Source organism: Mauremys mutica, chromosome 21 (genome assembly GCF_020497125.1).
Source record: "Mauremys mutica isolate MM-2020 ecotype Southern chromosome 21, ASM2049712v1, whole genome shotgun sequence".
Taxonomy (NCBI): Eukaryota; Metazoa; Chordata; order Testudines; family Geoemydidae; genus Mauremys; species Mauremys mutica.
This window is the reverse complement of record NC_059092.1, coordinates 24,052,289-24,123,949: the sequence shown is the minus strand read 5'-3', so window position 1 is coordinate 24,123,949 and position 71,661 is coordinate 24,052,289. Positions and strand designations below refer to the sequence as shown.

At 51.3% G+C, this 71,661-nt stretch overlaps 1 non-coding gene across 1 annotated transcript; it reads right to left on the bottom strand.

The window, feature by feature from the left end:
• Positions 1-35,605: 35,605 nt before the first annotated feature.
• TRNAF-AAA lies at positions 35,606-35,687 on the bottom strand. The gene has a single exon. It is a non-coding gene; the product is annotated as a tRNA-Phe (tRNA).
• Positions 35,688-71,661: the final 35,974 nt, after the last annotated feature.

The window sequence follows — 71,661 nt, the reverse complement described above, 5'->3', positions numbered from 1 at the left end:
TTTGGGAGATGGTTGGTTGGGGGGGGTTGTGCGTGTTTGTGGGGGGGGGACACAGATTGGTAATATTCGAGGTCACATGTATATCAATAACTGGATGAGTTACACAGACTTCTCCCCACCCAGCCTACGCTCCATGTATCTTGACTGAGCCTGCCGCCCACCATCCCAGAGCAGAAGCCTGAAGCCTGAGCCCCACCGCACGTGGGAAGGTGGGGAGCTCCTGCTGGTTGCCGGCTCCTGCAGTGTTTATGATTCCGGAAGGGGGTAGGGACCAGCCCCTGCAGGCAGCCCGGGGGAAGAGCCGCTGCTTTGCTGCCCCCGACTCCCCCTCAATTACAGCCCAGGAGGCTGTGGCCACAATAAAAGCCCCTGGTGGCCACATTTGAGAAATGCTGGAGCCTCACAGTAAACAAATCCCAGCAGGTTTGTCACACCCTGTCCCCCACCCTGGGGATTTCCTGCCCTCTCCCACCCCGACCAACCTTCCTGGAAGTCCCCACCCCCTATGTATTTACTGCCCTTTCTCCCCGCAAAGGGAACCCGCCAGCAACTCCCTGATAATCCCTCCCTCAACTGGCTCCACTGCAGCCATTTCCCTTCCCCGGCCCCTGGGAGGACGGAATGAGCTGGAGCAAAACATGGATGTTGCGCTGCAGCCTGTTAGGGCAAAAAGGGCAACTGGGGACATGTCAGAACAGGAAATAATTTCACAGCACAATTCCCCCCAGGCTCTTTCCCTGCACACGGATATTCTAGCTTGTCCTGCATGTGACAGAAAAATTCAAATCTAGGGCTGTCAATTAATCGCAGTTAACTTACACAATTAACTTTAAAAAAATCATGATTAATCTGTTTTAATCACACCGTTAAACAATAGAAAACCAATTTAAAATTACGGAATTATATTTTGTTTTTCTACATTTTCAATTATATTGATTTCAATTACAACACAGAATACGAAGTGTACAGTGCTCACTATATATAGTTTTATTACAAATATTTACACTGTGAAATATAAAGTGCTGTAGTGCAATCTCTGTATCATTAAAGTGCAACTCGCATATGTAGCTACTGCTCCCCCCAATGTTGGTCTGTGCCCCCCTAGGGGGCTGTGAGGGGGGAGCGACATCAGGGCTCCCTGCATCCCGGTCACCTTCCCCACCTGGGCTGCATAAGGGGAGGACAGAGCGCAGCAGCCCAGCCCCCTCCCCCGCTCCGGGACCGCCCCTGGCCGCGAGCGGGATTCGAATCCCAACGGCCGCAGCGCGCGCCCGGGGGGGGGGGGGGGAGCGAAGCTTCGGGGCGAGGGAACCGGGGCCTCCCCCCACGCGCCGAGTCTCCGTCCCGCGATCTCTCCGCCAATCAGGGAGCGGGGAGGGGCGCGGCGAAGTGACCAGCTACGGCCCCTCCCCCAATAGAGGCCGCGTGTGTGAGAGAGAGAGACAGAGAACTACGCTTCCCAGAGTGCACCGGGAGGGGGCGCGTTGTCTGAGCAACCGGCTCGTCACTTCCGCTCTGAGACGAGCCAGGAACTACAACTCCCAGCCTGCCCCGGGGCACCTCCGTCCTCTCCAGCCCAGCTAAGGGCGGGTCCCTGGGTCAACCTGACACCTCCCCCCCCCACAACGCAACTCCTCATCCCCGGCCCCGCCCCGGCCCCAGAGAGCCCCGGCCCCGCCCGCTCCGGTGCAGGGTCTGAAGCTGCCCCGCGTAGGCACGTGCTGCGCCGCTTCGCCCCCCCCCCGCTCCCCCTGGCTGGTCGGGGCCGGTTCCGGCTCTGTGCGGGGACTGGATCCCCGTGTCTGCACCCCGGGGATGTTCCCGGCGCCCCTTGTTCGCTGGGGCTGTAACCCCCCTGCCCCCCCCCCGGCTGGGTGTGTCCGACGGGCCTCGGCACCGGCCGCGTGTCACCCCCAGGCTCCCGCTGCCCCCGGCCCCGCCCCCTCCCCCGGGGGAGCCCGGCTCCAAACACCCGCTGCAGGGACAGACCCGCCCCCGGCCGGAATGAGTCCTGCTCCTTCCCCCAGCCCCCCCCAGCCCCGCTGTGCCCGCCCCCAAAGCCCCGCCCCCTGCCCCGCCCCTTCCCCCAAAGCCCTGCCCCCCCGCTGTGCCCGCCCCCCAAAGCCCTGCCCCCTGCCCCGCCCCTTCCCCCAAAGCCCTGCCCCCCCGCTGTGCCCACCCCCCAAAGCCCTGCCCCCCTGCCCCGCCCCTTCCCCCAAAGCCCAGGCCCCCCGCTGTGCCCGCCCCCCAAAGCCCTGCCCCCTGCCCCGCCCCTTCCCCCAAAGCCCTGCCCCCCCGCTGTGCCCGGCCCCCAAAGCCCTGCCCCCCTGCCCCGCCCCTTCCCCCAAAGCCCTGCCCCCTTTCCCCGAGGTCCTGCCCTCACTCTGCCCCTAACCCCGAGGTCCCCCCTCACATCGCCTGTTCCCCCTAATCCCCGCCCCTTTCCCTGAAGTCCTGCCCCGCCCCTTCCCGCAAGGCACCACCCTCCCATTGCCCCTTGTCCCCAATACCCCACCCTCACTCTGCCCCTTCCCCCGACTCCCCACTCCCACATTGCCCCCCCAATACACCCCTCCCCTGCACCCTTTCCCCAAGGACCCACCCTCACATGGCCCCTTCCCCCGAGTTCCCACCCTTCAGCTTGTCACCCCGTGACTCCCCCAGCCTGCCCCTGGCCTGAAAGAGCCCTGCTCCTTCCCCGCCCCCCCCTGCCCCCCTGCTGTGCCCGCCCCCAAAGCCTGCCCCCGCCCCTTCCCCCAAAGCGCTGCCCCCTGCCCCCCCGCTGTCCCTGCCCCCAAAGCCCTGCCTCCGCCCCCCCCATACCCCTAAAGCCGTGTGGGGGCACCAGCACTGTGCCAGGTCTTGATGGGAAATTGTCCAAGCTGGCCCAGGAGAGACGTGTGTGTCCCTGCTGCCCCCTGCTGGTGGGGCTGAGCCCTACTTTGTGTGTGTGTGCGTCTGTGACACTGTTTGTGTCAGTGTGTTGCTGGGATAACCAGTAGGAAATGGCTTTGCAGGATTTTGTATCCTGCAGCAAGTCTCTCTCTCTCTCTCACACACACACACAGACTCACAAAGGGACTCACACAATCCCAAGAACACTCACACACAACACACCCAGAGGGACATGCTAGCCCAACCCCAAAGAGAGAAACAATCACACCCGCAGCCGCACTCACAATCACTGCCCCCCACACCACAATATTCACAATCATGCTCAGAGATACAACTGCACACAGTTCACTCCCACTGCTCCAAATACAAGGACCTCCTGCCCCACACAGCATGTGCCAAGGCCTGTGGAACTCACTGCCACTGGACAGCTACCAATGCGAATGATCCCCTCGTGCTGGATCATCTGCTTGGCCCCCCACTCCCTCTCGGGGCTCGCTGTGCGGCGTGGCTGGGGACTGTGCAATGGCCCAGCACCAGGCAACGCAGAACGGACACCACACGCCCTGCCCAGCCTCACCTGAGCTGCTCTCCAGGTGCATCGGAGCCCAGCACCCCGCACTCTGGCACTCCTGCCCCACACGGGGTGAGCTGCAGCCCCTGCCACACTCCACAGAGGGGAGAAGGGTCAGGGGAGAAGGGTCCCCTCAGCCGTTGTAAGATGGGGAAATCACCATCGGGGTCGACGGTATGGGGGCTGTGACAAATGGAGAAACGGTTGTCGTGCCGGCAGAAGGCAGCAGAGCATGCACATGCACACAATTGCAAACATACATGAACACATGCATGAATCCAGCCACATACACACAATTGCTAATATACACAAAAACCCGCACAAATCCAGCCAACACCAACACAAGCCTGGGAGCCAGGGGAGCAGAGCAGGCTGGGGCCGGGTCACTCCACTTCCCGCAGGAATTAGCCAGCCCCCCTGGTCCCATGATGGCCTGGGGCCAGCCCCCTTCTGCTTCCCCCCATGGAAGTCTGGGGCCCCAGCCTGCTCTGCTCCCCTGGCTCCCAAACTTGGGGGGGGAACCGCCCCACAGCACTTGCTGGCGGCGTGGCTGGGAGCCAGGGGAATGGACCAGGCTGGGGCTGGGTGACTCCACTTACCATGCAGTGAGTGCAGGGGCAGGGGCCATGAGGAAGAGCCGGGCAGCCCCCCTGCAGCAGCTCCCCACCCCAGCTCACCTCCGCTCCGCCTTCTCCCCTGAGCATGCCGGTGCCGCTCCACTTCTCCCGCCTCCCAGGCTTGCGGTGCCAATCAGCTGTTTAGTGCCGCAAGCCTGGGACGGGAGGAGAATTAGAGCGGGGGCGGCGTGCTCAGGGGAGAAGATGGAGCAGAGGTGAGCTGGGACAGGGAGCGGTTCACCTGCATGCCCCCTCCCCCCCGTTACTTGCTGTGGGCAGCCCTCCCCCCGCACCTCCCCCAGCCCCCTGCCCCAGCTCACCTCCACTCCACTGCCCCCCCTGAGTGTGCTTTTTGGTGCCCCCAACCACTTGGCACCCTGGGCGGCCGACTAGTTGGCCTAGTGGTTGCAGCGGCCCTGGCCACTGCCTGTCAGCAGGATTCCTCCTCCTCCTCAGTGAGAATAAATCTCCGCACCTAGACAGCCGGTCCGTCCGCTGCACCCCAATCCCCCATGCCTGAGCCTCCCTGCCAAAGCCCTGCACCTGGCTCCAGAGAATTAAGTCTCACATCTCACTGGGAACTCGACTTTTTGTGCCCAGAGAGTCTTGGCCCCCCTCAGTAGCTGACCCGAGAAACACAGTGTCTGCAAAAGCAGCAAAGAGTCGTGTGGCACCTTATAGACTAACAGACGTATTGGAGCATGAGCTTTCGTGGGTGAATCCTCACATTGTCGGATGCGTCAGTGTCTGCCTTTTCCAAAGAAGTGCCTGGAGGGCCTTTTTCTGTGTGACCACATGGCCTAATGGATAAGGCGCCTGACTTTAGATCAGGCGATTGAGGGTTCGAGTCCCGTTGTGCTTGTGCAGTTTTACCTTTGTGCTGAAAGTCCTGCTCCCTTCAGGGCTGGAACCTCTTCTTGGCCGCTCAGGCCAATGCTCTGGCTGCAGCTAGAGCCCCGGGAAGGAGTTGCGGGGTGGGCGTCACAAAGGCTGGGGCATGAGCCCCAGGTGCTTCCGGTCTCACCTTTGCCCTTCCTGACTTGCCAAAGAAAATGGGCGGCTGCCTGGGCTAGCGTGTGGAGCAGTTTCCCTCTTCAAAGTGTGCGCCTGTCCCTGTGCTGGAGGGAGGTTGCTACATAGCGCCTTGGGAGCCTGGGTGTTTCTCTGCTTCTCGCCAGCTGGGGAAAAGCCTCTTGGGGTAAAATCTCCTGCCCCACTGCCAAAGTGAGCACCTTGAGTGGGAACAGTAAGAGGCACCACCAAGGGGGCTGGCCCTGCTTTCCTACCGTCTTCGATAATGGCCACAGAGCATCAGCAGCCACCCTGCATGCTGGTCTGCGGGTGGCCTTCAGTGGGGGTTTGGCAGGGCCGGCTCCAGACCCCAGCACGCCAAGCACGTGCTTGGGGCTGCATGCCGCGGGGGGCACTCTGCCTGTCACTGGGAGGGTGGCAGGTGGCCCCGGTGGACCTCCCACAGGCGTCCCTGCGGAGGGTCCGCTTGTCCCGCGGCTCCAGTGGACCTCCTGCAGACGTGCCTGCGGATGCTCCTCCGGAGGCATGGGACCAACGGAACCTCCGCAGGCACGTCTGCAGGAGGTCCACCGGAGCCGCGGGACCGGCGACCACCAGAGCGCACCCCGCGGCGTGCTGCCGTGCTTGGGGCGGCAAAATTGCTAGAGCCGCCCCTGGTATTTGGCACGGCAGCGAGCAGCCTGGCTGGGTGTTTTTGTGCCTGTCTGAAGGCCACCCCTAGGCATGGACCTGCCCTCCTCTAGCCCTGCCCTCAGTTGCTCTGTGGCTTTTAAGCCTTCCCTTGGAGCTGTCAGCACCAGCCGCCTCTGCTCTAGGTGCCCAGAGGAGGAGAGGTGCTGGGCTCTGTGACGAAGTGGGGGATTTTCTTGGGGTTTTCTGTGTTTTCCAGTGGTTCGCATGCACAGGAAGCGGGACTCAGTGTCCCCAGGTGTTACTGGTTTAACGAGGGGAGGGGAGAGGGAGTTTGTTGTTACAGAGGACCGGAGAGGGACTTGGGACCCCAGCTGATGGCCTGGAGGATGGAGACCCCAGCGACTGGTGACCTGGTGATCCGGAGACCCAGCTCAGGAGTCACAGCCGGTTCTGGCCAGTGGGAATAAAATGGGCTGCAGAGAGAGGACCCCGGAGAGGAGAGGAGGCCCAGACAACCCTGTTTACCTGGAGAAAAGACAATGCACATAGGTGGAGCTTGGGGCCGGGCAGGGGCGGCTCTACCTATTTGGCCACCCCAAGCAGTCATGCGCGGGAGGTGCCCCGGAGTCGCGGGAGCAGCGGACCTCCTGCAGGCATGACTGTGGAGGGTCCGCTGGTCGCGCGGCTCGGCTGGACCTCCCGCAGCTGCGGACGGTTCGCAGGTCCGGCGGCTCCGCTTGAGTTTCCGCAGTCATGCCTGCGGGAGGTACAGCCGAGCCGCGGGACCAGCGAACCGTCCGCAGTCATGCCTGCGGGAGGTCCACTGGAGCCGCGGGACGAGCGCCCCCTCCGCAGTCATGCCTGCGGCAGGTCCGGTCGTCCCGGGGCTCCGGTGGACCTTCCGCAGGCATGACTGCGGCAGATCCGCCAGCCCAGCCTGCCGCCCCCCCGGGAAAGGGCCGTCCCACGCGCGTGCTTGCCGCGCTGGGGTCTGGAGCCGGCCCTGGGGCCGGGGATATCAGAGGCCCAGCTGGGAAGCAGGGGGGCTCGGGGCTGGCGAGGGGAAGCAGGCAGAGCCCACCTGGCTGCAGGGGGACTGGGATGTGCTGGGCTGAGGGAGGCCAGGCCTGAGGCCCTGAGAGTTTCCTGTGCTGTGTTCAACTCTCAATAAACCCTCCTGTTTTATGTTGGCTGAGAGTCACTCCGGTTTAGCGAACAGGGGGCATCATCCCCTTCGGGGGTGAGGGGGCCCACGGCGAGAGACAGACGTGCTAAGGCTCAGAGAGGTGCGGCTCCAGGAGGTGGAGGGGCCTGACCCCGAGAGGGAGTGGACCCCCGAGAAGGGCTGTCGCACTGAAAGGGGCACCCCCCATGGACCGCACGGGGCCAAGAGAGGGCACGATCTGTGAGTCCGTGACAGGCAGTGACATCACAAAGGCCTTTTGCAGGACCTCAGACTATTGGTCAAAGGTGGTGGGGAGGTGGTGACCTCACAGAGAGATGCTGACATCAGCCAGGCAAGACAGGGGGAAGGGGCCAGGGAAACCTCAGAGACCCCTGTGGCTTTGCTTCAGCAAGTCTCCTTCTCCAGGTCTCTCTTTGTACCGGTTCATGTACATGAGCACCAGGAGGAACCTCTTCTGAGTTTTCTCCTTCCCTTTTAGTGATTTTACTAGAAAACAGACGTCCCTGTTTAGAAGGTAAGAGCCTCCTCCAGGGAAGGGGTGTCATGGGAGCGTCACATTCAGATGCCGGTGCCCCCACAATGTAAGGAAGTTCCCGCCACCCTGCTCTGTGTTCGCAGGGCGGGAGAGAGCAGCATTCACGGCAGTGATTTGCTCCTGGCTGCCGGAGCAGAGCAGCAGGCTCAGCTGTCAGAACTTCCCAGAGTGATGAAAGGGGAGGGGCCCGTGGCTCTGTAGCAGGAATGCAGGGCAAGCGAGTTCACGGCGGGCATTGTGGGATACTGGAGGAGGCCAGTTATGGTGATATAATGAACAGCAGCATCTACACTGACACTCTGTCACTTTAAGTTTGCTGCAAAAAGCTCTCTACTCTTCTCATCGAAGTGGTTTTATTTTGTCACCAAAACAGGGCAGTTTTGTCGCCAGATGTGGCATTGCAGAGTGTGCACCAGCCACGAGTTGCCAACTGAGGGAGCGTTGTGTGTTTTTCACAGACCTGAGCAATATAATTCTGCTCAAATAACTTTGTAGTGCAGACCTGGCCAAAGATTCTCTCTCTCTCTCTCTCTCTCTCTCACACACACACACACACACACACACACACACACACACACACACACACACACACACACACACACACACACACACACACACACACACACACACACACACACACACACAGAGCTTACAAGGAAAACCTCACCTGCTCCTCTGCTTTGTGGGGCCCAGGTGGGGATGCAGGGAGTCAGGTGTGAGCAGACACTGTGCTTTGGTCACAGGCAGGCACCATGGGTTAGCTGGTTAAAGTATCAGAGGGGTAGCCGTGTTAGTCTGGATCTGTAAAAGCAACAAAGAATCCTGTGGCACCTTATAGACTAACAGACGTTTTGCAGCATGAGCTTTCGTGGGTGAATACCCACTTCTTCAGATGCAAGCACTTGCATCTGAAGAAGTGGGTATTCACCCACGAAAGCTCATGCTGCAAAACATCTGTTAGTCTATAAGGTGCCACAGGATTCCTGGTTAAAGTGTCTGTTTTGTAAACAGGAGATCCTGGGTTCAACTCCCAGTGGTGCCTTGTTGAGATCCTTTTAGAGCACCTGGTATTGGCTACTGTCAGAAGACAAGATTCAGAGCTAGATGGACCTTTAGTCTAGCCCAGTGTGGTTTTTCTTATGATTTAAATTACACTCACTGGCACTGATAATAGAGTTACTGAAAGTTTGGGAGTTAAGAGCTGATAGGTCAGTGGTCCAAGCCCCTCGCGGATGACCCCCTCCCTCTGGGACAGGGTAGGTCTGGGCTCTCGCACCAAATGCTCATTGTGGCTGCCAGAATCTGTGGGCAGCTCATTTAGTTTACACCCAGGGTTGAGTCCTTGATTCACACAACAAGGTTAACAACCCTTTGTTTCTCCTGATCCAATAACAAAGAGACTGGGAATCCAACACCAGCCACAAGTGATCATTTCGGCCAGCAACCCAAGCTATTTCCAACATACTGTAAAATCCACATGCAAACTCAGATGAAACCTTGCAAGAAAATCTTCCTGAGGGGGTCTGAAGCACCTGCTGCTGGAGGGAAGGAGGGAGCTGTGGGTTGGGATTGAGGGGCACTGGGAATAGAGGGGACATGGGTTCGGGCTGAAGAGCGTCCTCATTTGAGGATCCAGCAGGACAGGGGAAAGCAACAGGTAATTCTAATTCCTTAGGGATATTCTGTGTGTTTGCGTGTGCAGGGAAGGAACATGCTCTATGCCCAGAGGCCTTTATTCCTCCAGGCTGCAAGGTCAGAGGGGCTGTCAGGAAGTTGCCCCTTCAATCCCCCCCACACAAAGGCCCTTCTTAGGATTTGCAAAATCCTGAAGAGAAAGAGTAACACCTGAAGAAGATTCCAGAAAATCAGATTTTTACAAAAATAGTGAGAAGTTTATTACTTGACCAGGGACTTGAACCCTGGACCCTCAGATTAAAAGTCTGATGCTTTGTCAACTGAGCTAGCCAGGCTCACATAGAAAAAAATGCAAGTTGGTGCAGAGGTGAAGCTAGTCAAGAAAAAATGAGTGGGAAACAATAGGGGAAACCTGCTGCTCTCTCTCTCTCTGGCCAGCCCTGGCCTGGCCTGGTATTAGTGCTGGTTAAAAAGACGGGAAAATATTGGCATCTACCAGCCTTTCATAGCTGTACAAGACTCAGGCACAATACAGAGGTGCCCATCTGCAAGTGCCGAATGGTTGGATTGGCTAATGCAACCTGTAGACATTCAGGGCACTCTGGGATATAGAGCCAAGTGTCCATCACCATCATTATTTCAAAGGGATAATGATAATGGTAGCAAGGTTCACAACTGACTCAGCAGTTGCATACAAAGGTGCATGTTTGGCAGTTACATTGGCTCAGGTTGGCCACCCCGGTCTAGATGTAGAAGTTACAACATTTAAACTTGAAAGAGGGGCCAGTTTCCCCATCATTTCACACCTTTACATCCAAACACAATGACTTTCTGAATGAACCCTCCTCATTCAGCCAGAAGATCTTGGGGTGGAGGTAGGAGTCACTGGGTAAAATTCTCTGGACTCTGTTCTGAATCAGGTCAGAGCAGAGGTACCTAATGATCTAGTCTGGCTGTAAAATCTATATATCAACACCAAATATGGTGTGAAATTAATCCTCAGAAATGGCTGTTCCCCACCCAGACCCCAGCAAGGGGCTCTCCAAGGAAGGGGGCTGTTGAGGAAGGAAAGAAGAAAGACGTCCTTCTCTCCCTGGAGGAACTGGGCTCTGCGCTTTGGACAGAAAGGAGGGGAAGGAAATGGCCACATGATGGCAGCAGAACCTAAGAAATGAAACACAATAGGCTTCTGGGCACATTGATTCTGCACAGTGAACATATGTGACTCCTGTATCATGAAAAGCCAAAAAGCCGTTTCTTTCTATGCCCAGGAGAAAAGAGTTACAAACAGGGCCGGCTCCAGACCCCAGCGCGGCAAGCATGCGCGTGGGGCAGCCCTTTCCCGGTGGGGCGGCAGGCTGGGCCGGCGGACCTGCCGCAGTCATGACTGCGGGAGGTCCACCGGAGCCCCGGGACGACCGGACCTGCCGCAGGCATGACTGCGGAGGGGGCGCTCGTCCCGCAGCTCGGCTGGACCTCCCGCAGGCATGCCTGCGGCAGCTCAAGCGGAGCCGCCGGACCTGCGAACCGTCCGCAGCTGCGGGAGGTCCAGCCGAGCCACGCGACCAGCGGACCCTCCGCAGTCATGCCCGCGGGAGGTCCGCTGCTCCTGCGACTCCGGGGCGCCTCCCGCGCATGACTGCTTGGGGCGGCCAAAAAGGTAGAGCCGCCCCTGGTTACAAATCATTCCTGCCTGTTTACTTTTGAATTATTTTACATTGTAAAGAAAATTGTAACAAAATTTGTCTGAATTTGAGCTGCCTGTTATTAAAAGCTGGTTCCCCAAATCAGTTCTTCCAACTGCCCTGCTAGAAACAGCCCCTGGTCCCTGCTCACCCCAGGAAGAGGAAAAAGAGAAACCCCCACTGGGCACTGCCCTTGGTGCCAGGCTGCTGTCCTGGGGTGCGGGTGGGGACCGATTGTTTGTTGCTGAGGAGGGAGCCAGTAGAGGCCTCTGGTGCTCTGCTCCTAGCATCTGCCCGGCCCAGGCTGTCCTCTGCCTCAGCTGCTGCTCCCGGCCTGCTCTAGAGTCAAACACGCAGGGCCCCCAGGGGAACAGAGGCTGGGACAGGGCAGCAGCCTGGGCTGGGCTGGGAAGATGCTGGGAGTTCTCGTTCCCTGAGAACTGGCCTGGCTCCCTTCTCAACAGCAAACAAATCAATTCCACGTCCCCTCCCCAGAAAAACCAGCCTGGCGCCAAGGGCAGCAGGGGACGATTCCCTCCAGTTCCCACTGAGGCAGGAGAGAACCCAGGGTGTTTCTAGCAGAGCTTATGGAACTGACGTGGGGAAACCAGCCTTTAATAACAGGCAGTTCCAGTTTAAGCTCAGTGTTTTTAACAATTTCTACAACATTAAATAACCCTTCAATCGTAGTGTCACCATCCATAAAATTGCTTCAGCCTTATAGGTACCCAAGTGCAAAACTAAACTTCTCTTCAAACACAAGAGCGTGCAGATCAGTCAGTGTTCAGAGTCATCCCACATAAAAGAACCATGTTGTGGTACATACTGGCTCCATCATGTGTCCATTGCCTTTCCCTCCTCTCTGTCAAAAGTTTTAGTATTTTGCACAGAAACTTTCTTCCCTCAGGAGACACCTGGGAACCAGGGCTGCCAGCCACACAAACACCTTTAAGAGGAGGCGTAATCTGTCAAAAAATTATCTCCCTTCTTCAGTTCAGTGAAAACCTGAAATGCTACTTATCCCAGCAGAGCCGGAGGATTGAAAGCAGCTACATCAAACCCCTGTGTAGCTAGCAGGAATGAACACAAATACTCCCTCATATCTGAAGTGATGTTTAGTTTTATCCTTGGTAAACTAGAAGACTAAAGGGAAAGGCAATGGTGGTGTCAGATGTAAAGAGTGAATCATGAAACAATCATCATGGTTATTCCCATAGTGACTGCAAAATCTTTCTATATTCTTCTTAATATCATCAGTGTATTATTTTCTCTGGCATCTACACATTGACTAGACATTGACCAAGAAATTTGGATCTTGATAAAATAATCAACTACCCCTCATTAAGGTAGTGGACTTGACACCCACTCGGGTGTCTCCATGCAGGTTCAAGTACTAACAACAGTGGCTGCCTTACAGCCATAGCTCTTAATCAGGGCAATGCATTGATACAAATTCCTGTTAAATAATTTCTCAGCCAGAGTCCCTCACCCACATTCCTTAAGGCACTGGGCCACCATGTGGATGTTTCATTTCCTGCCTCAATTTCACACAGAGACACAATTTCCTTTGCACAGATCCATGAACAGCAAAACCTCCCTGTGTCTCTTGTTTGAGCCAGGGCATTCGATTCCAGTGAACCCTTCTCTCCTGCAATGGCAATGATCAGACAGAGGGGACGTGGTCACCTGCATCCCTGCCAGGGAGATATTGGCTTGGCTCTTTCTTTCTGCTGCTATTGTTAGTCCATGAAACAGCAGGGATGGAATGCAAGGCTGAGCTCACACACCAATCCCCTGAAACATTTCAGTGCCCAGAGAAATCCTGTCCCCGGCTATTGGCATGATATGGTGGAGATTCGAATAGGAAAGGGACTGTCTGAATTGTCAGTGTGGGGAATGAACAACAATCTACAGCAATGTCGTTAGCCACAAACACACTCTAATCATGCTCCAGCTGGAAGGGAAATGGGCAGGAACTCTTGCTGTTCACCATGGACACACTTACACTAATGCACAGCCGTGAGTGTGCTGGGGGAGCTGGTCTGAGCCATTTGAAGTGACAATTCTGTGAGAACAGAATCATGGTGTAGTGCAGCAGCTGTACATCAAGTAGTTGTAGCTGAGTGGTTAAGGCAATGGACTAGTAAACCACTGGGGTCTCCCTGTGCAGGTTTGAATCCTGCCAATTATGGAAGCATTAGTGTATTGTCATTGCTGTTGTCTTAGTGCCTGAGCATCCATGGAGCCAGATCTGGTCTCACTCTGAGGCTGTCTACACTTAAAATGCAGCTGTAGCACTGTGGCATAGACAGTTGCTATAAAGAGGGGAGGGATTTTCCATCCCTGTAATAGCTGCATTGGCAGAACAATCTTTCCTTTCATTTAGCACTATCTAACCATGGCTTATGTCAGCTTAATTATACTGGTTCTAGGGTTTTTCACACCCTGAAAGACATCCTTATTAGAGGGTTTATCCCATCACCCTCCCATTCCCTGGTCCTTCTCATGTGACCAGAGAGCAGCAATGCACGAAGTTCAAAAGTGCAAACAATTCAATGTTTATTGGGGTAAACTTCCAGCAAGCAATGATTCCAGTTTCATCCCAGCTCTGACACCACAGAGCCTTGCCTGTGTCCCTGTTCCCATTTCCCCCCCTTAGCAAAACATGATGCCAATTCCTCCCCTTACATCCTGACTGACTGCAGACTATATAGTAAAACTTGAGTTCTGCTTAGCTAGACCTAACCACTCATTTTACTGAAATGTAACTAACCAATCCTAACATGATTATCTAACCAGTTATGTCCCACCACCTTAATTGGTTTACACCCAACAAAATTAATTCTACAGCAGACAGAAACAATCACAGACCCAGACAGAGATTATACAGACAAACAATAGGGAAGTGGGGACTACAGTGATAGAACAACACAGAAATGAGGATTTCACACCCCTACTATTGACAGGTGAGTTCTTGCCAGACAGGAAGCTACCAAACTCAGTTTTCTTTAACCATCTTTACCTGGTGGTGCTGGGCATTGTCAGGACAGGACTGTATTCCCAACAGCCCAATAGCACCTTATTTCAGTGTGATTGGTGAGGACGTGACCATTCGCTTCCCAGCCTATGGTTTGTAGCCCTGAGGATTAATCTGTTGGTCTGTATAAAATGTCTTTTTGATAAATTTAAATATGTAAAAGGCTTATAGATTTATTTGCAATAGCTGAAATGCAAGATACCTCCAGACATCCAGGTCAGACATCCTGTGACGTTAAGGGTAACCTTTAGGACCCTTACTCAGAAAAGTAATAATAAGACAAATTACCTATGCAAATGTCTGGAGACCTTTTAGCTAAGCCAACAGCAGTAAAGGGTGGAAAGTGGGGATTTTTGCCCACAAATCTAACAAGTACACCACAAATGCGTACATATCTGTCACTCATACGCACACACGTTAGCCTATGAGGCAGGTGTACCCCAACATTTCCTTGGGGGAAAGACGAAATTTGGGCATAGGGAGGAAGGATTTCCGAATAATGCTCTATAAAAGGTGAAACAAATACCATTAGGCAGGCGATACACCCATCTATCCGTTCCTGTCTATTCCATCACCTCCACCCCATCTACGCATCGATGCTACCCATTTACAACAAGGCTGTTAACTATTGACAGGCCGTGGTATTATATCTTTTCAAAGCTGTAAGTATAAAGGAATCTAATTTCTGGTTTACCTTTAAAAAGCATCTAGTTTATATAGGGTTAAAGTCATACCCATTTTATCACTTCCTTTATCATAAGTGTGAACACCCATAGTGCTACTGCATAGAGGGAGTTTATAACAGTGTATTATCATAAATATATCTCTTAAAGAACTGTGATATTTTGTAACTTTGTAATCTCAATCTGTTTTTAACATTTTTACATTTACTTATTGTTTCATTGATTTTAATAAAAAGTGTTTATGACTATTTCTGTCTCAGTGTAAGTGCCTGTCATATATCCCGAAGCTCCTTGTATAAACTCTGTGAAGGCTGATTCAATACGAACTTTATCTTCTGATCACACATATTGGTGAGCCATACCCATATTATTAATATCTATTAATTATTATTAATATTACTAATTAAGTAGAACATTAATTATCAAATAAAATTAAATTAAGTGGATAAATTCCACCGACCCTACTAACCCACCCCAAATCAGGCTACAGGCTGCCCCTGCGGTGTAGCCAAAGAGCAGGGCCTCAGACTGTCCCAGTAAGAGAAGCCCTGACACCGGCAAACAGTGATTGTGATTCTGTTTTCCCTACCTCTGTGACTAGCTACATGAGATTCATCTACCTCCATTGTTAACGTCTAGGCCTTTCCAGACAGGCGTGAAAATCCACATCCTAACAGCTGGCCCTGGGCTCCCCTTTGCCAGCTGCCTGCCATCTCCCTGCTGTTCACGCTGGCAAAGCCCCGAGCCAGCCCTGTGTGCCCTGCCTTCCCCTGCCAGCGCTCGCCCTCCGCGCCATGGGGAGCTGGGGCCATTGCGGGGTTTGCTGCTTTGTGGTCATGGAAGCAGCCTGTCACATCCCCGGACATGGATCCGTTTGGTGTCCCAGCGGCTCATTGTCCCATGGGGAGCCCTGGGTGCAAGGACTGTGGGCAGCACGAGGCTTCTTCTGTATATCTCTGGAGTAGCCCCTAGCCACACCCCCCTCCTGCCTGCACGCAGCCCCTAGGTACTCCCTGCCTGCACCCTGACCTACATGCCTTCAAACAGCCCCTAGCTACCCTCCTCCTGGCACCCTGAGCTCCCCCCTGCCTGCACTCAGCCCCTAGGTACCCCCTGCCTGCATACAGCTCCTAGCTACCCTCTTCCTGAGCTATCCCCTCTTAATAAACAGCCTCTAGCTACCCCCTCCCTGCGCCCTGACCTAGCCCTCCCTGCACTGAGCCCCTAGCTACCCCTCCCTGCACCCTGACCTACCCCCTGCCCGCACACAGCCCCTAGTTACCTCCTCCTGGCACCCTGAGCTACCCCCTGACTGCACCCTGAGCTCCCCCTCCCACCCGCACACAGCCCCAAGCTACTCCCTGCAGCCGGTCCTTAGTTTCTGCTTGGTAAAGGCAAGTCAGTGGGGTCCATCCGTCAGAAAAAGAGTCCCAGGCCTTCTTGCTGGGTGCCAGGGTCCAAAAGCAGCGCATTCCCTCCTGGAAAGGGCTGTGTTTCGAATGTCCGTCCAGTGCGCGTTGAAGGGAAGGAGCTGCGTGCCTGGGAAGCTGCGTCCCTCCAGAGGCGCTTGAGAAGCCAAAGGGGCCGTGGGTGAGTTTGTGATGAGGTGAGTCTGAAGTGTGGAAGGGGGAGGGTGTCTGTCACGGAGTGTAGGGGAGTCAGGCCCTGCACCCCCGGGTTCCCTGGCAATTCACAAGGACTCTCAGCCAGCCAGTAAAGCAGAAGGTTTATTTAGCCGACAGGAACACAGTCCAACACAGGTCTTGCAGGCACAGATAACAGGATCCCCCCTGTTAGGTCCATCTTGGGGCCCCGGAGCCCCACAGCCCCCCTTGGGGATCAGAGCCCTCTCTCTCTGCCTCCCCTCTTTTCCCCAGCCAGCTCCAGTCTGCCCAACCCCCTCCGGCCCCTCCTCTCTGCTCAGCTTCTTTCCTGGGCCAGGAGGTCACCTGACCCCTTTGTCTCCAACACCTTTAGATGCACCTTTGCAGGGGAGGTGCTCGGGCCATCAGTTGCTAGGAGACAGAGTGTCAGGCATTTGGTTGCACCGGCCTTCTGCTTTGCTAGATACTTAGAGGCCTGCACCCAGCATTCCCAGCCCCCAGTACGAACAGTCCCACTTCGTCACACCTCGCCCCCCTTCGAGACCGAACTGAGCGGGGTCACTCCAGCCAGTGACCTGGGGAAGTTCGAACCCACCTACATTCCCACAGAGGCCCCAGGGTCCCCCCCATTCTCGGGGAAGAGTTACCCCAGGTCATTCCAGTTTCCTGCCCCCCTGTAGGTCGGGGGGACTCGAGGGCACTTGCAGGTTGCAGGGGGGAAGCCTTATGCTGCCCGTGCCCTTTCCCCACCCCAATACCCCTGGGGTGCACGCGGGGCTGGGGCCTTCTCCCCACGTTCCAGTCTGGGGGGCTGTGATTCAGGCTCTCTCGGTTCAGAGCCCCCCTTTTGACCCTGGCCCCCCTCTGGACAGGCTCCTCGGGATGGGGCAAGGGTCTTACAGCCATCTTCCCCCTGTCCCGGGCCTTCATAGAATCATAGAATCTCAGGGTTGGAAGGGACCTCAGGAGGTCATCTAGTCCAACCCCCTGCTCAAAGCAGGACCAAACCCAACTAAATCATCCCAGCCAGGGCTTTGTCAAGCCTGACCTTAAAAACCTCTAAGGAAGGAGATTCCACCACCTCCCTAGGTAACCCGTTCCAGTTCTTCACCACCCTACTAGTGAAAAAGTTTTTCCTAATATCCAACCTAAACCTCCCCCTCTGCAACTTGAGACCACTACTCCTTGTTCTGTCATCTTCTACCACTGAGGACAGTCTAGATCCATCCTGTTTGGAACCCCCTTTCAGGTAGTTGAAAGCAGCTATCAAATCCCCCCTCATTCTTCTCTTCTGCAGGCTAAACAATCCCAGTTCCCTCAGCCTCTCCTCATAAGTCATGTGTTCCAGCCCCCTAATCATTTTTGTTGCCCTCCGCTGGACTCTCTCCAATTTATCCACATCCTTCTTGTAGTGTGGGGCCCAAAACTGGACACAGTACTCCAAATGAGGCCTCACCAGTGCTGAGTAGAGGGGAATGATCACATCCCTCGATCTGCTGGAAATGCCCCTACTTATACAACACAAAATGCCATTAGCCTTCTTGGCAACAAGGGCACACTGTTGACTAATATTCAGCTTTTCATCCACCGTAACCCCTAGGTCCTTTTCTGCAGAACTGCTGCCCAGCCATTCGGTCCCTAGTCAGTAGTAGTGCATGGGATTCTTCCGTCCTAAGTGCAGGACTCTGCACTTGTCCTTGATGAACCTCATCATATTTCTTTTGGCCCAATCCTCTAATTTGTCTAGGTCCCTCTGTATCCTATCCCTACCCTCCAGCGTATCAACCACTCCTCCCAGTTTAGTGTCATCTGCAAACTTGGGTGCAGTCCACATCCTTCCTCCCCCTCTGGCAGAGGTCACAGGAGCGGCAGTGCTGCCGGACATGGGTAAAGACCCCAGGCCAGTAAAAGCTCCGTAACAGCTTCTGCTGGGTACGCCAGGCTCCCTGGTGCCCTGAGGGGGGAATGTCATGGGCCTGGCACAGCAGCTGGTGGCGATACTCCTGGGGTACCACCAGCTGCCTCCTGATCCCCCCGACTCCATTTTCCCTGGGGGAGCCCATTCTCGGTACAGGAACCCCTTCTCCCACAGGAACCTTTTCCGGCCACCTCGCCCCATGGTCTGTCCCCCCCCCTGAGGTTGGCCAGGTCCCCTATCCTCTTGAGTATAGTGGGGAGTATAGTATAGTAAAATGACCGAGACAAACGGGGAGGGACTTGGTCCAGGGGTGGAGGAAGACAGAAAAAGGGACAGGCATGGGATTGGCTTCCTCTATTTTTTCCTTTGCTCAGCATTTTACCTGTGACTGTAATGGGCAGACTTGAGAAATACCTGTGGCCACCGGCGACGTAGGTGGCCGCCCAGAGAGCGCAGAGCTGAGCATTTTTGCTGGGCTGCTGCCTGCACCCCAAGCGCCTGGCCGTGATCGTATAGTGGTTAGTACTCTGCGCCGTCGCCGCAGCAACCTCGGTTCAAATCCGGGTGTGACGGAGCGATTCTGGCGGGACCCAACTGAGAGTGCCAGATCAGGACCAATTGCTTAAACTGGGCAGTCACAGCCCTAGGCTGGGGTTTTTCCACCTCTAAGGCAAACCAAACCAGCCAGACAAAAAGGACTTTGGTCTCACCCCACTGGCTAACCACAAGTCACACAAGCAATTTCCTTAGACACTGCAGTCTCCCAGCATCACCACCAGTGCACTCGTCCTGGGGATGAATGGTTATGAAAACCAACACCCCAATAAAAGAAAAAGGTTCCCTCGATCCCAAAGGACCAAGCCCCAGACCCAGGTCAATATACATATCAGATCTTACCCACAAATCACGCTGTTGCCAATCCTTTAGAATCTAAAATCTAAAGGTTTATTGACAAAGGAAAAAAGGTAGAGATGAGAGGTAGAATTGGTTAAATGGAATCAATTACATACAGTAATGGCAAAGTTCTTAGTTCAGGCTTGCAGCAGTGATGGAGTAAACTGCAGGTTCAAATTAAGTCTCTGGAATACACCCCCCGCTGGGATGGGTCATTCAGTCCCTTGTGTAGAGCTTCAGTTTGTAGCAAAGTCCCTCCAGAGGTCAGAAGCAGGATTGAAGACAAGATGGAGATGATGCATCAGCCGTATATAGACTTTTCCAGGTGTAAGAATCTCTTTGTCCTCACTGTGGAAAATTATAGCAAAATGGAGTCTGCAGTCACATGGACAAGTCTCTGCATATTTTGCTGAGTCACAAGGCGTGTCTGCCTTCTCTCCATGGGTCAATTGTGTAGCTGATGGTCCTTAATGGGCCATCAAGCCAGCTAGGCAGGGCTAACACCAGCTTGTCTGGGATATTTTCCAGAAGCAGAGCATAATACAAAATACAGACAGTACAGAGCCAATACTTATAACTTCAACTACAAAATGATACACAGACATACAGACAGCATAATCATAACCAGCAACCCAGAACCTGGTCTTAGACACCTTATATGACCCCCTTTACTTAAGATTTGGTGCCACTACAGGACCTTGGTTGCAACCCATTTTCTATATGGTCCCAATTTATATCAATAACGTCACACCCCCAACGCAAAATTGATGCAGGAAGGGATGACAAAACATCGCTGACTGCATCCCAAGAGCCCCCTTTCCTTGGGTCTGTCTCACTACAGCTAGTGTTGGGCTAGAGGCCGTACCAGTGTATAACCAAAATGGTTTATCAAAGTCATGTTCAATAACATGAATGAATCTCTTTACAAACTCAAGGTATAACTTGGTTAGCTTTTGCAGCATGGTTCCTGTATGTTTCATGTGATCTTGCCAAGAGCTAAAGAAAACAACTACTTTATCCATACCAGCTTTGGCCAATGTTTTGAACCCAATTAACATTAAACCAATGTAGATATTGATGTTGTTCATAGTACAGGAATCTTGGCATTTAACCATGAAAGCAATATGGTAGTGTGCCTCAGTTTCCCCTTTAATACAGCACATCAGGTCTGGAATGTATTTTCCCCTGTGAAGAGTTCCAACACTGTTTACAGGCATTAACTGTGAAACATCAGTATAGCAAGGCCCTTTAATATAAAGTGTGTTTTCATGTATTCCTTTCAACATGTTCAAGGGATTTTCCAAAAGATTAGGCATATTGTACATTGTTACAGTTCTTGGCAATAGCAACACATTAGTTACAAAAATTAGCATTAGCAATAACAACAAATTCATTGCAAGTGTCCATTTACAATTATGTTTGTCATGCCACACCCTTGGCTCAATACCATTGGAGTTTGGGCATTTTAGGGTTAACCTGTGGCTTCCCTTTGCAAAATTCAGTCGTCTCTTTCCTTCTTGTCCTCAGGATTAAACCCTGATTTCTCTTGCTTAACAGAATTCACTGGCTGATGGGGTGGGCTCTCTTTGCTAACAGCTATTAGCAAAAAAAACAGGAGTACTTGTGGCACCTTAAAGACTAACAAATTTATTGTTAAAGTACCAATGCTTGAGATGATGGGGCGTCCAGGATTTCCAGGTTTATGGATCTTGGGTAGCAAATAGAATACACCTGGTCGGGGTTCCAGGCATGTGTCTGTATAGATCTGTTCCTGTGCTTTCTCAGGGAGTTTTTTGAGCAGATGGTGTAGTTTCTTTTGGTAATCATCAGTGGGATCAGAGGGTAATGGCTTGTAGAATGTGGAGTTAGAGAGTTGTCTGGCAGCCTCTTGGCCAGTCCTTGCTTATAGACAGCCTCCCAACCTGAAGCAAATACTCACCAGCAACCGCACACCATACAACATAAACACTAACCCAGGAACCTATCCTTGCAATAAAGCCCGATGCCAGCTCTGTCCACATATCCATTCAAGTGACACCATCACAGGACCTAATCACATCAGACACACCATCAGGGGCTCGTACACCTGCACATCTACCAACGTGATATATGCCATCATGTGCCAGCAATGCCCCTCTGCCGTGTACATTGGCCAAACCGGACAGTCTCTACGCAAAAGAATAAATGGACACAAATCTGACATCAGGAATCATAACATTCAAAAACCAGTGGGAGAACACTTCAACCTTCCTAACCACTCAGTGACAGACTTGAAGGTGGCAATTTTGCAACAAAAAAACTTCAAAAACAGACTCCAAAGAGAGACTGCTGAACTTGAATTAATATGCAAACTAGATACCATTAACTGTGGTCTAAATAAAGACTGGGAATGGTTGGGTCATTACACCAATTGAATCTATTTCCCTATGTTAAGTTCTCCTCACACCTTCTATGGGCCATCTTAATTATCACTTCAAAAAGTTTTTTTTCCTCCTGCTAACGATAGCTCATCTCAATTGATTAGACTCTGCCTGTTGGTATGCATACTTCCACCTTTTCATGTTCTCTGTATGTATAAATATCTCCTGTCTGTGTGTTCCATTCTATGCATCCGAAGAAGTGAGCTTTAGCTCACGAAAGCTCATGCTACAATAAATTTGTTAGTCTTTAAGGTGCCACAAGTACTCCTGTTTTTTTTTTGCGGATACAGACTAACACGGCTGCTACTCTGAAACCAGCTATTAGCAAGTCTTTCTTCTCCCTGCCAGCCAAGTAATTCGCATCAACACAGACACTAGCTTTTAACTTCTTAGCTGCTATGGATTCCAAGGCTGGACTTTGTCTTACAGAGATACCACACCAATTCAAAGGGTCTGAGGGTGAGAGCTGGCTTGCTCCCCCCTGCCTCCTCAAGCATTCAGCCATAAAACTGTTCTGCTTTGAAACACCAGTAACTGAATCTGTCCTCAGATCCTGAAGCACAGACTGCTCACTTACAGATTCAGCATGGAGACATGTCTGTCCCAACACCATTGTCTCCCCAACAAGCTGGCCACACGCAGCCAGGTGGTTATAGGGCTGCTCAACTTCCTTAACAGCTTCTACTCCACCTGAGACCTTTTCAAAGCTGCCCACACTGGATCTCTCAAAAGGAAAGTCAGTGGATCCATTCACAACCGAAAATTTCTGGCTGTTAGGAACTTAAACTTTCTTGATTAAATCACTTTTACACCCTTCAGTTGCAGTAAACTGCTTGCACAGGCTACCATGAGGATTCCTTTCCCTAGGAGCTTCTCTAAGCAGCAATTCACCCCTCTCAGAAATTCTGCCCTTCCCCTCTTCACCTAGGGCTTGCTCTACAGGAACACTTCCCTGAGCAACCACAGCCGCTTTCTGGGTCTCACTTACATTTAGACTCACTTCAGGCCCAACAGGCGGATTTCTACACAATCCCCTTTTAGGCACACCTACAGACTTTCTAGATAACAGGTAAGAAGCAGTCTCCTTCCCTTGGCCATGAACAAGTTCAGGAATCTTTTCCTTCTTGCTACAAGTTGTCAAACTGTCAGTAGGTAACACACTTAAATCACCTTCATGCTCTCCTTGTGCCCTGGCTAGGGTATCACCCTGACCAGACAGAGTTGCTACACCCTTTTCCAACCACACATTAGCAACTGGCAAACTACAAGCACCAGAATTGTCTGTTCTCTGGGATTTTGTTAAGACACTACCTGGATGCAACCTAGTCACAGGGCCATTCTCCCCAGCAGACACAAACTCAGGACCATTCCCTTCCTGGGCTTTAGCTGTATTTACAACCAACTCCGAGACAACTGAATCACCCTCAACCATCACAGGCTGAAAGGCACCTTCTGTCTGCTCCACAGACACAGAAGAGCCAGAGACACATTCTCCTTCACCAGAAACACAGCTTGGGATTTCACTTCCCTTGTCCCAGCACACAGGGCTGTTCACAGACAACTGCTTGGAGACCGAGGTAGCTCCCTTCATAGGCAAGTCAATACCCCTGACCCACATAGGCACATTCCCTCCACTGTCACATTTCTCCACACAGGACACAGGTAAGGGATAGGGACACTCCTCTTCCACTATCCCTGTCTTCCCAAACTGCTGACTAGACAAAGCCATCAGCTCACAAGGCTGCCTAGGCCCCTCCAAACTTTCCCTACCAGGCACATTGCCACTCCCAACAGATAAGCTGCTGCTTTTTTCACTACACTGAGCTACTTTTAGCAAATCACAGTTACCCATTTCAGGTTCACTTCTACAAGCTGCACTAGCCACCAATCCATCACCTATCACAAATTTACCCTTTCCTTCCTCAGTTAGGGCTTTAACCTGACCATTTACTTTAATCTGCTCCTGAGAAACATTTTCCTCACCAATGAGATCTTTCTACTCTTGATCTAACTCCAGACTTCCTTCTGAGACATCAGACAGACATTCAGAAACTCCACTCACAGACACGCTGCTTTTTTGCACAGACAAACCTTTGGAGCAACCCACCTCAGGCAAATCATTGCTCACAATAGACACAGGTTTAAGATTATTCCTCTCCTGTGACTGGCTACCTGGACTGAACAAAGCTTTAACATTTTCCCCAATTAAAAGATCTTTAGGCAATAACTTCCTGACACCAGCTATCACTGCATGCTGAGCCCCATTCCTCTCAAGGTGGATTCTGGCTAAAGGCACACGGACAGTAAACTCACAGAGGATCACAACATTCACACCCTGATTTGGTAAATAATCTTCCTCTTTGACCAGATCTGCTTTAATAAGAGTGATGTTAGAAGCCATAGTTTGCCCTGAACAGCTTTTACCATTGACTTTTACACTCTCTATGAATTTTCCATTCCCACTCCCATACATAGCACTGGCACAATGTATGGGGCCACCCTCTACTGAACACACAGTAACAGCATTGACATAAAGGGTGGCATTGTTGGGGTACATTTGGTTACCCCCAGAAAACTGCTCAGAGTTATACAACATACCAACATTGTTACAAACTGGACTTTCAAGAGGATACAGTCTCTGCTGTTCTTCCATTGCTTTTTTGACTTGGAGTTGGAGTCTACCCGTCTCCTGTTGCATCTGTCGAGTTTTCGCCTCAGCAGCCAGCAACTCCAGACGCCTCTTACGAGCTTTTTCTTCTCTCTTAGGCCTTGTCTACACTACAGGACTATTTCGAATCTACTTAAGTCGAATTTGTGGATTTGACCTTATGAAGTCGAATTTGTGTATCCACACTAAATACACTAATTCGAATTTCTGAGTCCACATTCACGGGGCCAGCATCGACTTTGGAAGCGGTGCACTGTGGGAAGCTATCCCACAGTTCCCGCAGTCCCCGCTGCCCATTGGAATGCTGGGTAGAGCCCCCAATGCCTGCTGGGTGAAAAAATGTGTCGAGGGTGGTTTTGGGTAACTGTCATCATTGAACCGTCAATCACGCCCTCCCTCCATGAAAGCGCCGGCGGGAAATCTGTTCGCGCCCTTGTCTTGTCGGTTACAGCGCGGACGCCACATCACTGCGAGCATGGAGCCCGCTGCGATCATCGCTGCACTTATGGCCGTTGTCAACTCCTCGCACCTTATCGTCCACCTCTGCAACAGTCAGCTGCTGAGAAACCGGGCGAGGAGGCTCCGGCAGCGCGGTGAGGAGAGTGGCGCAGACCTCTCAGAAAGCAGGGTACGCCGGGCAGTGGAGATCATGGTGGCAATGGGTCACGTTCATGGTGTGGAACGGCGATTCTGGGCCCGGGAAACAAGCACAGACTGGTGGGACCGCATAGTGCTGCAGGTCTGGGATGACACAGAGTGGCTGCGAAACTTCAGGATGCGTAAGGGCACTTTCCTTGAACTGTGTGACTTGCTGTCCCCTGCCCTGAAGCGCCAGGACACACGCATGCGAGCAGCCCTGAGTGTGCATAAGCGAGTGGCCATTGCTCTCTGGAAACTAGCAACGCCAGACAGCTACCGGTCAGTAGCGAACCACTTTGGCGTGGGCAAATCTACCATGGGGATTGCTGTCATTCAAGTAGCCCACGCAATCGTTGAGCAACTGCTCTCAAAGGCAGTGACTCTCGGAAATGTCCAGGTCATCATAGATGGCTTCTCCGCGATGGGATTCCCAAACTGCGGTGGGGCTATAGATGGGACTCACATCCCTATCCTGGCACCAGCCCACCAGGCCAGCGAGTACATTAACCGAAAGGGCTACTTTTCAATGGTGCTGCAAGCTGTGGTGGACCATAGGGGACGTTTTACCAACATCAACGTCGGGTGGGCGGGCAAGGTTCATGACGCGCGTGTGTTCAGGAACTCTGGTCTGTTTAGACGACTCCAGGCAGGTACTTTCTTCCCGGACCACAAAATAACGGTTGGGGATGTGCAGATGCCTACAGTGATCCTCGGGGACCCGGCTTACCCGCTAATGCCCTGGCTCATGAAGCCCTATACAGGCGCCTTGGACAGTGCGAAGGAACTCTTCAACTACCGGCTGAGCAAGTGCAGAATGGTGGTGGAGTGTGCTTTCGGACGTCTCAAGGGGAGATGGCGGAGCTTACTGACTCGCTCGGACATCAGCGAAAAGAATATCCCCGTAGTTATTGCTGCTTGCTGTGTGCTCCACAATCTATGTGAGAGCAAGGGCGAGACCTTTTTGGCCGCTTGGGAGGTTGAGGCAAATCGCCTGGCTGCTGTTTACGATCAGCCAGACACCCGTGCCGAGAGAATATCCCAGCGGGAAGCGCTGTGCATCAGGGAGGCTTTGAAAGCGAGTTTCCTCGCAGAGCAGGGTAACCTGTGACTGTCCACTTGATTTTAAGAGAGCCTGATCATGGGCCTGTGTCTGTATGTGTCCAGTTAGATCTGAGCTCACAAACCCGGTTCTCCAAGTTTCCCCCACTTCCAAAGCACGTTTTAAAACTAATGAAATGTTACAGTAATTAATAATAAATCTTTCGTTGACTTTGCATTTCTGTTTCTTGGTTGAAACATGTAAGCATTCTGTGCTGGGTAAGGTGTGCACTGATGTACAGACCGCTTGTCCAAAACAGGACGGACAGCCTCCTGCTCCTACATAGGTCTGTGGGGTGGGGGACGGTTTACGGTGGTTGTGCATGTAGGGGGAGGGTTGCAGGAATGGGTGGGTTTGCAGGAAGGGGCGAGGGGTGCCGTCTTTGGATAGGGGTTTACATGACGGCTGTGGGCTGTGGGTTTGGGCGTTGGAAGGGGTGAGGGGTGTGGGGGAAGGGTGAGTATCTGCCCCTGGATGAGGGCTCTTTTTGGGGCTCAGGGCACCGGGGAGGATCGTGGTTACGGTCGAAGTGCATGTGAAGGGAAGCCTGCCTTTACATTCGGGGATGGCAGGCACCAGGACCCTGGACAAGCATACACATCAACGAAAGACCCGGGGCAGCATACACCACACAGACTGACCCTGGTGCCTAGTGACTGCAGTCTGTGTGTGCCCTGCAGTTGACCCTGCACCCAAGTCTGTACCATGGCACTGTGGGCTATGCACTGCAATTACAATCCCCCCCCCCCACACACACACCCACAGAAAGTCTTCTGACACGAGAAACGTGACGGAAACAGTGAGTAACACCAAACCGCTTTTAATAATGTAGTACACAGTGGGGGGTTTAAACTTGGAGTTGGGACTGGTTGATGCTGTAAGGAAAGAACTTGTACAAATTTACAGCGCGAGAGGTGTCTCGAACATTAGCGGTCTGCTGCGGTGCAGAGACAGTTCTCACGGCCCCTACCGCCCCTCCTTTTTGTAACTTTGGGTGAGGGGGGGACAGGACTTCTTGGCGTTGGAGGGCGGTTGCAGATGCACTGCAGGGGGGCTCTCTCCTCCTGCCTGCGGTCTTGCAGAACATCTACAAGGCGCTGGAGCGTGTCCGTTTGCTCCCTCATTAGACCAAGCAGCGTTTGAGTCGCCTGCTGGTCTTCCTGCCGCCACCTGTCCTCCCGTTCCATGTGTGTGCGATGCTGCTGACACAGGGTGTCCCTCCACTGTCTCTGCTCTGCCGCCTCCGCTCTGGAGCAGGCCATCAGTTCCTGGAACATGTTGTCCCTAGTCTTTTTCTTTCGGCGTCTAATCTGAGCCAGCCTCTGCGAGGGGGATGCCGGGGCAGTCCGGGAAAGAGCCGAAGCTGTGTGATGCGAAAAAGTAGGTGATTTCCTTGAACACATACATGTTTGCCAACAGTAAACACAGTCTAGGCAGTTTCAGTTAACAAGACCAAAGAGGGAACCAAGTCTCAGGAGATCTCAGAACTAGTCCGAGATTTCGGAATACGCTCTCATTGGCGGCGCCATTGCACTGGACAGCGCACAAGTGAGGAGACAGCTGCATCCCTCTTGCACAAAGTCCTGGTAAGCCTTACAGTACAGAGTGCTTATCAGTTAGTGCTTAGCTGTGCTCTCCTGCTAAAGGAAATGTGCAAAGCAGAAAGGATGAGCCTTTTGCAGCCCCTCCCGCCTGCACGGGAACGATCAATGGATGCTTGTTCTCTGTGGCCTCTCGCACGTGGCTGTTAGGCGAGGGTCATTGTTATGCAACCTAATTGTAAACCATTAACAATAGTAACACTACACTAATTGCCCTACTTAGATGCAGTATTTGCAGAACGAGATCACCCTGAGGCGGGTCACTCGTGCCCAGAAAGACAGGATGTTACGGGACGCACTGCACAGACCAGGACCATATGCAGCAATGCTAGTCGAGGCAATGGTTCCACTCTATATTCGGATGTCCTGGCGTGGAAGAGTCTGCTTCCACGGAGCGCCCAACAAGGCACCTCTTCCGACAAACCTCATGCGGAGGCTTTGCGAGGAACTGAGTGACACCTTCGTGGAAATGTCGCTAGAGGATTATTTTTCTATCCCCATTTGTGTGGACCTTCTCTTCATATAGTTTAATACTTAGAATTTTGTAAATACAGTTTCTATTTTTTCTATAACAATGTTACAAAAAATAAATGTTTATACGTGTGTAGCACTTACCGCCTGATCCTTCCCCTGATTCCGAGTCCGGGTTAACGGCAGGGGAGGGTTGGTAGGGGATCTCTGTGAGGGTGATGAAGAGATCCTGGCTGTCAGGGAAAGCGGGAGTGTGTTCGCTGTCGCCTGCGCCGTCCTCAAAAGACCCTTCCTCAGCTTCCCCATCGGCGAACATCGAGGAGGAACTGTCCTGGCTCACTATGCCATCCACTGAGTCCACGGTCACTGGTGGGGCAGTGGTGGCAGACCCACCTAGAATGGCATGCAGTGCCTCGTAGAAGCGGCATGTCTGGGGCTGTGCTCCGGAGCGTCCGTTTGCCGCTCTGACTTTTTGATACCCTTGTCTTAGGTCCTTGACTTTCACGCAGCACTGCATCGCATCCCGGCTGTATCCTTTCTCTTTCATGGCTTTCGAGACCTTCTCGAAGGTCTTTGCGTTCCGCTTGCTGGAGCGCAGCTCCGAGAGCACAGACTCCTCACCCCACACAGCGATCAGATCCATGACTTCCCGGTCAGTCCATGCTGGGGACCTCTTTCTATTCTGGGATTGCCTGGACTCCTCTGCTGGAGAGCTCTGCATCGTTGCAGGTGCTGCGGAGCTCGCCCCGATGTGCAACCAGAACGTCAGATTCAAAGTGCCCAGACAGGAAAATGAATTCAAATTTTCGCGGGTCATTTCCTGTGTGGCTGGTCAGAGAATCCAAGCTCGGACTGCTGTCCAGAGCGTCAACAGAGTGGTGCACTGTGGGATAGCTCCCGGAGCTACTAAGTTCGATTAGCATCCACACCAAGCCTAATTCAAGCTAGCCGTGTCGAATTTAGCATTACTCCACCTGCCGGGGTGGAGTACCAAATTCGAACTAAAGAGCCCTCTAGTTCGAATTAAATGGCTTCCTGGTGTGGACGGTTGAGCGGTTAGTTCGAATTAACGCTGATAAATTCAAATTAAAGTCCTAGTGTAGACCAGGCCTTAGCAACTTCTTTCTTTCTCTCATCAGACTCTTTCTCCATTCGAATTTCTGCCAGTTCTTGCTCATAATCAAACTGCAGGCTGTCTCTCAAGGCTTCCAGTTTCCTTGCTTTTCCTGATGCTTTCTGTCTCATGGTCACTGACCTTTAACCAACCAAACTCTCAATCCCAAAGTTAAAATTTGGATAGCGTGGGGTTCTGACCCAAAGCTTAATTGACCTGGTTCTGTGGATCCAAGCACGACTACGCCACTGTGACGGAGCGATTCTGGCGGGACCCAACTGAGAGTGCCAAATCAGGACCAATTGCTTAAACTGGGCAGTCACAGCCCTAGGCTGGGGTTTTTCCACCTCTAAGGCAAACCAAACCAGCCAGACAAAAAGGACTTTGGTCTCACCCCACTGGCTAACCACAAGTCACACAAGCAATTTCCTTAGACACTGCAGTCTCCCAGCATCACCACCAGTGCACTCATCCTGGGGATGAATGGTTATGAAAACCAACACCCCAATAAAAGAAAAAGGTTCCCTCGATCCCAAAGGACCAAGCCCCAGACCCAGGTCAATATACACATCAGATCTTACCCACAAATCACGCTGTTGCCAATCCTTTAGAATCTAAAATCTAAAGGTTTATTGACAAAGGGAAAAAGGTAGAGATGAGAGGTAGAATTGGTTAAATGGAATCAATTACATACAGTAATGGCAAAGTTCTTAGTTCAGGCTTGCAGCAGTGATGGAGTAAACTGCAGGTTCAAATTAAGTCTCTGGAATACATCCCCCACTGGGATGGGTCCTCAGTCCCTTGTGTAGAGCTTCAGTTTGTAGCAAAGTCCCTCCAGAGGTCAGAAGCAGGATTGAAGACAAGATGGAGATGATGCATCAGCCTTATATGGACTTTTCAAGGTGTAAGAATCTCTTTGTCCTCACTGTGGAAAATTACAGCAAAATGGAGTCTGCAGTCACATGGACAAGTCTCTGCATACTTTGCTGAGTCACAAGGCGTGTCTGCCTTCTCTCCATGGGTCAATTGTGTAGCTGATGGTCCTTAATGGGCCATCAAGCCAGCTAGGCAGGGCTAACACCAGCTTGTCTGGGATATTTCCCAGAAGCAGAGCATAATACAAAATACAGACAGTACAGAGCCAATACTTATAACTTCAACTACAAAATGATACACAGACATACAGACAGCATAATCATAACCAGCAACCCGGTCTTAGACACCTTATATGACCCCCTTTACTTAAGATTTGGTGCCACTACAGGACCTTGGTTGCAACCCATGTTCTATATGGTCCCAATTTATATCAATAACGTCACACCGGGTCACGGCATTAATTTTTGGTGGGGAGGGGCTATCCTGCAGCACGCCTCGTGGCTCAGTCTGATGGCGTCCGTTTGCAAAGAGAGCCATCGGCCGGTCCTTAGTTTCTGCTTGGTAAAGGCAAGTCAGTGGGGTCCATCCGTCAGAAAAAGAGTCCCAGGCCTTCTTGCTGGGCGCCAGGGTCCAAAAGCAGCGCATTCCCTCCTGGAAAGGGCTGTGTTTGGAATGTCCGTCCAGTGCGCGTTGAAGGGAAGGAGCTGCGTGCCTGGGAAGCTGCGTCCCTCCAGAGGCGCTTGAGAAGCCAAAGGGGCCGTGGGTGAGTTTGTGATGAGGTGAGTCTGAAGTGTGGAAGGGGGAGGGTGTCAAGAGGAGGTTTTGAGAGGAAAAAAGGTGCCTGCTGAGCTGGTAGGTGAGGGCAAGGTCCCAGGCGGGTGTTGTGTGAGGAGCTGTGTAGGCCCGAAAAGGCGTCGTGCTGGGCAAGGGCAGGTGAGGAGGGCCAGGGCTTTTCCCAGGGCTGTTGCTGCGGCCAAAGCCTTTGGGAAGCAGAAGAGGGCCAGGGGTGCTGTTGCCTGCTGGGGCCCATGCGACGGTGTAGGTGTACGCTGACCATAGCTGGTCTGTGGGAGTTGGGTCCCCTCCCCATGCCCCTTTCCTCATTAGTATAGTGGTGAGTATCCCCGCCTGTCACGCGGGAGGCTGGGGTTCGATTCCCCGACGGGGAGGGTGACCCCTTTTCAAGGGGGGACACAAAGAAATCCCTGGCCTGCCCACCACATGCCTTCCATTCTCCTTCTACGGCCACTTCCCTTCGCTGTCATGACGCTGACATGGGGGAGACTTTTCCAGGGGGGCCCAGTTTGGCCCAGGGCCCCTAGTCATGGGACCCACTGTCCCCCTGGCGACACAAGATTTGGGAAGGCTGAGCCCCCCCGAGCCTCCATTACGAGCCGCCCAGGCCACCACTGCTCAGTGGGGGGCCAGTCTCCCTGTGTCTCTGCTGTTCGTGCTGGGGAGCCTGGCCGGCCTTAGGGGTGGGGCCCCCAGCAGCCGCCCAGGGCTCCAGGGGGTCAAAGGGCACCATGTGGCAGTGCAAAGGTGCTCACTGCTCTCCCCTGCCCCAGTGCTCCTCCATGGCCCCATAGAGGGTTGTGGGGAGCGAGGAGCAACACTACGTGCTCCATGCGTCCTGGTCACTGTCCCCACCTGAGCTGTGCTGTGAGGGGAGCATCAGAAGCTGCTGCTCTCTGCCCTCCCCTGATGCAGCCCGGCTGAGGAAAGTGACCTGGATGCAGGGAGCTCGGATGATGTCGCTTCTCGCCCTGCCCCCGCAGCCCCTTGGGGTGCCCAGAGGAGCAGCATCCCAGGGAGGAGCAGGCAGCAATGCCAGCTGCTCCATGCACACAGGTCAGTGTCCCCACATGGGTGCAGGAGGGGGTGCAGGGGTTGGGGTGAAGGGGGTGCAGGAGAGAGGCAGTGGCTGGGGGCACAGGAGGGGTTGCAGGGGTTGGGCTGAAGGGGGTGCAGGAGAGGGGCAGTGGCTGGGGGCACAGGAGGGGGTGCAGGGGTTGGGCTGAAGGGGGTGCAGGAGAGGGGCAGTGGCTGGTGGCACAGGAGGGGGTGCAGGGGTTAGGGGTGAAGGGGGTGCAGGAGAGAGGCAGTGGCTGGGGGCACAGGAGAGGGTGCAGGGGTTGGGCTGAAGGGGGTGCAGGAGAGGGGCAGTGGCTGGTGGCACAGGAGGGGGTGCAGGGGTTAGGGGTGAAGGGGGTGCAGGAGAGGGGCAGTGGCTGGGGGCACAGGAGGGGGTGCAGGGGTTAGGGGTGAAGGGGGTGCAGGAGAGAGGCAGTGGCTGGGGGCACAGGAGGGGGCGCAGGGGTTAGGTGTGAAGGGGGTGCAGGAGAGGGGCAGTGGCTGGGGGCACAGGAGGGGGCGCAGGGGTTAGGGGTGAAGGGGGTGCAGGAGAGGGGCAGTGTCTAGGGGCACAGGAGGGGGCGCAGGGGTTAGGGGTGAAGGGGCGCAGGAGAGGGGCAGTGGCTGGGGGCACAGGAGGGGGCGCAGGGGTTAGGGGTGAAGGGGGTGCAGGAGAGGGGCAGTGGCTGGTGGCACAGGAGGGGGCGCAGGGGTTAGGGGTGAAGGGGGTGCAGGAGAGGGGCAGTGGCTGGTGGCACAGGAGGGGGTGCAGGGGTTAGGGGTGAAGGGGGTGCAGGAGAGGGGCAGTGGCTGGGGGCACAGGAGGGGGTGAAGGGGTTAGGGGTGAAGGGGGTGCAGGAGAGAGGCAGTGGCTGGGGGCACAGGAGGGGGCGCAGGGGTTAGGGGTGAAGGGGGTGCAGGAGAGGGGCAGTGTCTAGGGGCACAGGAGGGGGCGCAGGGGTTAGGGGTGAAGGGGTGCAGGAGAGGGGCAGTGGCTGGGGGCACAGGAGGGGGTGCAGGGGTTAGGGGTGAAGGGGGTGCAGGAGAGGGGCAGTGGCTGGGGGCACAGGAGGGGGCGCAGGGGTTAGGGGTGAAGGGGGTGCAGGAGAGGGGCAGTGGCTGGGGGCGCAGGAGGGGCGCAGGGTTTGGGGTGAAGGGGGTGCAGCAGAGGGGCAGTGGCTGGGGGCACAGGAGGGGGTGCAGGAGTTAAGGGCAGAGGGGACACAGCGTAGGGGTCAGGGCACAGGAGGGGGCAGAGTTAGGGGTGGGGGAGGTGCAAGGGTCGGGAGTGCAGGAGCTGGGGGTAAAGGGGGAGGGGGATCGTCCAGGGGCGATGGGGAAGTGCCAAAGTACAAGTTTTGCCCCGGGCACCATTTCCCCTAACGCTGGTCCTTGGTAACATTTCTTGCTGGGAGGGGGAGGGGAGAGACGAGGCGTTTTCTCTCTGTTTCTTTCCTCTCCATTTTCTGCTCCTTCCTTCAATTCCAGAAACCTCCCTTGTGTGTCAGACGGTGCAGTGACACCCTCCCCACCCCAGGCCTCTGGAGCCTTTGGAGCAGGAAGATCCCAGGAGCTGAGGATGGATCCAGGGGGGAGTAGCTGGCAGGAAGGAGTCCTAGCAGCTCTTTTGGGAGCGCAGGGGAGGAATGACTCCCCCTTCTCTACATTCTCCCCATGGGGCTCTAGGGAGCAGGTAAGATTGTGTGATAAATTCCATCCAACATTCCCCTTTGATCCAAGCCGAGAGACATCTCAGCTCTGCACGATCCCCTTGGCAGCACCAAACAAGGGATGTTTTCCACTGCCCAGGAGACCCATCCAGGGACTGATGTGCTGGAAATACATTGGGATAAGGGACTGTCTGAATTGCCAAGGCAGGGAGGGAACAATCTACAGCAACGTCATTAATCACAAACACACTCTAGCCATGCTCCAGCCAATAGGGAAATGGGCAGGAATTCTTGCTGTTCAGCCATGGCCACACGTACAGAGCTGCACAGCAGTGAGTGTGCTGGGGAAGCTGGTCTGAGCAAACCATTGGAAATGACCCTTCAGTGAGAACAGAACCAGAGTGTAGAAAGGCCCCTGTGTTAAGTGCTTGTGGCTGAGGGCTTAGGGAGCTGGGCTGACACCACGGGGATCTTTCTGTGGAGGTTTGATTCTTGCCAGCTCGGCAAGGCTGGTGTGTGGTGTTTTCATGGCTGTACTTTCAGTGATGCAGGTTTCTCTCTCCCATTGTTCCATCGGCATCCTACTAGATTGCCAGCTGCCTTCCAACTGCAGTGTGGAGACTGTTTGTGTGTGCGGAGAGACATTGTGTGTGTTGAGGTAGGTAGGAGCGGATCATTATTATCCCTACTTGAAAGAGGGAGAAGCTAAGGCTGAGAAAGGAGAATTCCAGTCAGTGGCAGCATTGGGAATAGGACCCAAGAGCCCTGATTTTCAGACTATCCATTGGATCTTGAATTTCAGACACTGAATGACCTGAATAAAGTGCTCTCAGATGAGCTCCAGACCAACAACAGTGCACAGTAATTATTCAGCAAGTATTTGAGGAGAACTGCAATGTTAGAGAGAATCATGAACTGCTCAGAGACCATTAATGCAGAGAAGCAGCAAAATTCATCAAACATAGAACTGGTTCTGACTTATTTACTTGGTCTTAAAAGAGAACAACAAGGACCTGAGTCTCCTCTGAACCCCCTGCTCAGCCAATCAGGGTAGAGCCTGAGGACGGGAGGCTGAGGGTTCTCACCAGAGAGCCCAAAGGATGGCCCAGGTCACCGGTGGGGATCACTGCCCCAGCATTATTTCAGCCCCACATTTTTGGGTGGACCTCCCAGTGGGAGCTGCAGAGCACTCCTCCGCAACACACACACACACACACACACACACACACACACACACACACACACACACACACACACACACACACACACCCCTCGCTCCTGGTGTTGGGAAGGGAACAGGAGAAAGGACAAAAGAAGCAAGAGAAGAAGAGAAAGGAGGAAGGGATGGATGGAGGAAAAGGTGAAACAAAAAGGAGAAACCTTAATGTCCCCAGTGATTCTATGGGACAAAATCCCAGGTGCGGAATAAAATTCTGCCTCCTTAAACTCGTGTTTTCCATGCCTAGAATTCAACTGTCACCAGATGGATCAGACTGAACAGGTTTCAGACCTCGAGCAGGCTCTTACCTTCTAAACAGGGACGGCTGTTTTCTTGTAAAATCACAAAAAGGGAAGGAGAAAACTCGAAAGAGGTTCCTCCTGGCGCTCACGTCCGTGAACCCGAATACTCTCTCAGTCCTCAAAGAGAGACCTGGAGAAGGAGACTTGCTGAAGCAAAGCCACAGGGGTCTCTGAGGTTTCCCTGGCCCCTCGCCCTTGTCCTGCCTGGCTGATGTCAGCATCTCTCTGTGAGGTCACCACCTCCCCACCACCTTTGACCAATAGTCTGAGGTCCTGCAAAAGGCCTTTGTGATGTCACTGCCACACCCCTCCCTTGCTATGCTAATGTCCTGCCCCTGGCCAGGCACTTTGCAGGTTTGAGCTACTCCCTGTAGTCACCCCACTCAAGGAGCGTTCGTTCTAGGAAGGAAGCCGGTAGTTTTGGATCATCTGCACATTTTGTCAGCTCACTGTTTAGCAGGTTGTTTATGTGATGCTGTACCAGCCCGTGAGGCATTGCAAACCCTTCCCAAAACACCCTGCAGCCAGCTCCACAGTGGGATAGCTACCCACAGTGCACTGCTCTCTGTGGCGAGACAAGAGATGCTAGCATGGATGTGCTCTGGTGACACAGGGGCATAGGGTGGACATGCAACAGCTGTTCAATTAAAACACTTTAACTAAAGCCACGTTACTCTTTCATGTAGACATAGCTTGAAAGTGAGACATGACCCAGCTCCATTAAAACTAAAGAACCACAACTTCCTCTGTAGTTAGCAGGATTTGAACCTGGGCAGGGAGACCCTAATGGATGTTTAGTCCATCGCCTTAACCACTCGGCCACAACTACTTGCTGGGTATGTGTCTCTCACTGCACTCTAGTTCTGTTCTCACTGAGTGATCAATTCCAGTTGTTTCCTCAAACCAGCTTCCACAACACACACACTGCTGTGCCATTGTGTAAGTGTGTCCATGGCTGAACAGCAAGAATTCCTGCTCCTTTCCCTTCTGGCTGGAGCATGAGGAGAGTGCATTTGTGGCTAATGACGTTGCTGTAGCTTGTTGTCCATTTCCTGCCTCGATCATTCAGACAGTCCCTTTCCCATCATATCCCCAGTACATCAGTGATTGCGATAGCAGGGGGCAGGTTTTCTCTGGGGCACTGAGCTTTGCCAGGGGGTTGGTGGCTCCTTTCTTTCCTCACCCTGGAGTAAACTCAGTTTTTTATTCCATCCTTGATGTTTCAAGGAATAACAACTAATGACCAAAGAAAGAGGTGGACAGGGCGGGTCTCAGGGGAGGAGCAGAGAGGTGTGGGCAGGGGGCAAAGAGGTGTGGGTGATGGGCAGGTCTCAGGGGAGGGGGCAGAGAGTTGGGGGCGATGGGCAGGGCAGGTCTCAGGGGAGGACTCAGAGAGGGGTGGGTGATGGGCAGGGCAGGTCTCAGGGGAGGGGCAGAGAGTTGGGGGCAGCAGGCAGACCTTGGGGTAGGGGGTGGAGAGGCGCGAGGAGGCCTTGGGGGAGGAGAGGAGCCAGGGACCAGCAGGCCTCAGCCAAAGAGCAGGGGTGGGAAGTGGCCAAATGGGAGTGAGGGCGGAGCACAGGTGGGGCCGCGGAGGGAGGAGAATGAGGGAAGGGGGTGGAGTGGGGGGGCAGCACCACGGTCTGGGCAGGGGCCGCCCACAGGATTCAGGGGCCTAGGGAAAAACAATTTCGGGGGCCCCTTCCATAAAAAAAAGTTGCAATAGTATAGAATCCTGTATTCTCCTGGGGGCCCTGCAGGGCCTCGGGCAAATTGCCCCCCCTACCCCCCCTCTGGGTGGCCCTGCCCTCAGCCTCTCCTCGTAAGTCCCCTGCCCCCTGATCATTTTTGTTGCCCTCCCCTAGACTCTCTCCAACTTGTTTCTGTAGTGGTGGGAGGGGGGCAAAAACTGGACGCAATGCTCCAGATGTGGCCTCACCAGTGCTGACTAGAGGGGAATAATCACTTCCCTCAATCTGCTGGCAACGCTCCTACTAGTCCAACCCAATATGACCAGTTACCCATATTGAATGCAGACCCAGCAATATTTGATACATTGGTTCCTGTCCATTCAGAAGGTTATTTCCCACCTATTCATAAATAATGAAGATGCTCTAAGCGGAGGGGAGAGAGCTGTCCTGTCCATGTAGTTAACCCATCTCCCTGAGAGGTGGTAGCTATGTCAGTGGGGGAAGCTATGCTGGTGTGTGTACAAGCTGTAGTGTCTACATATATATGTAAAGTTTAATTAACCCCCATTTTTAAAACCCCTGTGGTCTGGGAATAGAAAAGGAGTTCACTGAGGTAGAGTCTGTCCTTCAAAATCCTTAAGATCATGGACTTGCCAAAGCAAATGTCATGGGGATATAGCTCAGTGGTAGAGTGTTTGACTGCAGTTCAAATGGTTTTTAGTTCAAATCCAAGTGCCCCCTTACAAACTTGTTACTTCAGTAAAAATAATTCCATTTCCAGTATGCTCAGGAGCTCTACTACATAGGGATCCCTGAAATGAATGGACACACCCAATGTTTTCCTATGCAAATGCATAAAAACCTAGCAAACATGGCCCCCAGCTGAAATCAGTTACAATCCTCTAAGTGTCTAGGTTTGTTTTCATCAATTAAACAAAGACACATGAAGACACATTTGCAGGTTCTTGGCCTCCATGGGCTACAATGTGGAGAAGAACAAGAACCACATCCACTTGGGAGGAATGGACTAGTCTGTATTACATTTGGTAAGTAAGTTGCTATTGGGACTGAAAACTCTACTGGGGGTGGACAGGAGCCTCTTAGAAAAATAAAATAACCAAGATTTACCAAACTCCCTGTTACACATTCAAACCTCTCTTTGTGCACACGGCATCAATTGGGGCTCTAATAAATGGCAGCCTTCCTTTAACACAGATTGTTGTTCCATGTAGCTTTCAGATGCATTCAAATGGCAGCTGTTTACAGGTCATGTGCTGCTAGTTCATGAGCAGGATCAGAGTCTCTGTAAGTTTACCAACCATAGAGCTGGGTGTGTCTGCATCTAAGTAAGTGCAGAGTTATTTCAATGGCTCCTACACTGACATCTGCTGCCTCTTCTGGCTGGTAAATTGCACTATTTGGAACCTGCTCCTAAAATTACACCCTTCCTGGGAGTGAATCAAAACTGGTCAAGGAAACATCACTGGGTTTCAAGTGCAGCACAAGCAGGGTAGTGAGGGGCCAGCATAGGGGTCTCAGAGCTTTGCCTCTGTTGCAGGGAGCAGGGTCGGGGGGCTAGTAGTCATGACTGTGGGGTTCTAGTCCTGGCTGTGGGAGGAAAGGGGTGTTTAGTGGATTAGAGGTGGGGGCCTAGAAATCAAAGAGAAAACATCTCCCTTTTCAGCTTCAATGCTCATTGAACAAGAACATGGCTTCTCCTCTCTTCGGTTTCAGAGGAGCAGCCGTGTTAGTCTGTATGCTGAAAAAGAACAGGAGTACGTGTGGCACCTTAGAGACTAACAAATTTCTTAGGTTCTGTTGCCATCATGTGGCCATTTCATTTCATTTCTTATTGTTTAAAGGTCTGGGTACTTTGCACAGAAACATCATTTCCTTGGGAGAGACAGAGAAGTGGAAGCTGCATTGATTTAATCCTCTGAAAAATAGATAAGGATTAAAATATTCCCCAGACAGCTCAGTCCCAACCGTTCTCCCTCACTTCTGCCTCTGAAGCTCAGTTCTGTCCCACGGCCCCAAGAACTGCTGGGTGCAAGTCCTGGGTCTGATGTGAAGTAAGAAAAAAGAGATAATGGAGGTACCCTATCCCCTAGAACAGACAATTGAGTCCAGCCCGCTGCCTTCATTAGCAGGACTGAATACTGATTTTGCCCCAGATTCCTAAGTGCCCCCCTCAATAATTGAACTCACAACCCTGCATTTAGTAAATCAATGCACAAACCACTGAGCTATCCCTCCCCTAAATAGCATAGGGGTGACTCTGCCTGCCTAGACTTTTCAGGAGTTAAATTGAGACACACCATGCTTGGGGAAAGAGACACAGATGTGTTGTTTGATTGTTTTTCTCATGTTAAATGTACTTGATCATTTCCATGGCAAAAATATTTGTACGAGTCCATGAAAAAAGGAAGAAACTGTGAAACTACCCATGGGAGAAAGGGGGTTTCTGACAGATGGGGTAGATATGGAGATTTTTATGAAAGGGGAGAGGCCAAAGTAGGGCCTTTAGGTGGAGCAAAGCAGGAGGGTTTTTTGTGCAGTTTCATTTTAACCAGCCTGACATCCTGTAGTCCCTACTTCCCCACTCCACCAACATGTGACCTAGCGCCTCCCCACTGGCAAGGCCACCTCTGACTCCTGAGACAGCCCCACTGGACTGGCCCTCCAGATCCCCCAGCACTCCCTCTCCTGGCTGGATCCCCTGGCAGCCAGAGCTCTCCCTAGAACTGCCGTGGTTGCTCCCCTGGGTCTCTGGTCAAGGACGGCTACCGGCTTCTCCTGAGAATGCAGCTGAGAAATGACTCACCCTTCTCTAGATTCTCGCCCATGGGCTCTGAGAAGCAGGATGGGGCCTGTATGATAAAGTCCAGGCAACATTCCCCTCTCATCCCAGTCCTGGTATGTTACCAGTAGCTGCTGTCCCTGGGTAGCAGCCAAGGATGTTTCCCACCATTCAGGAGACCCCAGCCTGGGACTAAAGTCAGCTTCAGGCTTCTCCTCTCTCCCTTCTTGGAATCAAGTTCATGTTTTTACCAAGAATTAAATCAGCCCAAAGCCCCAGAGTCTGGATCAATGTTCTCTCCCCTCTTTCTTTATGCCCCTGTTGTTATTTCATGGAATTTCTGGGATGGAGAAAAAATTGAGTTCACTCCAGGTGGAAGGGGAAAGAACCCTGAAAATCTCAGGCCACAACCCCTGCTACCAGGATCACTGAGGTGCTGGGAATCTGCATGGGAAAGGGACTGTGTGAATTGTCAAGGTGAGGAATGAATAACAATTTACAACTAGATCCACCTCATTAACCACCAACACAGGCTAACCCTGCTGCCGATAGAAGGGAAACTGGGAGTGATTCTTTGCTGTTCAGCCATGGAAACAGTGACCCAATTGCACCGCAGTGAATGTGCTGGGGAAAGCTGGACTTCACAGGCAGGTGGAAATAGTAAATCCTAGAAACAGCTGGAGCCTCTATCTCATCATTTCTGCCACCAGGATTAGGGAGTGAGCTGCTCACAGAGCCCCACCACCATCATGACTTTCCAGCAGGAGGTGGCAGCACCACCCACCCAATGCAGGGGAGAGGGCTGAGTGCATCTCTGAGTCCAAGGCACAAACTCTCTCTTCCCCACACATCAAATCTGGTCCTGCTGCAAAGTGACCCCTATGAACAATTAACATGCAGGAGAGCAGGTCTGGCCCTCAGAGAGGGGAATGTGCTTCTTGTGAAACTTATATGTCACTGGATGTGCTGGGAATAGGAGGGCCCTGAGAGTAACCCATAGCACCCACAGCCCATCTGGGGATGTAACTCAGTGGTAGAGCACATGCTCAGCATGTATGAGGCCCTGGGTTCAATCTCCAGGTTCATTTTTTCACCCTGCAGCTTTGCTCATGCCCGGAGGGGATGTGGCCCAGCAGTCTCCCTGCAGGAGTTTCAATCCTGCTCAGTGAGGGGCAAGTGCCAATTGCATGGAAGGTCTGGGGGGGGGTTTCTGTTCCTAAGTCACCTTGGTACATGTAAGATTCCCACCCGCTGTGCTGCTTCGGACAAGGGTAGATGATAAGGGCAAATCTCCAGCACTGGAGAGAAAGGTCCCATCTGCACAGACTGAGAGGCAAGGAAACAGAGGGGCAGTCAGTGCTCAGAGAGGAGAGAGGTCAGTGATTTACACCCAACAGGGGACACTGTCTTTTTGAGTATCACAGGGGCAGCTGTGTTAGTCGGGATCTGTAAAAAGCGATAAAGATTCCTGTGGCACCTTATAGACTAACAGACGTACAGGAGCATAAGCTTTCGTGGGTGAATCCCCACTTCGTCAGATGAATGAAGTGGGAATTCTGTGCCTGGCTAGCCAACTACAAAAGCAATTTCTCCTCCCTTGGCGTTCACACCTCAGCTGCTAGAAGAGGGCCTCATCCTCCCTGATTGAACTAACCTCCTTATCTCTAGACTGATTCTTACCTGCATATTTATACCCGCCCCTGGAAATTTCCACTACATTCATCTGACGAAGTGGGGATTCACCCACGAAAGCTCATGCTCCAATACGTCTGTTAGTCTGTAAGGTGCCACAGGACTCTCTGTCTTTTTGAGGTGAGTGCTGCTGGCTTGGGATGGTGCTGATGATGGATAGAAAAAAGGCTGGAGTCAATGGCAGATGGGACCACAGAAGGGGAAGGGGAATGGCAGCCCCACAGAAGGTCCTGGGTGCTCAGATGCCCCAGTTATTGCGCCCTGGCCTGTCACAGAGAGAGAAAAGACATCGAGGGACCCAGCCCCCCTACAGTGATCCCATGGACAAGAACCTGGCTGGGAGTGAGGTGAAGGTTCCCTCTGGGCAAAGGGGAGCTGAAATCCCTCAGTGTCCTGGAATTTAAGCAGTGGAAGCTTCAAACCCTGCAGGGGTGGGGGCTGAGGTGCATCAGCAGAAGGTTGGGCTGGACAGGGGCGGCAGGTTTGTATAATTTTTGGTGGTGCCCAGAATGGGACCAAGTCCTGCCCCTCCCGACCCCCACACACCTGCCTAAGGCTCTGGGGGAGAGTTTGGGTGAGGGAGGGAGAGGGGCTGGGCTCTGGGGATTTAATACTTTCCCACTAGTGGAAAGTGCTGGGAGAATCCCCCAGCCAAAGCTGCTCTGACAGCGCTAAGCAGCATCTGACCATTCAAGGGCGGAGCGCACGGCCCAGGAGGAGGAGGGTTTGGCTCTGGGGTTTCACTTCAGCCCAGTCTAGAGAGAGGGGCCCAGCCATGGAGTTTGGCTCAAGACCAATTCTCCAATTTGTTAAGGGCGTTTTGAATTCCAATCCTGTGCTCCAAAGTGCTTGGTGTGGGTTGCCAATTTTAGAAGCATGCTCTCCACTCCATTTTCCAAACCAGTAATGAAACTATTGAATAGTACCGGACCCCGAACTGATCCCTGCCAGACCCACTAGGTGCACCCTCTCCGTTGGACAGCCAGACATGGAGACGGGCTCTTGGAGTCTGGGCTTTCAACCAGCTCTGCCCCCACATGACACTGATTGCGTCTAGACCGCATTTCCCTCGTTTGCTTGTGAGAATGTCCTAGATCCCATCTACTGTTTATCCACCTCCACTAGGCCGGAACCCTGCCAAAGAAGGAAAGAGGATTGGTTTGGAATGATTTGTTCTTGACAAATCCATGCTCACTAGTCCTAAGAACCAAAGTATCCTGTAGGTGCTGCTGACAAACTGATTGTTTAAGAATCTATTCCAGTATCTCCCCAACTGTGGAAGTGAGGCTGGCTAGTCTGTAAGTCCCAGAGGTCTCTTTGTTCCCCTTTTAAAGATAGGTCCTGTCTTGTTCATGGATGGGAGGATGTTTTTTTTCCAGGGATCTCAGACGAGAACTGGGGCACAACACCTGGTTTATTAAGGCCACAAAAATGGAGGCAGGAACCTCTTCTCTCCTGCTGGCAAAGAACCCCAGGTACCTAAAAGACAGGGACTCACATCCCTGAAGGGGCTTTAAAAAAGGCAGTGGTTAAAAAGTTTGGCCCCGACCATTTCTTGTTTCCGCAGACTAGACATTTTAGCAAACTTTAGAATTCCTTGGTGCTAAACTCCATGAAACTCCCCTTTCTCCTTCACAGAGGGTTTTAACGCCCCTTATCTCACTCAGGCTCATGACCGCCCAGAGTTCGAGAACTGTCCCTGTTCCCATTGGACAGATGGGGAAGAGCCTGAGGTACACAGAAGGGAAGTACTACCCAGCAAGGTGGTGGCAGAGCCAGAAAGAGAAGCCAACGGTCCTGACTCCTGTTCTAACAGACAACCCCCCACGCCCCCCGAGGCAGGGATAGAGCGCAGGAATCGAGATGGTGGCGAAATTTCATTGAAACTGTTTCTGTCAGAAAAGCCCATTCAGACTAAACCAGTTTGTTTCTCAAAATCATAACAAGTGGGATGAAAGTTCTTTGCAAAAATATGTTGTTGCAAAACAAAAGCATCTCCTGTTTGTCACAGTGTGTTAAATTGTCTCGTCACACACAAAGAAGAGACACTTAGATCTTGAAAATTAAATAAGATGCTTCAGTCTGAGCTAAGTAGTTGCTGCTCTTAACAATTTCAAAATAAAAAAATACAAATGAAATAGACTATTTCAGCTATTCTATTATGTGTTAATCTGCTCTGAGTAAATGTGATAGGACACCTCATATGATGCACTACTCCTAGTGACACTCTCCAATGGATCCCCATCCTCCACCCACCGTGACGTAGGTAGGAGCGGATCATTATTATCCCTACTTGAAAGAGGGAGAAGCTAAGGCTGAGAAAGGAGAATTGACTTGTCTTAGGTCACACGGCCAGTCAGTGGCAGAGTTGGGAATAGGACCCAAGAGCCTTGATTTTCAAACTAACCATTGGATCTTGAATTTCATACATTGAATGACCTGAATAAAGTGCTCTCAGATGAGCTCCAGACCAACAACAGTGCACAGGAATTATTCAGCAAGTATTTGAGGAGAACTGCAATGTTAGAGAGGATCATGAATTGTTCAGAGACAATTAATGCAGAAAGCAGCAAAATTTGTCAAACATAGAACTGGTTATGACTTATTTCCTTGGTCTTAAAAGAGAACAACAAGGACCTGAGTCTCCTCCCTGTCAATAAACCCCTGCTCAGCCAATCAGGGTAGAGACTGAGGACGGGAGGCTGAGGGTTCTCACCAGAGAGCCCAAAGGATGGTCGAGGTCACCGGTGGGGATCACTGCCCGAGAACTATTTCAGCCCCACATTTTTGGGTGGACCACCCACAGTGGGAGCTGCCGAGCACTCCCCTGCAACACACACACACACACACACACACACACACACACACACACACACACACACACACACACACACACACACACACACCCCTTCTGGTGTTGGGAGGGGAACAGGTGAAAGGACAAAAGAAGCAAGAGACAAAGAGAAAGGAGGGAGGGAGGGATGAAGGAAAAGATTAAACAAAAAGGACAAACCCTAATGTCCCCAGTGATTCTAAGGGACAAAATCCCAGGTGCAGAATAAAATTCGGCCTCCTTAAGCTCGTGTTTTCCATGCGAAGAATTCAACTATCACCAGATGGATCAGACTGAACAGGTTTCAAACCTCGAGGAGGCTCTTACCTTCTAAACAGGGACGGCTGTTTTCTAGTAAAATCAGGAAAAGGGAAGGGGAAAACTCGAAAGAGGTTCCTCCCGGCGCTCACGTACCTGAACCCAAATACTCTCTCAGTCCTCAAAGAGAGACCTGGAGAAGGAGACTTGCTGAAGCAAAGCCACAGGGGTCTCTGAGGTTTCCCTCGCCCCTGTCCTGCCTGCCTGGCTGATGTCAGCATCTCTCGGTGAGGTCACCACCTCCCCACCACCTTTGACCAATAGTCTGAGGTCCTGCAAAAGGCCTTTGTGATGTCACTGCCACACCCCTCCCTTGCTGTGCCAATGGCCTGCCCCTGCCCAGGCACTTTGGAGGTTTGAGCTACTCCCTGTGGATCACCCCACTCAAGGAGCGTTCGTTCTAGGCAGCAAGCCGGCTAGACAGGAAAACATCAGACGCTGCTCCCAGTGCTGCACTCAGTTTTTCAGAAATTAGTCGACTTTATGGCCAGAAGAGACCATTAGAGCATCTAATTTGACCCCCTGCATATCACAGGCCTCCTGTATGACACAATAGCTACTTTTGGGGCAAACACACTCCAGAAAGGCATCTAGTCTTCGGGCTTGGCTACACTTGAGAGTTGCAGCACTGGTGTTGGCTTTACAGCGCTGTAACTCACTCACCGTCCACACTTCCAAGGCATATATACAGCGCTGTACCTCCCTGGCTACAGCACTGGCTTCTACAAGAGGAATAAAGACTATAGCGCTGCTGATGCAGTGCTGCCCCGCCAATGTGGCCACCAAAAGCGCTGTTATTGGCCTTCAGAAGTATTCAGCACTATCCCAGAGTGCCTGTTCTAGCTACTCTGCTCATCAGTTCGAACTCTACTGCCTGGCCTCAGGTGACCAGCTGTCAGACCCGCCCTTTAATGCCCCGGGAATTTAAAAAAATCCCCTTCCTGTTTGCTCAGCCAGGTGTGGAGTGCAATCAGTGAATCTTTCCAGATGACCATGCCTCCACGTGGCAAATGAGCCCCAGCATGGAGAATGGCGAGTTGCTGGACCTCATCAGTGTTTGGAGGGAGGAAGCTGTGCAGTCCCAGCTGTGCTCCAGCCGTAGGAATTACTATACCTTTGGGCAGATATCAAGGGCCATGATGGAAAGGGGCCATGACCGGGACGCGCTGCAGTGCAGGGTTAAAGTGAAGGAGCTGTGGAGTGCCTACTGCAAAGCCCGCAAGGGAAACCACCGCTCTGGCGCTGGCCCCACGACCTGCTGATTTTACAAGGAGCTGGACACAATACTTGGGGGTGACCCCACCGCCAATCCGACAACCACGATGGAGCAGGGGGAGGAGGGGGAAAGCGAGAGTGAGGGTACTGGGGTGGGGGGAGACACCCCGGAGTCCCTGGAGGCATGCAGCCAGGAGTTCTTCTCAAGCCAAGAGGAAGGTAGCCAGTCGCAGCACCTGGTACTTGGTGGAGGACAAACAGAGGAGCAGGTTCCCAGTAAGCGGCTTTTATTTTCAGGATGGAATTTTTTTGGGAGAGGCGGGAGGGTTAGGGCTGCATGCATGCCTAGATGCAGAATAGTGCACTGATGTGGTCTATCACGTCGCGGTAATCGGCCTCGGTAATCTCTTCAAAAGTCTCATCCAGAGCATGGGCAATGCGCTTGTGCACATTTATTGGGAGAGCCACTGTGGTCCTTGTCCCAGTCAGGCTAACGCATCCGCGAGGGGTGGGGGGACCATTGCTGCACACAGGCAAGCTGCATAGGGGCCAGGGCGGAATCCACATTGCAGTAGAAGACCCTCCTGCTCTTCCCAGGTGACCCGCAGCAGCGAGATATCTTCCAGGATACACTCCTGTGGAAAATGTTGGGATAGTGTTCAGTGTAGGTGCCCCCTGCAGTTGTTGGCTCTCCCCAAGGCACAGAAACCCAGAGGACAGTACAGCCCTGAAACAATTAGTCCCCCTTACTCACCCTTTCGGGGCTCCCGTGGGTTATGTGCGCTCTCTTTGGGATGGGAAAATTACGCTATTGTGAAGACTGTATGTGCCCTCCTTAAGTGCGGGGGAATTACTCTGTCTGGTATAAACAATGCTGCCTCTGTTAAGTGTTGCATTTTGCCTTTACAGATGCAACCTTGAGATCTCGGCTGTCCGTGTTATCACTGGCTGAGAGACTGCAAAACCTCTGGCAGAGACAGCAAAAAAGCAAAGACGAGATGGTGCACGAAGTGATGCACCAACCTCTCACAGAGAATCAAAAAGCACAGGAGAGGAGGGAGAGGGAAAGCAGGATCCACAAGGAAAATGCAGTGCACAGGAAGCAAAGCACGGAGCGGCTGATAAGCATCCTGGATCACCAAGCGGACTCTATACAGGCGCTTGTAGCCATGCAGGCAGAGCACTACCGCCCCTGGTTCTCCCCTGTAGCCCTTGTGCCCCCATATTAGCTCCAACCCCTCCTTCCCCAACATCCAGGTTCTCATCACCACCAGCTGCCCCCAACACCTGTACGTTCACCAACCAGCCCTGAGAACTACGATCCTTACCCTCTGCACTCAGCCCCCATCACCATGCAGTACAGCCACCCTGGAGTGCAGCAGTCATTGCACAGCACTCCAGCCAGGACATATTCAAACCTGTGACTGTACAGTTCCCCACCCCACCCCCCTGCCCTTTCAGATTCCCCAAAAGTTGTGTGTCTTTCCATAAAGTAATTTTCTTTTCAATAAATGAATTCTTGGCTTTGAAAACAGTCTTTATTATTGCATAAAGTCAAAGATACCTTAGCCCAGGAAAGACACAGGCACTGCAAATCAGCTTAGCAAACACAGATTCCCACTAACATTGTAACCACTGCACTTCACTCCCGTGCAAGGCACCAAACATTACTGTTGGTTTTCAGTCTCAAATTCCTCCCTCAAGGCATCCCTAATCCTTGCAGCCCTGTGCTGGGCCTCTCTAATAGCCCTGCTCTCTGGCTGTGCAAATTCAGCCTCCAGGACTTGAACCTCGGAGGTCCATGCCTGACTGAATCTTTCACCCTTCCCTTCCTAAATATTATGAAGGGTACAGCACATGGATATAACTGCAGGGATGCTGCTTTCCCCCAAGTCCAGATTCCCATACAGAGATCACCAGCGCCCCTTTAAATGGCCAAAAGCACACTCTACAGTCATTCGGCACTGGCTCAGCTTGTAGTTGAACCGTTCCTTGCTACTGTCAAGGCTCCCTGTGTACGGTTTCATGAGCCACGGCATTAACGGGTAAGCGGGGTCTCCAAGGATCACAATGGGCATTTTGACGTCCCCTACTGTGATCCTCCGGTCTGGGGAAAAAGTCCCGGCCTGCAGCTTCCTGAACAGGCCAGTATTCCGAAAGATGCGTGCATCATGCACCTTTACGGGCCAGCCTGCGTTAATGTCAAAGAAATGCCCAAGGTGATCCACAAGCGCCTGGAGAACCATAGAGAAATACCCCTTCTGATTAACGTACCCGGATGCTAGGTGGGGTGGTGCCAGAATAGGAATATGGGTCCCATCTATCACCCCTCCACAGTTAGGGAAGCCCATTTGTGCAAAGCCATCCACAATGTCCTGCACATTTCCCCAGAGTCACAGTTCTTCTTAGCAGGATGCGATTAATGGCCCTGCAAACTTGCATCAACACAATTCCAATGGTCGACTTTCCCACTTCAAACTGGTTTGCGATGGATCGGTAGCTGTCTGGAGTTGCCAGCTTCCAGATTGCAATAGTCACCCGCTTCTCCACTGGCAGGGCAGATCTCAATCTTGTGTCCTTGTGCCGCAGGGTGGGGGCGAGCTCCTCACACAGTCCCATGAAAGTGGCTTTTCTCATCCGAAAGTTCTGCAGTCCCTGGTCATCATCCCAGACTTCCATGTCGATGTGATCCCACCACTCAGTGCTCGTTTCCCAAGCCCAAAAGCGGCATTCCACGGTGCTGAGCATGTCTGTGAATGTTACAAGCAATTTTGTGTCGTACACGTTATGCGACTCGCTATCATTGTGGACGCCTCACTGTCACTTTGGATCTTAAGGAATAGCTCAACTGCCAAACATGATGTGCTGGCGAGACTTGTCAGCAAACTCCTCAGCAGTTCAGGCTCCACTTTCCGCAGACCGAAACGGAACACAGAATCGCGCTGCACAGAAAACGTTGAAAGATGCAAGATGGCGCCAAACATGGACGGAAAAACAGGGATTGCTGGGATGTGAAGCGATGGATCACAGGGCATTGGGAGAGGAACCAGAATGATCCACACCCTCCGCACCCTTCCCACAACCCACGGCACCAGAATGGGAAGAGGTGCTCTGTGGGATAGCTGCCCATAATGCACCACTCCCAACACCACTGCAAATGCTGCAAATGTGGCCACACTGCAGCGCTTTCCCTACACAGCTGTACGAAGACAGCTTTAACTCCCAGCGCTGTACACCTGCAAGTGTAGCCAAACCCCCAGTCTCACTGATGCCGTGTCACCTCCTGTGATGTTACTGACATCATCTGTAATGGTACAGATCACCGTTGCGGCCACTGTTCTCTATTTGCAGCCAATATTGTAGAAAGGTTGTTGTGTAAGGGGTCTATGTGGAGGTTCTGATTGACTGATTATAATTATGCTATCTCTAGATGTCTATCATTTTTTGAAGTTGACGTTATGAATATTGGCTCTATGCTGCCCATATTTCAAACTTGTGCTCTGCTTCCGGGAAACACCACAGACAAGTTGGTGTCAGTTCTGCCTCGCCTCCTTGATGGCCCACTAAGGACCATCTACAATCAACCCACTGAGAGAAGGCAGATACACCCTGTGACTCAGCATGGTCTGCAGGGACCTGCCTATGGCCAGAACTCAAAGGTTTTTCTGTGCCACGTGCTGGATAGAGTGTCCTTGCGACAAAGAAAGCAAAGATCACATGGCAAGAGACTATAAAAGGCTGATGCCTCATCTCCAGTCCTGCTTCTACCTCTGGAGGACTTTGCTACAAACTGAAGCTCTATACAAAGGACTGAATGACCCATCCCAGCTGTGGATGGACTCCAGAGACTTGATTTGAACCTGCAGTTTATTCCATCACTGCTACAAGCCTGAACCAAGAACTTTGCCATTACTGGATGTAACTGATTCCTTTAACAATTTTAGCTCTCATACATATTTCTTACTTTTTATGAATAAACCTTTAGATTTTACATGCTGAAGGATTTGCAAGAGCGTGATTTGTGGGTAAGATCTGACTCATCTATTCACCTGCATTTGGGGCTTGGTCCTTTGACAGAACCCGTTTTCTTTTACTGGGGTATCGGTTTTCATAACCATTCATCCCCATAAGGAGCGGGGCTGGTGGTGATAGAAGGGAACTGGAATAGCTGAGGGAATTGCTTGTATGACGTCCGATTGGCCAGTGGGGTAAAACCAAAGTCCTCTCTGCATGGCTGCTGTGACGTGCTTTAATAGTAAAGGGCACCCAGCCTCGGGCTGTGACTGCCCTGCTCCAAGCAATTTGCCCTGAATTGATACTCTCAGCAGTGTCCCGCCGGAGGCCGCATTGTTACAGGGGTTGTCCAGGATTACAGCTGGGAACTCTCCGAAGCGCCAGATGCACTTCCTCAGCTAGGGGAAATACGTAACCCACACACCTCCCGGGTGTGGTGGGGCGTCCCAGCTAGTGGCACCGAGATCACTTAGAGGGAGAGATAAAATGAGTCTTTTCTAGAGTTTTAGCTAGCAGCCAGGTGGCTTTCAGTTCATGCTGTAGAGGCCCACGCACTAAGCTCCTGAGTTCCCAGTTCGATCCCACCCACCGACAAGTCACCGACCCAGATCTGTCAGCGTAACAGACACAGCTGCCACCCCAAGGAGAGAGTTGCCTTGCCATACCCGGCTGCAAAGAGGTGCCAAGCAGTGAGCTGACACTGTTCAGAGCTTCCTGTGACAAACTGCAAACTTTGGACAATAGTGAGGTGGCAGGAAGTGTTGCCCTCAGAGTGGCCTGGGTCAGAGCCCATGGGAGGCCCTGGGCTCCCCCACCATCTGCTGCGTCCTTCTACCCCGAAGGACCGAAACCCTGACCACTAGACAACTTCCCCAAGAGCAAAGGCCGTCACGTGGCATCTGTCTTTGAAAATGTGCAAAGGATGCGGGAGCAGAAAGGGGAGAGAGGATGAAGATGGCTCTTGGGGGGAGGGAGGGAGCCTTATTCTCTTGTTTACCCCCATCAACCCAATGATTAGATCACTGATGCCTAGAATCTTCCCTGACATGTTGTAATTGATTGGATCTAGGTTTTAAAACAGTTATCACAGTTGCAGATGGAGAAATGTCAGGGAGTTGAGTGGAAGGCTATTGCAAGCTCAGCTAATTAGGCAACGTGGCTTATGCCCCATCTAACAAGCTCCTTAAACAATAGCTCCCAATTTTCATTTACATTCTTCTGTTTTAATGTTTTTCTCCAAAACACTTTCACTAATCATTTTGGTCAGCTTTGGAAAGTTGGCCCTTTCAGTGCACCAAATATAAATATTGCTGTTGGGGACTGCCCTCTATTGGTCATAAGAACAGCCATACTGGATCAGACCAATGGTCCAGCCAGCCCAGAATCCTATCCTCCCACAGTGGCCAATGCCAGGTGCCCGCGAGGGAATCAACAGAACAGGGAATCATCAAGCGATCCACCCCTGTCGCCCATTCCCAGCTTCCGGCAAACAGAGGCTGGGTATAGTTTTGTATCCCTGCCCATCCTGGCTAATAGCCAATGATGGACCCATACTCCATCAACTTATCTAGTTCTTTGGTGGACCCTGTTATAGTCTTGGCCCTCACAACATCCTCTGGCAATGTTTCCCCAGGTTGACTGTGTGTTGGGTGAAGAAATACTTCCTTTGGTTTGTTTTAAACCTGCTCTCTATTCATTTCATTGGGTGACCCCGATGTTCTTGTGTTATGAGGAGTAAATAGCACTTCCCTACAGAGCCAGGCTAATACGGCTACCCCTCTGATACTTCCTTATTTACTTTCTCCAAACCCGTCATCATTTTATAGACCTCTATCCTAGCCCCCCCTTAGTCATCTCTTTTCCAAGCTGAAAACTCCCCTCAGTCTTATTAATCTCACCTCACATGGAAGCTGTTCCATACCCCAATCATTTTGGTTGCCCTTTTCTGTGCCTTTCCCAATTCCAATATATCTTTTTGAGATGGGGGACTAGCTCCAGTATTCAAGATGTGGGCATACCACAGATTTATAGACAGGCAATATTATATTTCTGTCTTGCTAGCCATCCCTTTCCTAATGACTTCCCAACATTTTGTTCGCTTTTTTGACTGCCAATGCACATTGAGTAGATGTTTTTAGAGAAGTATCCACAGTGACTCCAAGATCTCTTTCTTAAGTTGTAAGAGCTAATTTAGACCCCATCAGTTTAGATGTAGAATGGAAATCATGTTTTCCCATGTGCATTACTTTGCATTGATCCACATTGAATTTCATCTGCCTTTTTGCTGCCCAGTCATTCAGTTTGGTGAGATCCCTTTGTCACACTTCGCACTCTCTTTTGGACGTAACTAACTTGAGTTGGTTTGTATCATCTGCAAATGTTTCCACCTCATTGTTTACCCCTTTTTCCAGATCACTCAGGAGTATCTTGAACAGTGCTGGTCCCAGTACAGACCGCAGGGGGACACCACTATTTACCTCTCTCCATTCTGAAAATCAGACCCTTTCGTTCTTGCCTTTGAACCAGTTACCTATCCCAGAGAGGACCTTCCATCTTATCCCATTTTGCTTCAGAGCCTTTGGGGAGAGACCTTGTCAAAGGTTTTCTGAAAATCTAAGTATACTATATCCACGGGATCACCTTTATCCACATGCTTGTTGACTCCCTCAAATAATTATAGTAGATTCATGAGGCATGATTTTCCTTTACAAAAACCATTCTCCATTATGTTCAGGAGCTCCACCATACGAGGATGCTTGAAATGAATGTGAACACTCAACATTTTGCTGTCCAAATGCATAAAAACCTAGCAAACCTGTCCATCAGCTGAAATCAGTTCCAATCCTTTAAGTGTCTAGTTTATGTTTTCATCAATTAAACAAAGGGATCATATGAATGTACATTTGCAGATCCCTCTTCTCCAGGGCTGTGCTGTGCAGAAGAACAAGACCCACACCCAGTTGGGATTCAGGAGTCTGACGAGCAAAGGCAACTTGCTGCAGGCTAAAGTCACCAGCACTTTGGCTCCTTCATATTCAGCCAATGGCTGGGCCACCAGGACAAGGCATGAGAAGAAGACAGTGGCTGTGAGCAGGAAAATAGCCACCAAGAAGCTGGCTAAAGCTGTCAAGATCCTCAGGAAGGTCACCATGCCCATGTCTAGAATGTACTGACTGCAGCAGGGACCAAAAAGGCAGAGAAAAGCCCTCAAAAGTTCTAAGCTGCCAAGCCCCAGAAGGTGATCACAATCCTACCTAAAATCAAGACAGGATAAGGCTAATGTAATCTCCAAAGCCAGGACTAAGAAGGTAACACTGAGAAAGAAGTGGAGAGATTTCCATTGGGATGACTCCTGCTCCCCTAATGGCTCTGTTATGAATCACCATGGACCACCCGGAGAGATCAAAATCCTGCAGGACAAAGATCCCCATGGACAATATAATGAAGTGGTGGCAGTGGGGGGAAGTGCTGTGTTTTGTGTAACACCTGCCAGGTGAGTGATGCACTGACAGGGCAGCTGCCCATAGCTCCCACATGAGCTCATTCTCTTCGATCTGCTTCTGCTGTTACTTCAGAGCCAGCACTACTGGGAGTGTGTCCCTGTCACTTCACCAGCTCTAGAACAGGCTCTGTCTGCAGCCTAGCTCTGATTAATCCCACTTTTTAATGTATTCCTACTGTGATCCTTTCCCAGTTCTCTGCCTCATCCTAACATTCCGGTCAGAGACTGAATATGGGGAGGGATGGACTAATTTGTGTGACATTCGGTAAGTTGCCATCGTATGTGATTGAAACCTCTGCTGGAGGTGGGCAGGAGCCTGTTACACACATAAAATAGCTAAGCTTTACCAAACTACCTGCTACACATTCAAACCTTCCTGTACACACACAATAGAAATTGGGGCTCTGAGAAATGGCAACTTTCCTTTAACACAGATCATTGTTTTCTGTACTTCCAGAGGCACTGAAGTAGCAGCTATTTAAAGGTAATGTGCTTCTATTTCACGATCAGCAGCAGAGCCTCTGTCAATTTGCCACCCATAGAGCTGATTGTTTCTAACTGCAGGGTTAGCCAGACCATTCAGTAACATTATCGCTCTGTTCACAAAGCCTTTGGTTAGTGACAAATCATGAGACTTATCCCTTCCTGCTGTAATTCAACTGACTCCAGTGTCTCTTTCCCCATTTCTGGTTCCAAGAAAATAAATTAAAACAACCTTCAGAACTAACATGCCGTGGGAAAGTGGAAATGTTGATAGCTCAAATAATTCAGTTTCTTCTGTATCTTGTGTGTGTCTATCTGCTTTGTGTGTGTGAGACCAGTGGGGCTTTTTGTTTGCTCCTGGCAGGTGCAACCCTGTCAGATTTATCTGTGGGGAAGGGCCAGAGAAAACAGACCCCCTGGCCTTCCAGGTTGGGGTTAGGCAAAGGAATAACAACCCTGTCCCACAAAAAACAAAATATGTTACAGAAACAGTGGTAGGAACAGTGCTAGAGAAACTGGTAAATAATCACAGTGCCCTGGCTTGAAGTAATCGGAAACACAGAATTCAAAAAGCAAAGCTCAGGGGCTATTGGGGGTTTATTCTCTGAGCTTAGCCATGTGCTATAGCACAGGGAGCACTTTGGGATGTCTCCCATCCCACAGTGGGGGAAAGGAAAAGGATTCTTAGGCTCTAGCACGGATTGAAGGAGGATGGTGATGGGGAATAAGGGAATCCCTCTGACTTACCCTAACTACGTCTGTTGTTACAATGGGTGAAATGACATTTTTCCCTACCCCTGCCCTGTTCCTGCTCTTTGTTATAGTTCAATATATTTTAAGTGTGGAAAATAATAAAAATATCTGCTCCCCAGCACAACCTAAAGCAACATCAGAGCAATGAAACAATTGGGAATGAATGGGAATGAAACAATTGGTTCCCCAAGGGAGAACTCGATGACTAACAATTGTTGTGAAATGAGGGAACAGTATAACTGTGATGCTCAGGGTTTGTTTAGACTAGGAAAAGTGATGGAGTTTAGGTCAGGTCAAGGGGAAAGCTAATGCCAACCCCTGCACCTGGGCTGCATCTGCTCTACAACTATAATTGTCTTGTTACACCAAGATCACTAACTTAAGCAGCCGCCATGTACAGTCCTAGTGGCTGTCAGGCACAGGTACTTTTTGCCTCAGTGTAGTTTGTTGGGATCAAACCTCTCTCCCACCTGGAGCTGATGAACATTCCTGGCAGGAGAGACACACGCTCCTATGACTCAAAGGAATGGAATTGATAGAAAAGATCACAGGACTGACCCCAAAGAAGGGTGAGCTGCAAAAGGCAGAAGCAGGCAACTGATCTGGTGGAGCTGAGAGACCTTGGTGAAGATGGTGCAAAAATCACTATGTGGGAATTAGCAAATGTAATTAAAAAAAACAACTTTGGTCAGCCCTAGTCAAGGGATTTATAACAGTTCTCTCTCATGTGGATTTTCTGATGTCTAATAAGGCTTGTGCGCTGATTGAAGCTTTTCCCGCACTCAGAGCACGTGTAGGGCGTTTCCCCTGTGTGGATTCTCTGATGTGTGATAAGGTGTGAGCGCTGATTGAAGCTTTTCCCGCACTCAGAGCACGTGTAGGGCGTCTCCCCTGTGTGGATTCTCTGATGTGTGATAAGGTCAGAGCTCCGCCCGAAACTTTTCCCGCACTCAGAGCACGTGTAGGGCATCTCCCCTGTGTGGATTCTCTGATGTGTGATAAGGTCAGAGCACCGCCCGAAGCTTTTCCCGCACTCAGAGCACGTGTAGGGCATCTCCCGTGTGGATTCTCTGATGTGTAATAAGGTTTGAGCGCTGATTGAAGCTTTTCCCGCACTCAGAACACGTGTAGGGCGTCTCCCCAGTGTGGATTCTCTGATGTCTGATAAGGTGTGAGCGCCGATTGAAGCTTTTCCCGCACTCAGAGCACGTGTAGGGCATCTCCCCTGTGTGGATTCTCTGATGTGTGATAAGGTCAGAGCACCGCCCGAAGCTTTTCCCGCACTCAGAGCACGTGTAGGGCGTCTCCTGTGTGGATTCTCTGATGTGTAATAAGGTTTGAGCGCTGATTGAAGCTTTTCCCACACTCAGAACACGTGTAGGGCGTCTCCCCAGTGTGGATTCTCTCATGTCTGATAATGTCTGAGCGCCGATTGAAGCTTTTCCCGCACTCATGGCACATGTAGCGTCTCTCTTCCAGGTTGATTCTGTTGCGTGGAATAAGGGCTGAGTGGCTACTGTAATTTTCCTCTGGCCTCTGCTGAGTCTCACAGGCTTTTGTGCTTTCTGGGAGTGCACAACACCCGGAAACATTCCCTTTGGATCTTCCTGATAACATCCAATGTGGATCTACTTGCACAGTGTCTTCCTGCTGGGGTTTCTCCTCCTCGTTCTCACTCACCAGCCCATCGCCGGATGGGAGACAGAGAGAATCCAGACATAGGTCACTCCCTGTGCCTGAGAAAAAGGAAATGTCAGAGAGAGGAATGGAAAAAGGGATGAACAAACCAAAATATATATGGGAGAGATCAAACTTATCAGGTGCTGATTTTCCCCAAGCCCTTCCACAGAGAAGGGAGGAAGGCATCAGTTCTGGGTCCTCATTGCACCATAACTCTCAGGGGAAAGTGAGATCGGGGAGGGACCTGCTGCCAGTTGTCAGTCAGAATAGGAGGGAAGCCATGAGTGACATCTGCCATAATGATTCCACATCTGCAGGGAACAATCCTGAACTTGAAGAGCTCACAGGGTCTTTGTAGGGCATCCCAAATGTTTCCTGCATTCCTAAGCAGTTGTTGAGTTGTTTAACCAAGTCCTCACCTGTGAAGGCAGCTCTCGGGATCACTTCTTTCTCAGAGCCCTGGAGGTCCGGGACCCACGGTTCTTCCCCTCGGTCCAGCTGCGAGATCACATCAGGTTTGGAAATTGGAAACCCTACTGCAGGCAAAGAAAACAAGGGAGGTCAGTGGAATTTGTGGGATACTTGTCACAAAGAATATTCCATAGTTTTAACCCCATCTCATTTTTAGGCAGTAACATCTGTAGCCCTCAGGATTCATCTGCTTGCCTGCATCAATATCTCTTTTCTTATAAGTACAGTATTGTGATAGGTTTATTAATTCATATTAAAAATATGTTTGGCTGTAATGCAAGAAACCTACAGGCCAAAAACCTGCATTTTAAGCTAAAGCAAAGTTAGCATAGCTACATCCTGTGCCCTTTTACCCAGAAAAGGAACTGTTTTTCCTATACCCAAATAAAGTGCCTACGCTTAGGTCTAAGACCCTTTACCTAGATCAACAGACAATGAAGAATAGCAAAGGGGATTTTTCAAAGTTGTATTCACAGACTTAACAAGTACCCCACAAGTGCGCAGATACCTGCTATCCATATGCACACACATACTAGTCTATGGAGTAAGCGTATCCTAACATTTCTATGGGGGAAGACTGAAATTTGGGCATAAGAGGAAGGATTTCCGGCATTTATTTCCATAAAAAGAGGTAACCTACCTCACTATAAAAAGAAGTAACCTACCTCTTTTTACCCGCACCTTAACCTCCTCCTCCTTCTCTACACTTCACCATCTTCAACTACGTATTCATGTTATCCATCTACGACAGCTATTAACCAGTAACAGGCCGCACTTATTTTGTTTTCAAACTTTAAGTTCAAAAGGGACTCGGCTAAGCTTGGTCTCTCTAAACTTTATTTTAATTTGTGTATTAGATTATTTAGTTGAGCTAAAAAATAAATTCCAAAGTAGCTTTGACAGCTCGTTACATTAGTTTCCCTTGCAAGAGCTGTGAAACCAGAACCGCCAGAGGCGAGGCCAACGCCAGTTTATCAAAACAGGGTGTGAATATTAACCAAAGTTTGCAGCACATAATATTGTATCATCATATGTATCTCCTGAATAACAGTAATACAATTGTAACTCTGTAATTCTGCCTCTTTTACAATTTACTTACTATTTCCTTGAGTTTAATAAAGTCGTTATAACTATATCTGTCTCCGTGTGAGCTTCCTGTCATACCCTCGAAGGTCCCTTTATCAATTCTGTGGAACCTGATTCGAAACACGAACTTTTATCTTCTGATCAAACAAATTGGCGAGCCTAAACTCATATTAATTAATATAAATGATTAAGTATTATTATTAATTAATTAAAATAATTACAATACACATTAAATTAAGTTGATAAATCAAATGAACATTACTAACACACCCCAAATAAGGCTACGCATCCCAAGGCCATCTTCCTTGGCTCAAAGTGGCAAGAGAGTTACTATTATAACAAATCATATTCGCTACCTTAGTGCCTAAGGACCAACTAACAGTGGGTCCCCATTGTGCTAGGCAAAGTACAAACAGAATAGTAGATGGCCCATGCCCTGAAGAATTTACAATCTAAATCAGAGGTAGGAAACCTGCGGCAGCGAGCTGATTTTCAGTGGCACTCACACTGCCTGGGTCCTGGCCCCTGGTCCGAGGGGGGGGCTCTGCATTTTAATTTACTTTTAAATTAAGCTTCTTAGACATTTTAAAAACCTTATTTATTTTACATACAACAATAGTTTAGTTCTATATTATAGACTTATAGAAAGAGACCTTCTAAAAACATCAAAATGTGTTACTGGCACACGGAGCCTTAAATTAGAGTGAATAAATGAAGACTCGGCACAGCACTTCTGAAAGGTTGCTGACCCCTGATCTAAATACACAAGACAGACACAGAATGGGGGAAGAGCTAGAACCCACTGTTAGAATAGAGATATTCAGGCCTGCCTGTAAAGCCTATAGTTTAAGAACTTAGGGGTATTTTTATCACTTTGCCTTTATACCCCTGTAACTAGCTAAGAATCAAAATCTCAGTCTGCCTGTGTCTGGGCCTTCTCTCACTGTGACAGTCTGAGGCCTTGTTCTTAGGCTAAGGCCTTTGGCTAAGCAGCAGGGGCAGCCATAAGCTGGGAAGCGAAGGGTCACATCCTTACCTCCCAAACCCGTCACACTGAACTAAGGTGGGGCTGGGCTGTTAGGAAGATGATCCTGTCCTGATAGTGCCCATCACCACCAGATAAAGAAACAGATCTTAAGATGGTTAATGAAAACTTAGTCTGACAGCAGCCTGTCTGGCAAGAAATCCCTTATCAATGGTTGTGGTTCTGAAACCCTCATTTCTGTATTGTTTTATCTTTATGGCCACCACTTTTACCTTGTTAATCAGTCTGGTTCTCTAATTGTTTCCGTCTGCTGCATAATTAATTTTTCTAGGTGTAAGTTCATTAGGGCAGTGGAATATGCTTGCTTGGAAATAACCCTAATAAATATCGCATTATCTGTGCTTCAGACTTCTGGTCTTTCGCTGCTTGCTGTCTGCGTGACAAGAACCAGGGAAGTGGGAGGGAGAAGGGAAAACCCTCTAACAAACGGACATGACCTGATAACCAAGAGGTGAGCCTTTAAGGAAAGTTTTAATACACTTTGGAACGGACCAGGGATTCCCCTGAGGACTGATGAGCGGGTGATGGTAAACACGCATTTAGATCCTTTTCTTGTTTTATATCTTTTCCCCATAAGGCTTAACCTCTGGCACACTGTCATGGATCCATAGGATCTGTGCAATGCCCTGGCTTTTAAACAGTCCTTGGGAGGTGCCTCTTGAGTGCACTAGACACCCAAGGGGTCCCACTCTTCCACAAGGACAGGCCACTTAGTTTAAACACCTGAGACTAAGCCACTTCCTCGGTGCCCTTCCTCCACACTCCTCTCCACTTCTTCCCATTACTCTCAGCCGGCACCACCTGCCGGCACCTTGGGAGATTCTTGTGTTCCCTCTTCACCTCTCACTACCTCGTCCCTCCCTGCTGCTTCTTAGCTCTAACCCTGCACACACCCTCCCCATGTCCTGGCACCCCAGAATTATCTACTCCCCCCTTCTCCTCCCCTCCCAAGGCTCTGTTCTCCCTTCACCCGTGGGGTCCTGAATGGCAACATTATACGCTCTCCTATCGAAAGAGGAGCTCATCTGACTGTCACACAAGCCATGCATGAGTCATACACCTATTTACTCAATTTAGAATTCTACAGGAGGTATATTTTGCTCTTAAAATGAGGAAAAGGCATGAAAGCTACAGTTATTAATGTATCCAATAAGGATACATTAAATTCAATTTTAAAATGACTGATGGCACCAAAAAGGCACATGTCCAAAATGATACTAGTGGGTGGGAGATAAGGCAAAAAAAGGGGGGGGCAAGGAAACTTGTCAAAACTTGTATGACAAATAAAGGTATAAAGTTATCACTACTCGGGTTCTTTAGAGACCCCACAGCTTCTAATAACCCAGGGGACAGGACTCCTTACCCAGCGAGGTCACCGTCTCATAGTTCTCCTGCATGACATCCCTGTAGAGGGCTCTCTGAGCGGGGCCCAGCAGAGCCCATTGCTCTCTGGTGAAATACACAGCCACCTCCTCGAAGGTCACTGGCCCCTGAAAGAGCAAGAGTCCAACACTCAGTACCTGCTGCCCCACTCACAGTCCCATTATTCACAGAACAGCAGCACCAGGTAAATGGAAGCTCCGGGAGGCACATGTTAACAGAGTCCCACCCCACCTTGTCTAGAGCAGCCAGGAGGCATCAGAGGGTGGAAAGAGAGAACCTCTGTCTCTCCCAGCTGACAGACGGAGGCAGGGTCTTCACGTTTATCACATACCTACTAGCCAGAGCTTGATATAGGAGATGGGGCTGTCTCTGGACCCTGCTGGTGTCTCCCTGGTAGGAATCCCAACACTCTCCAAATAAAATATATGGAAGAAAGGGGAAGTCAATAGTAAAGAATAGAAGGTCAGAATTGTAGAAAGTTGGCAAGGGAAGCTATCAGAAATAAATGACCAATTAATGAAAATAAGAAGGAAGTTTTTAAAAAGTATATTAAGTACAAAATTAATCCTAACAATGGAAGTGGCAAATTACTACATGGAAATGGCAGAATTATCAAAAATAATGTAGAAGAGGTAAAAGTGTTAAATAAATATTTCTCTCCTGGATTTGGAGAAAAACGGATGATGTAAGTCATATAAGACGTTGACGACGACAGTCTTTCCATTCCAACAATAACTCATGAGGATGTTAAACTGCAGCTATTACAGTTCAACATGTTTAAATAAGCAGGTCCAGATAACTTGTATCCACGAGTTTTGAAAGACCTGGTGGAGGAGTGTGGTGGACTGTTAATGGTGATTATAATTAGGACTTGGGACACTGGGGAAATTCCAGAAGACTGGACTAAAGCTAATGCTGTGCCAATATTTAAAAAGTGTAAAAGAGATGACCCAGCTAATTACAAGAGTGTTAGTCTGATACTGGGCAAGATAATGGAGCAGCGAATATGGATTTAATTAATAAAGAATGAAAGGAGGGTAATATAATTAGTACCAATTAACAAAGGTTCAGAGACAACAGATCCAATCAAACTAACTGGATATCCTTATTGGATGAGATCAAAAGTTTGGTTGCAACTAATAGTATTGATGTAATATACCTAAACTTCTGTAAGGCATATGACTTGGTTCAGCACAACATTTTGACTAGAAAACTAGAAAGATACAAAATAAACACGGCATACATTAAATATATTAAAAACTATGATTGTAAATAGGGAACCATGGTCAAGTGGATTTCTTTCTAGGGGGTTCCCACAAGGATTGGTACTTGGCCCTGTGCTATTTAACATTCTTATCCATGACCTGGAAGAGAATATAAAATCATCACCGATAACGTTTGCAGTTGCCACAAAGATCGGGGTTGGTGGTAACTAATGAAGTGTCAGTAGGTTCAGGCTCCAGCACTGGGAGTCTGGGAAGTTTTCCCAGCCCTGGCTAGAGGGTTATTTCCTGTTCCACAAAGAGGGGAAGTTCCATTCACAACACCTGTGCCTTGAAATTAGGCCCTGACACTACTCCCCACATTCAGCATAGTGGTATGATTATCAAATGATTAGGACATAATTATGACGCATTTTGTGCAAGCAGCAAAGAATCCTGTGGCACCTTATAGACTAACAGACGTTTTGCAGCATGAGCTTTCGTGGGTGAATACCCACTTCTTCGGATGCAAGTGGTGGAAATTTCCTGGGGCAGGTATATATAAGCAAGCAAGAAGCAAGCTAGAGATAACGAGGTTAGATCAATCAGGGTGGATGAGGCCCTGTTCTAGCAGTTGAGGTGTGAAAACCAAGGGAGGAGAAACTGGTTCTGTAATTGGCAAGCCATTCACAGTCTTTGTTTAGTCCTGAGCTGATGGTGTCAAATTTGCAGATGAACTGGAGCTCAGCAGTTTCTCTTTCAAGTCTGGTCCTAAAGTTTTTTTGCTGTAGGATGGCCACCTTAAGATCTGCTATTGTGTGGCCAGGGAGGTTGAAGTGTTCTCCTACAGGTTTTTGTATATTGCCATTCCTAATGTCTGATTTGTGTCCATTTATCCTTTTCCTTAGAGACTGTCCAGTTTGGCCGATGTACATAGCAGAGGGGCATTGCTGGCATATGATGGCATATATTACATTGGTGGAAGTGCAGGTGAATGAACCGGTGATGTTGTGGCTGATCTGGTTTGGTCCTGTGATGGTGTTGCTGGTGTAGATATGTGGGCAGAGTTGGCATCGAGGTTTGTTGCATGGATTGGTTCCTGAGCTAGAGTTACTATGGTGCGGTGTGCAGTTGCTGGTGAGAATATGCTTCAGGTTGGCAGGTTGTCTGTGGGCGAGGACTGGCCTGCCACCCAAGGCCTGTGAAAGTGTGGGATCATTGTCCAGGATGGGTTGTAGATCCCTGATGATGCGTTGTACGGGTTTTAGCTGGGGACTGTATGTGATGGCCAGTGGAGTCCTGTTGGTTTCTTTCTTGGGTTTGTCTTCCAGTAGGAGGCTTCTGGGTACACGTCTGGCTCTGTTGATCTGTTTCCTTATTTCCTCGTGTGGGTACTGTAGTCTTGAGAATGCTTGGTGGAGATTTTCTAGGTGTTGGTCTCTGTCTGCAGGGTTAGAGCAGATACGGTTGTACCTCAGTGCTTGGCTGTAGACAATGGATCTTGTGGTGTGTCCGGGATGGAAGCTGGAGGCATGAAGGTAGGCATAGCGGTCGGTAGGTTTTCGGTATAGGGTGGTGTTGATGTGACCATCACTTATTTGCACCGTGGTGTCTAGGAAGTGGACCTCCTGTGTAGATTGGTCCAGGCTGAGGTTGATGGAGGGGTGGAAGCTGTTGAAATCGTGGTGGAATTTTTCCAGAGTCTCCTTACCATGGGTCCAGATGATGAAGATGTCATCGATGTAGCGTAGGTAGAGAAGGGGCATGAGTGGACGGGAGCTGAGGAAGCGTTGTTCCAGGTCGGCCATAAAAATATTGGCATATTGTGGGGCCATACGGGTGCCCATAGCAGTGCCACTGATCTGGAGATATATATTGTCAGCAAATTTGAAATAGTTGTGTGTGAGGATAAAGCCACAGAGCTCAGCAACCAGGTGTGCTGTGGCATCATCAGGGATACTGTTCCTGACAGCTTGTATTCCATCAGTATGTGGGATGTTTGTGTAGAGAGCCTCTACATCCATGGTGGCCAGGATGGTGTTTTCTGGAAGGTCACCAATGCATTGTAGTTTCCTCAGGAAATCAGTGGTGTCACGGAGATAGCTGGGAGTGCTGGTAGCATAGGGTCTGAGTAGAGAGTCTACATATCCAGACAGTCCTTCAGTGAGAGTTCCAATGCCCGAGATGATGGGGCGTCCAGGATTTCCGGGTTTGTGGATCTTGGGTAGTAGATAGAATAACCCTGGTCGGGGCTCTAAGGGTATGTTGATTAGTTCTGGTGTTAGTGTAGGGAGTGTCCTGAGTAGATGGTGCAGTTTCTTAGTGTATTCCTCAGTGGGATCTGAGGGAAGTAGCCTGTAAAATTTAGTATTGGAGAGTTGTCTGGCGGCCTCCTTTTGGTAGTCAGACCTGTTCATGATGACAACAGCACCTCCTTTATCAGCCTCTTTGATTATAATGTCAGGATGGTTTCTGAGGCTGTGGATGGCATTGCGTTCTGCACGTCTTAGGTTGTGAGGCAAGCAATGTTGTTTTTCCACAATTTCTGCCTGTGCACGTCGGCGGAAGCATTCAATGTATAGGTCCACATACAGTCCCCAGCTAAAACCCGTACAACGCATCATCAGGGATCTACAACCCATCCTGGACAATGATCCCACACTTTCACAGGCCTTGGGTGGCAGGCCAGTCCTCATCCACAGACAACCTGCCAACCTGAAGCATATTCTCACCAGCAACTGCACACCGCACCATAGTAACTCTAGCTCAGGAACCAATCCATGCAACAAACCTCGATGCCAACTCTGCCCACATATCTACACCAGCAACACCATCACAGGACCAAACCAGATCAGCCACAACATCACCGGTTCATTCACCTGCACTTCCACCAATGTAATATATGCCATCATATGCCAGCAATGCCCCTCTGCTATGTACATCGGCCAAACTGGACAGTCTCTAAGGAAAAGGATAAATGGACACAAATCAGACATTAGGAATGGCAATATACAAAAACCTGTAGGAGAACACTTCAACCTCCCTGGCCACACAATAGCAGATCTTAAGGTGGCCATCCTACAGCAAAAAAACTTTAGGACCAGACTTGAAAGAGAAACTGCTGAGCTCCAGTTCATCTGCAAATTTGACACCATCAGCTCAGGACTAAACAAAGACTGTGAATGGCTTGCCAATTACAGAACCAGTTTCTCCTCCCTTGGTTTTCACACCTCAACTGCTAGAACAGGGCCTCATCCACCCTGATTGATCTAACCTCGTTATCTCTAGCTTGCTTCTTGCTTGCTTATATATACCTGCCCCAGGAAAATTCCACCACTTGCATCCGAAGAAGTGGGTATTCACCCACGAAAGCTCATGCTGCAAAATGTCTGTTAGTCTATAAGGTGCCACAGGATTCTTTGCTGCTCCTTACAGAGAGATACAAGCACTACAAAGTCAGATGCAAATACACAAAGATAGATGCAAATCAAAATACCTGCTCCTCCAATGGGAACTCTCCCACGCAAACTCCCCTATTCGCTGGCTCCTGTGCCGCTGCCTGGCTGGGCGGCCGCTTTTATAGGCCCCTCCTCAGCCTAGCTCCGTCCCCTACTCATGGCGCCGCTGCCTGCTCAGCAGTCTGCCCAGACGGGTCCCTACAGGGAGATACAAGCACTACAAAGACAGATGCAAATCCAAATACCTGCTCCTCCAATGGGAACTCTCCCATGCAAACTCCCCTGTTCGCAGCCCTGTTTGCTGCCTCCTGTGCCACTTCGTGGCTGGGCGGCCGCTTTTATAGGCCCTTCCTAAGCCTAGCTCCGCCCCCTACTCAGGACGCAGCTGCCCGCTCAGCAGTCTGCCCCGACGGGCCTCTACAGAGAGATACAAGCACTACAAAGACAGATGCAAATCCAAATACCTGCTCCTCCAATGGGAACTCTCCCACGCAAACTCCCCTGTTCGCCGCCCTGTTTGCTGGCTCCTGTGTGGCTGCCTGGCAGGGCGGCCGCTTTTATAGGGCCCTCCTCATCCTAGCTCCGCCCCCTACTCAGGGCACCGCTCCCAGCTCAGCAGTCTGCCCCGACGGGCCTCTACAGAGAGATACAAGCACTACAAAGACAGATGCAAATCCACAAAGACAGATGCAAATCCAAATACCTGCTCCTCCAATGGGAACTCTCCCACGCAAACTCCCCTGTTCCCTTGGTCCTGTGCCGCTGCCTGGCTGGGCGGCCGCTTTTATAGGACCCTTCTCAGCCTAGCTCCGCCCCCTACTCAGGGTGCCGCTGCCCGCTCAGCAGTCTGCCCCGACGGGCCTCTACAGAGAGATACAAGCACTACAAAGACAGATGCAAATCCACTAAGACAGATGCAAATCCCAATACCTGCTCCTCCAATGGGAACTCTCCCACGCAAACGCGCCTGTTCGCTGGCTCCTCTGCCGCTGCCTGGCTGGGCGGCCGATTTTATAGGCCATTCCTCAGCCTAGCTCTGCCCCATACTCAGGGCGCCGCTGCCCGCTCAGCAGTCTGCCCCGACGGGCCTCTACAGAAACATACAAGCACTACAAAGACAGATCTTCAAATCCAAATACCTGCTCCTCCAGTGAGACCTCTCCCACGCAAACTCCCCTGTTCGCTCCCCCGTTTCGCTGGCTCCTGTGCCGCTGCCTGGCTGGGCGGCCGCTTTTATAGGCCCTTCCTTAGCCTAGCTCCGCCCCCTACTCAGGGCGCCGCTGCCCGCTCAGCAGTCTGACCCGACGGGCCTCTACAGAGAGATACAAGCACTACAAAGACAGATGCAAGTCCACAAAGACAGATGCAAATCCAAATACCTGCTCTTCCCATGGGAACTCTCCCACGCAAACTCCCCTGTTCGCCGCTCTGTTCGCTACTCGCAGCTGTGCCGCTGCCTGGCTGGGCGGCCGCTTTTATAGGCCCCTCCTCAGCCTAGCTCCGCCCCCTACTCAGGGCGCCGCTGCCCGCTCAGCAGTCTGACCCGACGGGCCTCTACAGAGAGATACAAGCACTACAAAGACAGATGCAAGTCCACAAAGACAGATGCAAATCCAAATAAGTGCTCCTCCAAAGGGAACTCTCCCACGCAAACTCCACTGTTCGCCGCCCTGTTTGCTAGCTCCTGTGCCGCTGCCTGGCTGGGCGGCCGCTTTTATAGGCCCCTCCTCAGCCTAGCTCCGCCCCCTACTCAGGGCGCCGCTACCCGCTCAGCAGTCTGCCCCGACCGGCCTCTACAGGGAGATACAAGCACTACAAAGACAGATGCAAATATACAAAGACAGATTAAAATCCAAATACCTGCTCTTCCCATGGGAACTCTCCCATGCAAACTCCCCTGTTCGCCGCTCTGTTCGCTACTCGCAGCTGTGCCACTGCCTGGCTGGGCGGCCGCTTTTATAGGCCCCTCCTCAGCCTAGCTCCGCCCCCTACTCAGGGCGCCGCTACCCGCTCAGCAGTCTGCCCCGACGGGCCTCTACAGGGAGATACAAGCACTACAAAGACAGATGCAAATATACAAAGACAGATGCAAATCCAAATACCTGCTCCTCCAATGGGAACTCTCCCACGCAAACTCCCCTGTTCGCTGCCTTGTTTGCTGGCTCCTGTGCCACTGCTCGCAGCTCTGCAGCTGCCTGGCTGGGCGGCCGCTTTTATAGGCCCCTCCTCAGCCTAGCTCCGCCCCCTACTCAGGGCACCGCTCCCAGCTCAGCAGTCTGCCCCGACCGGCCTCTACAGGGAGATACAAGCACTACAAAGACAGATGCAAATCCACAAAGACAGATGCAAATCCAAATACCTGCTCCTCCAATGGGAGCACTCCCACGCAAACTCCCCTGTTCCCTGGCTCCTGTGCTGCTGCCTGGATGGGCGGCCGCTTTTATAGGCCCTTCCTCAGCCTAGCTGCGCCCCCTACTCAGGACGCCGCTGCCCGCTCTGCAGTCTGCCCCGACGGGCCTCTACAGCGAGAAACAAGCACTACAATGACAGATGCAAATACACAAAGACAGATGCAAATCCAAATACCTGCTCCTCCAATGGGAACTCTCCCACGCAAACTCCCCTGTTCGCCGCCCTGTTTGCTGGCTCCTGTGTGGCTGCCTGGCAGGGCGGCCGCTTTTATAGGGCCCTCCTCAGCCTAGCTCCGCCCCCTACTCAGGGCACCGCTCCCAGCTCAGCAGTCTGCCCCGACGGGCCTCTACAGAGAGATACAAGCACTACAAAGACAGATGCAAATCCACAAAGACATATGCAAATCCAAATACCTGCTCCTCCAATGGGAACTCTCCCACGCAAACTCCCCTGTTCGCCGCCCTGTTTGCTGGCTCCTGTGCCGCTGCCTGGCAGGGTGGCCACTTTTATAGGCCTCTTCCTCAGCCTAGCTCTGCCCCCTACTCAGGACGCCGCTGCCCACTCAGCAGTCTGCCCGACGTGCCTCTGCAGAGAGATACAAGCACTACAAAGACAGACGCAAATACACAAAGAGAGATGCAAATCCAAATACCTGCTCCTCCAATGGGAACTCTCCCAAGCAAACTCCCCTGTTTGCTGGCTCCCGTGCCGCTGCCTGGCTGGGAGGCCGCTTTTATAGGCCCTTCCTCAGCCTAGCTCCGCCCCCTACTCAGGGCGCCGCTGCCCGCTCAGCAGACTGCCCCGACGGGCCTCTACAGAGAGATACAAGCACTACAAAGTCAGATCTTCAAATCCAAATACCTGCTCCTCCAGTGAGACCTCTCCCACGCAAACTCCCCTATTCGCCGCCCTGTTCGCTGCTCGCAGCTGTGCCGCTGCCTGGCTGGGCGGCCGCTTTTATAGGCCCCTCCTCAGCCTAGCTCCGCCCCCTACTCAGGGCGCCGCTGCCCGCTCAGCAGTCTGCCCCGACGGGCCTCTACACAGAGATACAAGCACTACAAAGACAGAAATGCAAATCCAAATACCTGCTCCTCCAATGGGAACTCTCCCACGCAAACCACCCTGTTCGCCGCCCTATTTGCTGGCTCCTGTGCCGCTGCCTGGCTTGGTGGCCGCTTTTATAGGCCCCTCCTCAGCCTAGCTCCGCCCCCTACTCAGGGCGCCACTGCCCGCTCAGCAGTCTGACCCGACGGGCCTCTACACAGAGATACAAGCACTACAAAGACAGATGCAAATCCAAATACCTGCTCCTTCAAAGGGAACTCTCCCACGCAAACCACCCTGTTCGCCGCCCTATTTGCTGGCTCCTGTGCCGCTGCCTGGCTGGGTGGCCGCTTTTATAGGCCCCTCCTCAGCCTAGCTCCGCCCCCAACTCAGGGCCCCGCTGTCCGCTCAGTAGTCTGCCCCGACTGGCCTCTACAGAGAGATACAAGCACTACAAAGACAGATGCAAATCCACAAAGACAGATGCAAATCCAAATACCTGCTACTCCAATGGGAACTCTCCCACGCAAACGCCCCTGTTCCCTGGTTTTTGTGCCGCTGCTCGCTGGCTCCTGTTCCGCTGCCTGGCTGGCGGCCGCTTTTATAGGCCCCTCCTCAGCCTAGCTCCGCTCCCTACTCAGGGCGCCGCTGCCCGATCAGCAGTCTGCCCCGACGGGCCTCTACAGAGAGATACAAGCACTACAAAGACAGATGCAAATACACAAAGACAGATGCAAATCCAAATACCTGCTCCTCCAATGGGAACTCTCCCACACAAACTCCCCTGTTCGCCGCCCTGTTTGCTGGCTCCTGTGCCGCTGCCTGGCTGGGTGGCCGGTTTTATAGGCATCTCCTCAGCCTAGCTCTGCCCTCTACTCGGGGGCCGCTGCCCGCTCAGCAGTCTGCCCCGACGGGCCTCTACAGAGAGATACAAGCACTACAAAGACAGATGCAAATACACAAAGACAGATGCAAATCCAAATACCTGCTCCTCCACTGGGACCTCTCCCACGCAAACTCCCCTGTTCACCGCCCTGTTTGCTGGCTCCTGTGCCGCTGCCTGGCTGGGCGGCCACTTTTATAGGGCCCTCCTCAGCCTAGCTCTGCCCCCTACTCAGGGCGGAGCTGCCCGCTCAGCTGTCTGCCCCGACGGGCCTCTACAGAGACATACAAGCACTACAAAGACAGATGCAAATCCACAAAGACAGATGCAAATCCAAATACCTGTTCCTCCAATGGGAACTCTCCCACGCAAACTCCCCTGTTCCCTGGCTCCTGTGCCGCTGCCTGGATGGGCGGCCGCTTTTATAGGCCCTTCCTCAGCCTAGCTCCGCCCCCTACTCAGGACACCGCTGCCCGCTCAGCAGTCTGCCCCGACAGTCATCTTCAGAGATATACAAGCACTACAAAGACAGTTGCAAATACAAAAAGACAGGTGCAAATCCAAATACCTGCTCCTCCAATGGGAAATCTCCCACGCAAACTCCCCTGTTCACCGCCCTGTTTGGTGGCTCCTGTGCCGCTGCCTGGCTGGGCGGCCGCTTTTATAGGCCCTTCCTCAGCCTAGCTGCGCCCCCTACTCAGGACGCCACTGCCCGCTCTGCAGTCTGCCCGACGTGCCTCTGCAGAGAGATACAAGCACTACAAAGACAGATGCAAATACACAAAGACAGATGCAAATCCAAATACCTGCTCCTCCAATGGGAACTCTCCCACGCAAACTCCCCTGTTCGCTGGCTCCTGTGCCGCTGCCTGGCTGGGCGGCCGCTTTTATAGGCCCCTCCTCAGCCTAGCTCTGTCACCTACTCAGGGCGCCGCTGCCCGATCAGCAGTCTGCCCCGACGGGCCTCTACAGAGAGACACAAGCACTACAAAGACAGATGCAAATCCACAAAGACAGATGCAAATCCAAATACCTGCTCCTCCAATGGGAACTCTCCGACGCAAACTCCCCTGTTCGCTGGTGTTAGCCACCCCTTCCCTGACTGGAGTGTGCTCACAACACGCCCCCATCCAACACACACACGCACACACACACACAAGCCCACAGCTGGGCACCCAGCACAAAGCAAGGGAGGGGGTTGCTTGGCTTACACTGGGCTACAATTTTTCAGAAGTCGTCTGCTTCAGAGATCAAATGTGCTATTGAGAATGTATTTTGATTTGCTCAATTCAAAGATGACAATTAAAACAACTGATTGGCTTTTGTTTCTAAGATATTTAAGTTTTTTACATTTTATAACTATGTATATCGTGTAGATAGCAGAGTTTTAATCATCAATTTTAAACCTAGGTCTTTTTGTGTGTTTATGGTTGCTTTACATGATAATATTTCACATCTCCTGTTTATGTAACAATTTAAAAATCAGCAAAAGGGTTATCTAGCTTAAATGTATTATGAAACAAAAGGCAAAAAACTATTCTGTACATAGTTTAGTCCTATTCAGTGTCTACTCGGCGCTTCTTGGCTTGTCTCTTGTATTCATTAAATGGAGCATCTCTTGTCACTGTCCAGCAATAGTCTGCCAGCATTGATGGGCTCCATTTGCCCTGATAGCGGTTCTCCATTGTTGCAATGTCCTGGTGAAATCGCTCGCCGTGCTCGTCGCTCACTGCTCCGCAGTTGAGTGGAAAAAAAATCTAGATGAGAGGGCAAAAAATGTCTCTTTAGTGACATGTTGCAACCAAGGCTTTTGTAAGCCTTGTGGAGGTTTTCCACCAACAACCTGTAGTTGTCTGCCTTGTTGTTTCCGAGAAAATGTATTGCCACTAAGTGGAAGGCTTTCCATGCCGTCTTTTCCTTGCCACGCAGTCCATGGTCAAATGAATCATCTCGAAGAAGTTCATGAATCTGAGGACCAATAAAGACACCTTCCTTTATCTTAGCTTCACTTAACCTTGGGAATTTTCCACAGAGCTGCTTGTGTTTTGTCAATGGCCTTGACAAAGTTCTTTATCAGCCCCAGCTTGATGTGTAAGGGTGGTAACAAAATCTTCATTGATTCAACAAGTGGTGGATGCTGAACACTTTCCCTCCCAGGCTCCAATGACTGTCGGAGTGGCCAACCTTTCTTGACGTAGTGGGAATCTGTTGCACGACTATCCCATTCGCAGAGAAAACAGCAGTACTTTGTGTATCCAGTCTGCAGACCAAGCAAGAGAGCAACAACCTTCAAATCGCCACAAAGCTGCCACTGATGTTGGTCATAGTTTATGCACCTCAAAAGTTGTTTCATGTTGTCATAGGTTTCCTTCATATGGACTGCATGACCAAGTGGAATTGATGGCAAAACATTGCCATTATGCAGTAAAACAGCTTTAAGGCTCGTCTTCGATGAATCAACGAACAGTCTCCACTCATGTGGACTGTGAATGATGTTGAGGGCTGCCATCACACCATCGATGTTGTTGCACGCTACAAGATGGCCTTCCATGAAGAAGATGGGACAAGATCCTTTTGACGGTCCCGGAGCATGGAAACCCTAACGTCACCTGCCAGGAGATTCCACTGCTGTAGTGCGGAGCCCAACAGCTCTGCCTTACTCTTGGGTAGTTCCGAATCCCTGACAAGGTCATTCCGTTCACCTTGTGTTTTGAGGTGTGGTTCAGAGGAGGAGGATGGGAGAAAATGTGGGTCCTGTGACATTGATGGTTCAGGACCAGAAGTTTCGTCCTCTTCCTCTTCCTCGTCGGACTCAAGTGAGAATGATTGTGGTGCATC